The sequence below is a fragment of the Rhamphochromis sp. 'chilingali' genome (genome assembly GCF_963969265.1).
Source record: "Rhamphochromis sp. 'chilingali' genome assembly, chromosome: 17".
In the NCBI taxonomy this organism is placed as follows: domain Eukaryota; kingdom Metazoa; phylum Chordata; class Actinopteri; order Cichliformes; family Cichlidae; genus Rhamphochromis; species Rhamphochromis sp. 'chilingali'.
This window is the reverse complement of record NC_137944.1, coordinates 17,990,152-18,046,281: the sequence shown is the minus strand read 5'-3', so window position 1 is coordinate 18,046,281 and position 56,130 is coordinate 17,990,152. Positions and strand designations below refer to the sequence as shown.

The following is a 56,130-nucleotide window of genomic DNA, read 5'->3' as shown; positions in this document are numbered from 1 at the left end:
TTCATAACATGAGGGAGCATCAGGTACCATTAACGTGTCGATAAAAGCACTCGTGTCGTCAGTGCGGCGCTCTCAGCACATCGTTTGAAGATCTTTATTAGAAATTTGAGCCAACGACGTCAACATGAGTGCATTGTCATTCAATTAAAGCAGTAAAATGAAAATATTTACTTTAACTCGTTTTCGTCAAGTAAACTTTGTAAAAGCTGTTTTTAATGAGCTCCGTGCTGACGAGCTACAAATTAATGTTCAAGCAGCCGTAATAACTGACAGATGATGCGTTTCTCCATCAGGGTGTTGGCGTCTCTAAACCTGCCAGCTGCTCTGGAGGATCTGTCAGGAGACTCCATCCCACAATCCATTGCTGAGAAGGCCAGGAACGTCGTGCAGCACGGAGGACTGCAGAGCATCGAGCAGCTCATCAAAGACCTGCCCGAGCTGTTGACCCGCAACAGAGAGATCCTGGATGAGGTCGGTGACGCGAGCAGACACGTGCCCTCTGACCTTCCTGCTCGCAGCGACCCCAAAATCTGTTGAACAAAGCGAAGAAGCCGCTTTTAGAACAACAGGCTGCAAACAGCTTGTTCGTCATATGGCTTTGCTTTCTTCAAAACGTAGCATATGAATCCTGGCTTGGACGCCGCGAATGTTGGAGTTTTCTACCACCATTATTACCAGAAGAGCGTATTAATGCTAAAAAAAACTCTTAATCGTTCCTAGTGGCGGAAATCCCAGATCCGCATCATCACAGGAATCTAATCCACTGATCGTTGGGCCAAGGACTGTCTGTCCACCGGCTTCAGCCAACCCATTTTTTAAACATCATGCTGACAAACAAATAAACAGATGGGAGGGAAAACATAAAGCACAATCTGCCTCCAAGTTTGTTGGCAGAGTTGAAAAGTCCAAACTGAAATGCCCTAATTTTCCTAAAAAGTAGTCATTAATGAGACTAAAAGGAGGTAAAAAAAAAAAGACGAAAATACAATTGAGCTCGCCAAAAAATGACTATTATTTGAGATTTTAATTTTTTATATATTGAGTTTTTATTTTTAATTAAACTGCAGTTTCAGTTTTTTTATTTAACATGCATGTTGAGTGATCATTAAAAAGTACACGAGGCAAACAAATATGGACGAGCAAAGTTTATAATCACTGATGTAATAATCGCTGCTTCGTGTGTCTCAAGTGTGGCAGTTTCTGAAAACACATGAATGAATGAATGAATGAATGTCTTTTATTCGAGCAACCAAATAATAAAGTTATTGTAATGTACAATTACACAAAAAAAGAAAAAACAAGTTTAGCTCGAAAAGGAGTGGGATGAAGACAAGCTTTTTAACTCCCACCCCTACAATCTTATCTGAGTTTTAAATTTTGTAGTTGCGCAGTACATTTAAATATTTGTGACATACAATTACGGTTATAAAATTATCGCATTGTCATAATTACGACATACAGTAGTGTAAATATTTAGCATCAATAATACAGTCTTTGTTACCACCGCTGAATATCACAGTCATCACCATCATGGTCATTACATCCTCTCCGTATATTATTTATATTTTAGCTATGAAAATATCAATGAAGTTTGCTTCCATTGTATAGTTGTAACTTCATCAATTTTACTTTTAAGAATTAATTCTGGTCTACTGTTTCCTAATAATGGAGATAACAGTAATAACAACAGCGTAAGACAATAATCAACAGTGTCCATTTCAACTCTACAAAATAATTGTTTATATAAGTATTTGTTGTTAACATTCTATATATAAACAAAGAAAAAAGAAAGAAAGAAATAATACAAAGAATATATTATTATTTACTATCATCGATAAACAATCACACACTCGATTCCTCTTTGTACCTTGACAATATACATTTTTTGTACCTCGATTTAAACAGATGAATATTTGGACATTGCTTGAGCTCTACATCCATTCTGTTCCAAAGTTTCACTCCACACACAGACACACACAAACTTTTCCTGGTAGTTCTAACTATCTGCCTTTTAAAGTTACTACATCCCCTCAAATTGTAACCTCCTTCTTTATGTGTAAAGAGCTTTTGGATATTTTCTGGCAGTATACCCTTATTTGCCTTATATAGGAGTTGAGCAGTCGAGAATTCAACTAAATCAATCAATTTTAATAGTTTTGACTGCAAAAACAAAATATTAGTGTGACTATAATATCCTACCTTTATCCTACCATTAAACCCAAAGAATACATTATTCTTATAGCACATTTTTGTAGTATAGCCAGGTGATGCAGAGAACTTTTGTAATTATTGCCCCACACCTCTACACAATAAGTCAAGTATGGTAGGACTAGTACACAGTATAACAAAAACACTGCATGGCAGTTTAAGAAGAACTTGGCTCTATTTATGATTGAGATACTTTTGGACACTTTATTTTATGTCTGATGTGTGATTTCCAGCATAATTTGCTATCAATCATTACTCCCAAGAATTTTATTTCTGATACTACGTCTATGACTACACCATCTATTTTTATTACAGTATCTTCATTTACATTGTAATTCCCAAAGAACATTACCTTGGTTTTACTCAAATTTATAGATAATTTGTTAACATCCATCCATATTTTTAATTTCCTTAACTCGTTGTTAATGTTAAGTACTAGGTCACTATGGTCGTCGTTAGAATAAAAAAATATTGGTGTCGTCAGCAAATATAACTAATTTTAATAACTTTGATACATTAAATATGTCGTTTATATAAAGGTTAAATAGAGTTGGTCCCAGAACTGATCCTTGTGGCACTCCACAGCTAATGCCCAAATACCCCGATTCAAATTCGCCCATCTTCACATACTGCTGTCTCTCAGTCAAATAACTTTGGATCCATTTCAAGGCCACTCCCCTAATACCATATCTGTCTAATTTTTTAAATAATCTGCTATGATTAATCGTATCAAATGCTTTCTTCAAGTCAATAAATATCCCTGCTGCATGTCTTTTTCTATCCAGACTGTTGGTTATCTCTTCTATTGCATCAATGATAGCCATTGAAGTTGACCTTCCTGTCCTAAATCCGTACTGACTTTCATTGATTAGTTTATGTTTGTCAATAAATTTACCTAGTCTATTATTATAAAGTTTTTCTAATATTTTAGAAAACTGCGGGAGCAGGGACACTGGTCGATAGTTAGTGAAGATGTGTTTGTTTCCACTTTTATATATGGGTATAACTTTAGCTATTTTCATTTTCTTTGGGCATTTCCCCGTTTGAAATGATAAATTACATATATAAGCTAGAGGTCTGGCAATGCTATGTATGATTCGTTTAACTAATGTCATATCTATACCAAAACAATCAGTAGAGGTCTTGTTCTTACAGTTGTTAACTACATCTAAAATATCTAATTCAGTAACTCCCGACAAGAATATAGTCTTTGAATTTATTTCTATCAGTGACATTTCGCTGTGATTACTTTTTGGAATTGTTGTAGCCAGCTCCGGTCCCACATTTACAAAAAAGCTGTTAAAACACATGCCACAATGACAGGATCTCACCAGCTGTATAAGCAATTTTTCCGTATCCTGACATTATAATAACAATAATAAGAATATCCAAATAGTCTAACAGATTCCTCATGTGTCATCAGGACCTCCCCAACATGATACATATTCAAACCCGTTTGAAAACCCACCTTTAGAATCGGTTCTGATTACTTTTTTGTATCATTTCTTACTCGGGTTTCCTCATTTTATGTGTCTTTAAACTCTGTTATCTTATGCTGGTGTTATGTCCTCTCATTATTTTAGATGTACAGCACTTTTGTGCTAATCGATGTGTATCGGTGGTGTTTTTGTCCTCTCAGCGTCTTTGTGTTCTCGTCCTTTAGTCTCTGAAGATGCTGGACAATGAAGAGACGACCGACAACGAGCTGAGGACCAAGTTCAGCCAGCGCTGGAGCAGAACTCCCTCTGGAGACCTCTACAAGCCCCTTCGAAGCGGTATGCCAAGGAAGATTGTTGCTCTCATTTGTTGTTGGTGTTGGGCGCTTTTTAAAAAAAATTTATTTATTGGGGCCATTACACACTGAGCGCGCTGCAAAAGAACAACAGGAAATTCCTAATTTATTGGACACAAACTTGTCGTGCAAGTTTATGCGCTGTAAAAAGCCCTCTCTTAGTCCCTCTAATCCTCTCCCTACACAGAGGGCGCTAACTTCCGCAACATCTTGGACAAGGCAGTGCAGGCCGACCAGGTGGTGAGGGACCGCTACAACACCCACTGTGACATGATCGCCCTGCTGTGTAAACCAGAGAACGAGCTCAACGCCGCCATCCCCTCTGCCAACCCGACCAAGACACTACAGGGCAGCGAGGTCTGTCTGACATCTTTACATCTTTGTTTGTGAGCTTAAATATTGGGAATGTGCTTTTTTTTTTTTTTTTTTCTTATGTGTGTGTCCCATAAACGTCGACTCCTGCTGCACAGAAACCCCCGGTGGACATTGTGTTCCTTATGGCCCTTTACCTCCTCCCCTCACTGCCTCCCTTTTTCTTTTCTTTTCTTTTCTTTTTTTTTGCTGATACTGTGTTGTGTTTCACTGGGGAGCTCAAATAACTAAGCAAGCAGAACTGAAAGAACTGCACCTCTCTCCAGCTGCTGGACTCACTGTAACGAGGGTGAGAGGTTAATGTCGGACTGTGGAAAAGTCATGTGTCTACCTTCCCCTGTAGGTAGTGAACGTGTTGCGCTCTCTGCTCGCTCAGCTGGAGGAGGTAAAGAAAGAGAGGGAGACTATCGAGGGAGAGATCAAGTCCGTGACCTTTGACATGTCCACCACCTTCCTGACGGCACTGGCTCAGGATGGAGCAATCAATGAGGAGCAGCTGTCGCTGGGCCAGCTCGACCAGCTGTACGGCAGCTACAACCAGCGAGTGCAGGCCAGCCTCCGCACACAGGAAGAGCTGCTGGGGAAAGTTCAGGTACAGGCAGCTTTGGTGGGAAGTGTGCGGGTTTTATGTGTGTTTATTGCTTAAATTGGGTCAGAATTCCCTCACGGGAATGATGCTTTAACTGTATCGGATTAAAAGAATGTATAGATGGACATAAAGTGCATACATAATAAAAGGAGTCGGAGGTTAACCGTCCTCTCGACCTGCGATCTGCTTCCAGACGTCCCACCAGGAGTTCAGCAGCCTGAAGCAGTCCAACGCAGACTCCAACCAGAGGGAGGAGGTCCTCAAGAAGCTGGCCTCGGCCCACGACAGCTACATGGAGATCAGCAACAACCTGCGCGAGGGCACCAAGGTACGTGCTCAGCAGAACAGCGGGACCAGCCGTGCCGCAGCGATGCATATCTTTTGTCAGATGTGCTCTACTTTTGTGCGTCCCAAACCGGGTTAGTTATTTTTGTCCCTGTTTGTTTCTCCCCGCTCAGTTCTACAACGACCTGACAGAAATCCTGCTCAAGTTCCAGAACAAATGCAGCGACATCGTTTTTGCCCGTAAGACGGAGCGCGATGAACTCCTCAAGTACGTACCCGCACGGTCATTCCAAGCTGGCCAAGAAGGAAGACTGTTTTTGCAGTTGGGTTCTGTTTTATTTTATTTGTGATGTTCGATTTTTGCTCTCAGGGACCTGCAGCAGAGCATCGCTCGAGAGCCCAGCGCTCCAGCCTTCAACGTTCCCGCCTATCAGAGCACTCCCGCTGCCCCCGCCGCCCCGGCTCCTGGACCGACCCCTGCACCCAGAACCGTTTTTGTAAGCGGATACTCAGCCCAGCATTGAATATTATCAACATCTGTCAGTCGTGTGCTCATCTTTCTGTTCTCTCCCTCTACGTCTTCCAGCCTGTGCAGCCTCAACAACCCGAGTCAAAGCCCCAGCCCCCAGCCAGGCCACCTCCACCAAGCGTGATCCCTCAGGCAGCCTCCACCACACCCGCCAGCTCACAACCTGCTGCCGCTCCCACTAACAACCCACCACCCATGGCACCCCAGGCCCAGGGACCACCTTACCCCACCTACCAAGGCTACCCTGGGTCAGTTTTCAAATCTGTCTTCTCTGTTTTTTGTTTTTTTTTTTCCAGTGGATTTCTCAGATCTGAGCACCTCATTTGGTCCTTAAAGTGACAAAAAAAAAACTGCTGCAGGTTGACCGGTTCGCATTCTCATTGGTGCATGAAATATCTTCTCAGTAAACATGGAGCAATTAAAAATCTATAGATGGTCTTTAATTTTACCAGCTGCAAATGCCATTAAACCCAAACTCAGTTCTAGCTCTGTATACTGATGCTAGAAGAGGGCGTTACTTGCTTCATTATAACTTTTAAATGAAGTCTGCAACCTTTGACTCTGAAGTGTTTTGATTATACAATGTTTGAAGTTTGTCTCGTCTGTTGTCTTTTCCCTGCAGGTACTACCAGATGCCTATGGGCTACAATCCTTATGCTTACGGCCAGTACAACATGCCCAACATGCCCTACATGCCCTACCAGACTCCGGGTCAGGGAGGATACCCAGGAACTGCTCCAGCAGGACAGCCCTACCCAGGCTACCCCCAACAACCCCCTCAGCAACAGCCCTACTACCCTCAGCAATAACTCCCCTCTTCATCCCCGTATTCCTCACATGTTAACACCAAATTTAAAAAAAACAAAACAAACATCCCCAGCAATAACACTTCAATCCCATGGGCTCCTCCACTCGTCTTACACTTTTTCTCCTCCTGACAGCAGCTGTGTGAAGGTGGAGCTGCTGAAAAGCCTTTAACACTTTTCTGTAACTCATCTTTCTTTTTGTTAAGCGCATGTTTTTCTGGATCCTGGCAGCACTTTTCCCTAAAACTGTTTCAGCTTTCATCAGTGCACTAACACCTCCTCCTCCTCTTTATTTTTTTATGTACTCATTTTCTAAAAGTTTTGTTGATTAAATTAAACCCTTAAACTCTTTCCGATGAAAACTGACTCTTTGACTGAGGTGGACTGCTGTAACAACACTCATCGAGGCGCACAGAGCGGCTCTTCATTTCCTCGCTGGAGACTGTGCATCTGTATTGACTCAATCAAATCTCCCAGCGCATCTATATTAACTATATTACTATTTTTGTAATGAATACTGATGCTTCTCTGATGTATAAATCTATAAAAAAAACAACAAGAGAAAAACGAATGGCCGGTAGGTTTTCTAATGTAGATGACTGTTTTTGTTTCTCTTTCACTCTTTCCTCTCGCTCTCTCACCCCGGGAATGTGGGTTTATTTCCGTGTTACAATCAAGAGGCTGTACAAGTGGGAGAAATGGCTCTGCTATATAAATATATGTATAAATAAGACTCTGTATGTGATTAACCGAGACACTCTGTGTGTGCCACTCCTGCTCTTTGTGTTTTTGTTTTTATCCATCACCTTTGAGATTAAAAACAACAGCAACTAGACGCCATTTGTTTGTCTTTATGTGTTTCAGATGTCTTTTATTTATTGATTTATTTATTTTTTCCTCTCCTTAAACTGTGGAGGTTTGTAAAGCAGCCAGAAGAGGGCAGTCCTGCAGTTCACAGGGGAGGGGGAGGAGGGGGTGTGAAGCAGCACTACCTGCCGTTGTTGTTTCTGTCAGCCAATCAGAGATTGACTTGTCCCATCCAACTAATCGGATGCTTTTTGACCCCCGAGCACTGGGGGCAGATCCCATTTAGATGACATGCAAATTACGTTCCAGTGAGGTCGTGATCTCATCCAATCATATTTCCCCGCAGGTGATTTCTCCATAGACAGATTTCATCCCGAGATATTTATTCAGTGTCAGGAGACGCTAATGATTTCGCATATCTCCTCCCCGTGTGTGCGCGCGCGCGTTTGTGTGTGTGTCAGGGAGGCAGATGGCAGCGCAGTGTGATGTCTGGAAGGATGCATGGAGATGTTGGCAGAGAGCTGCTGGTCCCCTGCCTACATCCATCACTCCACCTCTCTCTCCATTTTCTCCTCTCTTCTGTCTAATCTGTCTTCTCGAGTTCCTACCACCACAACTCTTTAAAAAAAAAAAACCCCCACCATATTTCACTTAAGTTTCCCTCTGTGCTCTTCCCATCCTTTGTTTTCCTTCTTATCAGATTTTTTTGCTTTGCTCTTAAGCGTTTTCTCTTTTTCTAAATAATTATTATTTTTGTACACCACCTGGCATTTCCTCGCTCCCCTGGCTCATCTGTTTTTGCTTACCATTCGTCTCTCCTTGCTGTCCGAGCTGCGAATCGCTGGCAGTGAGTTATCTACACCGGTCAGTATCTCCTGGCTCATAAACGTCTCGCAAGATTACGTCAGTGTGCGCGCTCGCGCTTTGGAGTGAGACTCGCAAGGAAACACAGTTTTAATCAGATCTAACAGCTCGCATCTCCTACTGGAAGTGACACAACACATACACACTGCCATGTTTTTCTCTCTGTGTATATCTATACAGCATGGCTCTGCCGCCGCTGCTGCCAAAGCCAATTGTAGCTCTGGATGTGTTTATCAAAGGTGTCTGTGCGTCTCTGCCGTTTAATTTTAACAAGGCGTTCTCCACCGGAGGAGTGTCATATTTTAATTGGTCTGAAACAGAATAAAGGCAGCGAACAGAGCACTGCAGTGACAGGTATTAATTACCTTCTGCCTAATGGCTCCCAAACTCCGCACTCAGCCATATTGGTGTTCACACTATTCTTACTCCCCCACTCTTCTCTCTCTCTTTCTCTCATCGCTTTGCTCTCCTCCTCACCATGTGTTTGTCGGTAATAAGGCTGAACCGAGGCTTTTCTTTGGCTATGATGTTGATAATTGCAAAGAAATACTCGATTAGAGGAATTGCTGCGCAGAGATACCCAAACGGGGGATTTGGGGCAATTTTTCATTTGTCCTAGGGTTTATGTAAAGAGTGTTTCAGTTTAATAAAATAATGGAATATAGAGCTGAAGCTCGTACACTAACCAGCCACTTACCAGGCATACTTATTTAACTCGGCAGCAGCTCGGAGCGTTTAGGCACGAAGGCACGGACACGACGACCTGCTGGAGTTCAAACCGAGCTTCAGAATGAGGAAGGAAAAGGGATTAAGTGACTGAACGTGGCTGCTGATATACTGGGATTTTGCCACACAAGCATCTCTAGGGTTTATGGAAAGGGTGTCAAACATAAGGCCCAGGCGCCAAAATAGGCTCAGCAAGGACTCCAACCTGCCTCAATGGACTGCTTTGAAAAATGTTAAGGAGGGCATAATTATTATATAAAAGACATGATAAAGACCAGCCTTATGTCCTTTTATACTACACCAAAGTAATTACCAGATAAACATTTAAATGACAGTGAAAAATCAGGAACTTTTCTATCAACCATATTTAGAGATAGAAATACATACAGTGCTGTGCAAAAGTTTTAGGCACCTGTGGAAAAAAATGCTGTAAACAAAGAACACTTTCAGAAATATAAATGACTGTTTATTGGCCCCAAATAAAAATATTCTGCAGCAGGACAACAAACTCAAACACACGGCCAAAGTCATTAGGAACTATCTTCAGCGTAAAGAAGAACGAGAAGTACTGGAAGTGATGGTATGGCCCCACAGAGCCCTGATCTCAACATCATCGCGTGTGTCTTGGATTAGATGAAGAGACAGAAGGATGCTACATCCACCGAAGATCTGTGGTTAGTTCTTCAAGATGTTTGGAACAACCTACCAACCGATTTCTTTCAAAAACAGTGTGCAAGTGTACCTAGAAGAATTGATGCTATTTTGAAGGCAAAGGGTGGTCACACCAAATATTGACTCGACTTACATTTCTCTTTTGTTCATTCACTGCATTTTGTTGATTGGTGAAAATAAATGATTAACACTTCCATTTTGGAAAGCATTGTTTGTTTACAGCATTTTTTCCTCACCTGCCTAATGAGTGTGAGTTCACAGTGACTGTGTCAAGCTCTAAAAACTGTCCAACATGGAAAAAATCCCAAAAATGTAACAAAATTGGATGTTTGCTTGGAAGTTCCACTGAGATAAAGATCTACACAAATTACATTAGAACTGACATTAGAACCACACGCAAGCTTTAGGCATTCATCACAATATACAAAATCAGCAGCAGGGGTTTCTCAGTAAAAACACCTGCATGCTTCCTGCAGCACATTTTTTTATGTGCTTCTAAATTTAGCAGCAGGAATGTTGACACAATGGTCCTTTTCCTTTTAACTGGTTTGCCTCCACACGCTGCAAGGAAAAACATTTTTATGTCTTGGATAAATGGCAAAATAACACACAGAATTATTCCGGCAACACTTTCCTTTGGAATTTTTGACCTGCTTGCTCAGTTCCTCGTGGGAAAGGTTTATCAGGATGGGACTTTTCAGTCACTTCGGCGCTCTCAAATCTCATCAATGACTGATCGCCTTTGCTGCCTGTCTACAATATGGTCAATACTGGCCATATCTGTCACTGCCTGTGTGCTGTGTTCTATGTGCTCTATATTCAGAGACTAGGTATTGTGTTGTGTTGAACCATTTGTTGTAATATTTTTAAAAAATGTAACAAAAACTTCCATTCATCCATTTTCTTCTGCTTATGCAGGGTCGGGTTGTGGGGGCAGTAGCCTAAGCAGAGAAGTCCAGACCTTGCCACTTCCCCTCGCTTGTCCGGGGGAACCCCGAAGTGTTCCCAGGCCAGCCGAGAGATATAATCTCGCCATAGGGACTTGGCCAGAACACCTCGCCCAGGAGGCATCCTTGTCAGATGCACCTTAACTGGCTCCTTTTGATGTGGAGGAATAGTGGCTCTACTCTAAGCGAGAGGCAATCTTGTTCTTTCTGTCACTACCCAGAGCTCCTGATCATAGGTGAGAGTAAGTACATATATCCACTGGTAAATTGGGAGCTTTGCTCTATAAAGTTAATAGAGATTAAAACATACATGGACGAACCCTCCTTGTAGTTTAAACAGGACTGATGCTGGAAGTTCTCAGGTGTTTTGTTAATGAGGGTCTACCTGTGTGAACTTTTAACCTCTGCCTGTGATTGGTTCAGGTTGTCTGTTTGTTAGAGTGATTCCAAAGGTTTTCATGGAGGACTTTTTATTATTATTATTAATCCTTTACTCGCTGTGTGATCGGGGAAAAATGGACAATAGCGGACTTTTGTCTTCCCAAGAAAGCACCACAAACTAAAAATCCAGTGTAGGTATGCAGTCTTGTATTGTGATTGTAATTGAATAAGTTTTGCTGTGACGGCCCCTCTTTAGTGTGCACACACCCTGGCTATCATTCAGCGTTCCTCTTTCGGCTCACTTTCTTTGAGGAGAGTGCGAGAAGCTCTAAAAGGAAAAGGCACAGTGCTAAAATCTCATTTATGGTGTTAATTTGATCAGCTATCTGTCAGCTCACAAGTTGCCAGTATCAGTGCCTGTGCATTGCCTGATAATTTTGCCTCTACTAAAGCAGCTCTCTGGCCCTGCTATGTGCGATATTTTTTTTTTCCCCATAGAAGCGAGATGCCTGAAATAGCTCTGATTGACAGGTATAGAGACACAGTTACTATAACAACTACCTCCTGGCTCTCATGAGCACTTCTCTTCCTCTCAACCACCACCGCCATCATCCCTCCCCCCTCACCTCACCTCTTCTCTTTTCATTTTCTTTTACCACCTCTCCTTTTTTACCCCCCCCCCCCCCCCTCCCCCCTCCCCAATCTTCCTCTCACCACCCTCCCCCCTCCACTATGTGCATGTGTGGGTGTAGAGGGAAGAGATTATGAAAAAAAAAAGATGAACTCCACTGCAATATTTCCTTCACATGGAGATGTTTGTGTTGCAAGATAGAGGCCTGGCACCAGCTATTGGATCTAACCTGTGTGGGTGAGGGTAGGCGAGAGTGGGAAGATGAAACATGCTTATACAACACGGGCAAATAAGCCTTTTATATTCTTTTCGTGTTTCCTTTTCGGTGCCTGTTCCTCTGTCAGGTTGAGCCGCTCTGCTTGTATAATCAAGTCAGTCCAGCGTGCTCTGTGTTCCTGCATGCGGTATATATGTGTGTGTGTGTCGGTGGGTCTGTTTGCATGCGTGCACGCAATTTGTGTCAGCGAGCGGCACAGTGAGGCCACCCGATATGATGAGTGAATTTCAAGCATGATAGGATCTAGTGGGACTGACAACGGAGAGCGCACAGAGAAAGTAGGTGTGTGTGTGTGTGCGCGCACTGCTGGGAAGAAGACGGACGTCATTGCTACCACCTGCTTCTGTGGGACAAAGGCCAGACGCATACACAGACATTTGCATATGCAGACAGCCAAGCAGAGGTCAAACCAATCTCTTAACATAGCATTAATGATATGATTTACTTAGCCCCCACATCCAACCACCTCCACCCACTTGCCCCCCCCACCACCACCCTGTCTTCACCCTCCCTCCCCCAGCCCCCTGTCCCTGCCTCTCCTTTCATCTCCCCGTCTCTGAGTCATCACACAGGGTGAGAGGTCTGAGGAAAACAAGCTGCCAGAGTTGGACATGCCATAACAATGCAGCACCTGTCAGTGCATATGTGTGTGTGTGTGTGTGTGTGTGTGTGTGTGTGTGTGTGTGTGTGTGTGTGTGTGTGTGTGTGTGTGTGTGTGTGTGTGTGTGAGTACATGTGCATGCTGCTGTCTCAGAGCGTCTGTCATCAGGAGAAGGCAGGGAACATTTCCAAGTGCTACTGTAAATACAAAGACACTGTGCCCTGTCTGTGCTTGTATGTTTGTATGTGTGTTTGTGTGTTTGTGTTTGTGTGTGTGTCTGCGTGCGCGTGTGTTCTCACCGCTGTGGCTTTCTCCAGAAGTTGCTCTGTCGCCCTATTGATTGGCTGTCTCACTTTGTGGCAGGAAATGAGACGGCGGCTGCCACTCAGCACCTGTGTGACCCCCCCACCCATCCACAGAGAGCTCCTCTAATGATCTGAGCTCAGCTGCCTGGGTCTTGCACTGCAACCGCTTCCTCACCGGCTCACGGGCTCAGACCTGATCAGTGGCGCACCCATCAGCGTCTCACAATCGTGCACACATCAGACAGGTACTCCTGAAAAATATGTGTGTGCGCGTTTCAAATAATGAGAGCACCTGTAGAGGTCTCTCCTCTGCAGAAGTTGATGATTTGGAAGAAGTGAGCTGTGCATCAGGTTGTGCTTTTGTGCTGATCCATTGCACTGAACTGACCGGCTGAACTGATGTAAACTCGTGCTGATGTTGTCAGCTCGGTGGCAAATTTGAGCCGATTTTTCTGCAGCGTTGACACGAAGGCGAATAATTCAGAATTAATTAGGCTATGACACACAAGAGGAAGGGGGGGTGGGGGTGCAGCCCATAATAAGACATTTAAAACAGGATGGGATCTGGTATCCAAGTGCAGGGTATCCATAGAGACCGTTGCTATGGCGGAGAGAAATCTCACCTCATTAGGAACAAATATAAATAGCCTTGCGACTCAGCTTATGGTCATGATGGCCACGGTTGAAAGAACAGGCTCTGAGGCTCCCGGGTCAGCAATGCAGGCTGGAGAGTTAAGTGGAAGACAGAGAGATGGATAAAGGGAGTAATTCAGAGAATTAGAAGGAAGGAAGATGGTTCATAAAGGGGAGAGAATAGATTGGGTGCCTCATGGTGGGAGGCAAAGAAAGGGAGGAGGAGGAGGTGGAAGGGAAGAAGACAGATGCGTAAAAAAATGGAGACAGAAAGCAAGTTTGTCAGTAGCATCTGAGGAAAATCTCCCAAAGGTCAACCTGTTTGCTTGTTTCTATCCTCAGGAAGCTTTTAAAAAAAAGCCAAATAAGTAAAATCTGCATTCACATCCACTGAACTTTGGATTTAAATAAAAGTACAAGACAATCCAGATACAAAGTGCAAAAGAAAGCGTGACTAAAATAGCATAATGAGACGGTGTGAGAGACTTTTTTTCTTCTTCTCTTCTCAGCAACACATGAGCGATGGAGGAGGGGAGGAGGTGGGAGTCGTGGGAGGAAAAGTTGGGAGTGGGAGAGAGGTTGACAGCCGAGAGTCGAGGAGACTGATGGCAGCAAAGTGAAAAGTGGAGACGTCCTAGCACAGATTGCATCAACAGGTCTGAGCCCCTCCAGGTATGCTGCAGTGCGCCGCAGTGTTACTACAGTATTGACTCATCCCTGAACGTCCGGAGATTCTCTGCGTGGACTTCATGCTTCTCACTTCCTGTGTTTTACTTTCTCTTTCGCTTCTTTTGCAGCCTGCGGTCTCATGCTGTCTGCATGCATGCGTGCAGACAGCATGTATGTGTGTGTGTGATTTAAGTGCATATCCATTGTGTTTTGTCATCAAGCCTCAGTTAGCAGCTGAAAGTCTGCTTAGTGGCATGAGACCAATGTGGTTCCTCTGCGTCCCTGACCTGTGTAAAATCCACCCGCTTATTATTCGTTCACATCAGATATCCAACTGTGTCCCCCCCTCCTTGTTTGTAATCATAATTATTGCACTGTAAGTGCATCCCACCCCACCCCACGCCCTCCACATATCTGCCGTCTCATGCTTAATTGCTTTCAAACCTTTTCAAAATGTGCCAGATTATATTAAATCTTGCGGCAAAAATCAGCAGAGATCCATCTGCATGGTGAATGCCATCGCACCGCTTGAGTAAATTTAGCAAATTTCAAGCAAACTGATGGGTCAATTAAGGCAGGAGAAGCAGAGAGAGAGAGAGAAAGAGACTCCCTCCTCTAAGATGCAAATAAACCTTAAAAGCTCGTCGCGGCTTCCTGTTCTTCAAAGCTAAATGGTTTTTCCTCTGCCTTTTGTTGTGAACAGTGTGTTTTCAACTCGGGAACAAAGGTGTCTGCGACTGAAAGATGAAAACTGCGACAGCTGATGAAGATGGTACAGAGTTCAGACGCACGTTTGTGTGGGCCGTCTAATTGAGGGGATTTTTTGATTCCTCTCCCCTCTGTGTTTCTCTCTCTGAAGGCCTGTCAAACTCGCACTCGGCGGAAGAAGAAGGAAAAAGAAAGAAAGAAGAAGAAAACACAACAACGCGTATGGAAGGACCGGAGGAGCAGAGGAGGGAACGAGAGTGGCGATGGAAAGACGGCATTTAGGAAGAAAAAAGGAGGGAGTTTACGCCCACCGCCTGAAGAGATGAGAAGACAGGCAGAAGAGGAGGGGAGGGGGGTGAATGTGTGGAGGAAGCAGCAGTGTGAGTGTGTGTGAGTGCCATAGCCCATCAGCCTGTCAAACATCCGTTACAGACCGCAAACCCACACAGCCATTGTGCTGCTGAGGTCTATCACTTAACAGGTGCACCTTCTTCACCCTCACACATCGTCTTATGATACAATATATACGTATTTGCGTCCGTGTGTGTGTGTAAAGGTGTGCGTGTGTAGGTGGCCACATTTACGCAAGTTTGAGCTTCGTTCACTGAGCTCAGCCCATCCTGGATGATTTCTGTGTAAGCGGTGATCCACAGTGAGTCACGCTCATTGATCAGAAAATAATAATTAAAAAAAACAGCCGGGTGGATTCTTCTCCCGAGCTCCTTCTCCTCTCCCTCTCTGCCCAACCCACGTTTGAACCCTCATTGTTCCTCGCCGTGCTCACAGTTTTATAATTCTGACTGCTGACGCACCGCATCTAAATTCATCACCCACTTACCCAAAGGTGTTACAGCATTGATTTCAGCACTTTTTAGTGTTTTTTTTTTGTTTTGTTTTTTTTTTACCTCAAATACCCTCAGAAATAGGTACAGTTTAGATCAGAGGATATTACATAACAGAGAGAACACAGGAGCCCCCTTTAAATAAGGTTAATGTTCTTCTTCTCTGTTGTGTGTGGGCGATAAAAAGCAGCATGTGATATCTCTAATTAGAATACTCGATCATTGTGAAATCGGCGAATCGCACCCCTGAAACCTCCAAACCTGTAATCCATATGCTCGGATATATTTGCAGTCTCCGCTTATGATGCACGTCAGGCGTCCTACCAATGAGAATAGTCATATCTGTGTTACTAATGTGAACCCTGTTGTGATGCAAAATAGTGAGTCTTGCTATTTAAAAAAATGCAACCTTTTCAGAGGACCTCTTGTCACTTTTTACCATTTGAGATGAGAAAATGATCTATGTAGGCATGCATTGGTTGTTATAGTTAGAATGTTTACATATGCACAGCTATGTTGGGTCACTTTCTCTGCAACACAAAAACTTCCAGGTTTCATGTGATGTCTTATCCATAATTTAAGAGATCTGTCTGTCCATCTCAGCAGCCATCCATCCCGTCCACTTTAGACTTGACAGGTGTGTTACCGGGTACCTGAGTGAGTACACTGCCGAAGTTTGAGTTGGTTTGGATGAGCAGGCCTCAGATTTTTTTTTGGCCTGAGGTTGTTTTCTGACACAGTTTTCTGACACAGACCTCATACACTGAGGCTTGTTATGTGTTGACGTTCTCTTAAACCTCCTAACAAACCTCTTAATCAAAAGGTTTAACCACCAAGATAACATCTCAAACCCTCAGAACCACAAACTGAACCCATATTTAAGTTTAACTCTAAATCCAACCTTCAATTAAGTGTTTAAAAAAGTCTTAGATTCTCAGCCTGATGATCTGAACCTTGAATTGATTTTCTTGTGACAAATGTCTTCTATTACTCACTGCTGCTCTCAGGAAAGCTGCTTCCCACACTCTGCCTATTCTCCAACATCGCACACACATTCTGAGAGTCCTTATCTGCTTATTAAGTGATAACATAGGATCCCTGTTTCCAGGCGTCTACTGTGTTGACCTCAACACCTCAAAGAGCATCAGTGGCCATTCTCGGCCTCTCCGTCTTCTCTATTAGCGCTGTTTATGTGCAGCACGTCTTTATGCAAAGTTTTTTTGTATGTTTTTTTACGGTATAAGTAGAGCCCCGGGGCTCGCAGTGTCCCAGACACAAAATATTTGGACACGTCAGAAGAGAAACTTGTACTTGAACAATTTAAACCTTGTCCAACATTTTTCCTTTCTAAGGCGTTTACATTAGCTTAACAATAGCTCTGTAGCTAGCCAGCAGTTAGCAGATCTTTATAGGTCAACTAACCCTCCACACATCACTACTGTTTAGTTGTTTACATCCAAAGTTACAGCAGAGCTGTCCGTTTTAGTTTTTTAAACATACTGCAATCAGCACATGGTTTATCATCTTTAGATGGAAACTAGCTAGCTAACTTCCTGCTAACATCGAACTCAGCTAAACCTTGTAAATGCTCATTTTCACAGATGCCTGGATGTTTAAACCTTTTTAAAATAGCCAGACTGATCATTTTACCGAAGTTTAAAGAATGTGGACCATTTTTAACTTTCAGCATTGCCTCAGTTTTTGTTACTTTTGAGAAGTGAAGGAACGATTAGCATTAGAAACGCTAATGTCAGACTTAACAAGCAGATAGCTGTCGTCTTTGCAAAAACCACACCTTTGTGATCGCTCACAGAGTGTACGAATGAAAAGCGAAGTCTGTGCAGAACTGCATTCATTCTCATGACCAGCAAGGGACAAGCTCTCTGCTTTCAAAGAGATCTGTTTGTGTTAAAGACTATGGTCAAATTACCCTCTTGACTCCTGCGCTCAGCAAACACTTTATAAGTATGCATTGTTTCTCAGCCGGATCCACCAGTGTGATGGCAGGACTGAGGGACTTTCTAAACTAATGCGTGACATCATGGTGGCTATGTCCATCCTTTGCATACAGTCTATGTGTTTTATTCCATGTGTAAAAGCTACAAAAACATGATTGAATTTTCCGCAAACATGGAAAATACTTTTACTGCAATTATTGTGCTGATTATTCAAATACTGCAAAAACAGAAAGCATAGTATATGTACATGGTAAGAAGACATTTATTCAATCTAAATGTAGTAAATATAGTTTATTTTGCTGTAATGCATACTATCATTATTCATCTGCAGAATGTATCTTTATTTTTAATCTCATCTTTATAATGTGGACAGTTTGCAGGGTTTGAATCGGTAAGCCTCCACTCAGCAGGTTTGCCTCATTTGGAAACAGGAGCTGGAGGTGTGCTGCAAAGCATCCTGATGATCATTACTCTTACCCTGAGCCATAGTTCACATGAAAACGAAATCATGAAAATTATGTTGTCTTGATTAGAATGAATGAGCCCTTAAAGAAAAGCCGCATCCCACTGAGGTTGGGAAGCAAAAGGAGAGGAGGTCTATTTTTCTGTTTCTTGTCTGTGGATGTCTAGTCGCACGGCCACATGCTCCATCATAGTTTAAATATTCATAGACTGCCAGCTGAATATTCATGAGGCCCCTATTAATATTTATGAGCTTCACTTGTTGAGGTGTCACTCGATCTCTTGTACACACATGCACACACAGACATTTACGCACACTGACAATCAAAGGATATGACTTTATCTACATGGGTACATTCATAAGCACTGGTTGCTCTTATCATGTGACGCAATGGTTAAAAAAAAGAAAAAAGAAGAAGCCATGGCCTCCTATTTATAGTAGCCAAAGCTTTATAAAACTCTGCTTACTAGGTAACAAGAAGAGCTCGACTTTCTGGGCAATAAATGTGAACTCTTATAAAGTTAGAGCTCAGTGAGGCTTTAAGATGGGAAACCGGCTGTGTCTGAACCTGCAGATATCTACCTAGCAGCACTTCTGAGAATCACTAATTAACACTGTTTAAATTAATCATGAAATCAGTACGAAAACAGAAGTGTAAAAGCAACAATTCACTGCTTAACACGTATATTATGCAATAGGCAAAAAGCTGAGATTTAGGAAGAAAAGTTCAAACACCAACCCTGCAACATGTAGGATGGTTTTCTATTTATATATATAGTTTCTGTTCTGTGGCAGGGCTGGCAAACATATGGACTGGGGACCAGAGCTGGCCCGCCAAAGATTTAAATCTGGTCCCTTACAGCACATAGAAGGCTTTGGAAAATATGAAAATTTGAAAGGAGAGCAAAAGATGTCAGAGCTTTAATTGTTTTACAATCATCATGCTGATAAAAGAATCATAAAAACCAACATCAAACACCAAAGTGTAATACAAACCATTCAGTCACAGAAAATACGACTTTTTTAAAAAACTGGTTGTTGTGCTCACAACCTTTCCTTGATGATGATTGCGCTGTTTTCTAAAAACGGGTGCTGTCGGTTCATTTCAATAGCAAGCTCAAAAAATAAGGCATACCTTTACCTGCAGTTAGCAGTAAGTTGCGTGTCACAAATATTTGTTAATTGGTGTGCGCGTTTGATTTAAATATTCTCCTCCCTATAGTTTGCTGCTGGAGAAGGGAACTCCAACTTCTTACATGTAGTCTTGTCACTGTGCGCTCTTTGTATCTTTTTTATGCCAAAACCCAGTTCGCAGTGCATCAATGAAAGTTATCTGAATCTGAATAAATCTGCCCCCAAAAGGCAAAACATTTCCTGTTTTTGCTGTATTCACAAAATAATTATCTGTTTTCACGGCGTGTACTGAGTAAAAAACAAAAAAATTGGACACTTTTAGTGAATTAACAGGAATGTACCGTTTTTTAATGACTAGAAGTTCGGAAAATGATCTGTCAGCACCTTTTCTGTAATTTTATTTACTTGTTTCCTGACGCGTAAGCCCAACGAGTTGTGTTGATGGATTTCTTTGATGTACTGCAGGAGTGTTTCTTTATCAACTGGACCAACTGAGACTTGTCATCAGTTTTATAAATAGACATTTATTAAATGTGTAGCTGGGCTCCAGTTTGACTCTCTGGGTTGAGAAGGGGACCCATACACCGTAGGGCTTGTGCAAAGGCCATTTACGGTGCCTTCCACCTGCTCTTTCTCCCAGGTTTTCTGTCTTTTCTTCACTGTCCTGTTACAATAAAAGCTAAAAATTAAGAAAAGAAGAAGAAAAAGTGGATTTAAATTCCTCTACGCTAAAAGAAAGCCAAATTTGCATATGGTTTTGTGGGGTATGAGGTAATACTTTTACTCATCCAGCCCACTTCAGATCAAACTAGGGGTTTATGTGGTCCATGAAATAAAAAGACTTTGTGTAATATGTAATTTGTTACTTAGCAGATTTTAAGGGGCCTGCATGCACTGCATGTGACTACTGAAACAATCTAGCTAATTTCTTCTGTTTATTTCCAGTCATTGCGGTACATCTGCTGGCTGACTAACATCATCCAACCGTGTCACTCTGCAGATGAAAGCGTCTTAGAGAGACTCATGCTTGTGACAGCATATCAGGGTGTACACATTAATGGCGTCCTGCTCGGCTGAGCTCTAATGTTAGTTAGCTGCACGCTTCCTTGGCTGGCAGCTGTAGTTCAGCAGAAAGAAAATCGTTTTCTACATTAAACTGCACGCAGCACACTTTCTTTGTGCTTTATTTTGAGTAACCACAGCAGTGTCTCTCTTCAAAGATGTCTTTGAGTAAAGGCAAGTGATGTGTGTTTCCATTATGTTAAGAGACATCTCTTTATCTTCTATCTGGGCAACTTACACCAAAGTATTCAAGTAAACTTAATTTTTGCGGGTATTTTCTCTTTAATTATGGAATCACTGTTAATTTACAAGACACACTGTAAAGGTGCATGTTTTTTTAATCTAATTTTATATATATATATATATATATATATATGATGAATTGTTATTATGAGTAACTTACTTCACGTGTCCTTCCACGCCCTCCCTCTGGTCAGGGCCACCCACACTCTTACCCGTTTCCAGTAAGGCCCTAATGACACTTCTTCACCTTAGTGAAAACACAGGAACTGATCTCACTGCCTGACACGCACAGTCAGCTGTGCATTTTCTAATGAGTTTATATAACAAAACACAACTGAGGTATTTCCATGCGTGCACGACGGGAAACGAGCGCCGCTCAGTCTCTGTCCTGTGTGCGCACATGCCAGCCACACTGCCAGACATAGCAGTAAGCAGCAGGTGTGTGGCTCTATATGTGTGTGTGCGCGTGCCTGCCAGGCTCGTTTACAAAGCAAATTTTAGATGATACACACACCAGCTGTCTGTGGATGAAATCTTGAAGTGGACAAAAAAACTGACCTTAAATTCTAATGTAAAGTCATCCTCTCTGTGTCATCAAAGTGACATGCAAATATGACAGACCTGTATAGATGTGTAAGAGTGTTTGAATGCCTGCTAGCTTTCATATGACGCACATCCTGAGGCTCTTGCACAGTCATTTCTGTAGCTTGTGGTTGTAACTGTGAGTCTAAACTTCTCTTTTGCCCCCACAGTTCTTCAGTAAGTGTAGTCTATCATCTGTACTGTAAGCAAAACATCACAGAGGCCATACTGAATCTAGATATCAAACAAAGTAAATACACTACTTTTTGTTAATTAGACGTGGGCATGGTTATATATATTTTTGAAGTGGCACATTATTCAGATTATTAATAAAAATCAAAAGAATAAAAATTCCACTTAAATTCTCTTCCCACCAGTGATGGATTAATAGTATCAAAGTTAATTCTTATTGATTAACAGCGCCATCATTTGTGGGAACCTCCTCTGTGTTCTGAATACTCTCCTTACCTGTGATTATGTGTTAAGAGGGAACTTGCTGTTTAATTCAGCTCAGAGACTCTCCCAAATAATAACATAGAGATCGGCTCAGCAGCGATGGCTTCAGATAATGCGTTTAAAAAGTTCAGACCAGTAATTTTCTATTTCAGGACAAAGCTGTGAAGTATTTTTTTTTTTATCCTCCGAGCTACATTTATCACATATCGGACCGAGGGATCTACTTGTGTAATTTTCTCTTTGAATAATGGAGTCTGTGAATGACTTTGAACTGAAAGAGACTAGAATTAATGGAAAGCGAACGAGCAGACTCAGGACTCCATAATCCCATCTTCGCACGGATCTGTGTTTTCAGTTGATTCTTCCATTTGGTCCTGATTGCTTTTTCAACAGGACCTGTGAGATAAGATGCATAAACAACAACAACAACAACAACAACAAAAAACCCCGAAAGATGAATCTCTTTCTAAAATTAGCTGCATGGATGTGCACAGGAAGATGAACATGTTATTCCAGTGTGCAGGAAGTCCACATTTCTCTTCCAGCAGGGCAAAGGAGGAAAAAAAAGTTCATAAGTGATATCGACCATATGCACCAGTTCAGTTCATATTCACTGCTGGGAGATCATAGAGAAGTGTAGAGCTGTGTATGTTAACACCATTACCACAGAATAATTTCTAATGATGAGGAATGCATCAAGAATCTAGAATGCATCAGCAAGACCACAAGGGTCAAAACATTTATAGTAGCAAGAAGAGGTGGTCAACCACATTATAACAGGGTGTTAGTGCAGATGGTTATCTTATTGAGTCTAGTCCCAAACAAAAACACATCTACACTCATGTTAAAAGAAAGATTTTGAAGGATTTTTTGCGGTGAGACATTAAATACTTCTGTAAGAAGGCAGGGGAACTATCAGCCAGGTGCTGCTAATTAAATCCACTTGATTAAGTGATCATCAGAGAGTATGAGCACCTCTATAAAAGCTCATGTTGTGGCAGTTTGCTGGTCTGGAGCATTCAGGTGTGTGTTACCACAATGCCACACTCTTCCCAGGAGTGGGCATCCCCGTAAATTCCCCCAAGCTCAGTCTCAAAAAAGTCCCAAGAGCTACATCTCGTGCTCTACAGGCCTCAGTTAGCATGTTAAATGTTAAAGGTCATGCCAGTACAGTATGGCTTGGAGAGTTGCCAGGAGAAATTATTTTCTCTCTAAAAAGAAAGTAGTAGCACAGCTTAGGTTTGCAAAGTTGCATCTGAAAAAACCGCAAGACCTCTGGAACAATGTCGTTTGAATGGAGAAGATGGAGAAGTGGAGAAGTCTGGCCATAATGGAGAAACACTTCATGTCTAAGGCTAGCACGGTGGTGGAGGGGTGATGGTTTGGGCTTGATTTGCAGCCACTGCACTTGGGCAGCTTGAATCACCATGAACTCTGTATAAAAGTGTTATAGAGTCAAACGTGAGGCCATCTGTTTGACAGCTGACGCTTGACCCCAAGTGAGTAACGCAACAGAACAATGATTTTTGCACACAAGCTGCACGGCTACTCGTCTGCAACAGAATGACAGAAAAAGGTAAGAATCAAGAGGTTGCAGTGGCTCAAATAAAATGATGTGGCGGGATTTTAAGATAGCTGTGGATAAATCAATGCACACAGACCTCAATGAACTGAAGCTACTGATAACATGGGCTTTGATCAGTAGTTGTTTATCAATGGTCATGAGAATTTGCATATTAATGATCAAGGAACTGACTTTATAGCCCATTGTTCATTCAGTGGCGCTAGTTTCAGTCATTGTGCAATGTACTGGTTTAAAGGTTGGGGAAACCTGCAGTCAGCTAAGACTGAAGAAGTCACTTGGGTGTAGGCTGCTCAATTAATCGAATTTTAATCACGATTACGATCTGGGCTTTCAACGATCATTAAAAATGACTGAGCCGATTATTAGCCCCTCCCTCATTTATCCGCGACACCTTAAAGGCCAGTCCGTGAAAATATTGTCGGCCGGTCCGTGGCGCAAAAAAGGTTGGAGACGCTGATTAAGAGGACCCGAGGGAAGCTCGGAAAGCTAAGCATAAGTTATTTGGAGAGGAGAGAGTGACTGCTGTTGGTTGAAAAGAGAGGTTAAAAAAAAAAAAAACTTCAGTGGTGTTGCACACTATTTTATATTATTTTTTAAAGTCATTGAAGCCGGTCAGAGCAGCACGCTCCGTTTTGTGTAACTATTTTTAAATCCCTGTAGAACCTGAACCGTGTAAGCTAGCGCAATAATTTTTTTTGCATATGAAACCGGAGGAGTTGTACTTACATCTGATGCCATCAGCTTGTCCTCGGTCACGGTTTCCTTCCACATAAAGCTTTGCAAAAACTGCATAGAAAGCGCTTGCAGGAACAAAAACATAATATTCCAGAAACACGCTTTGCCGATCCATCAGCTGTTCGTAACACTTCCCACAGTGAATCAGACGTCAGCACGAACTATCACATGTCGGCCATTTCCTCCCCGAAACCGGAAGTGACGTCATTTTCGCGGAAATGTAGTTTTTTACTTGTAGGCCTTAAAAGCCTATACTGGTCATGTTTGACTTTTCTGAATAGTTTCTGGGATGCTTAGAACTCGAATTGCACTGCTGGAAATCGTTTATTTTGATGCACCTTCTGTTTTCTTTGCAAATTTGCATCATAGGATTGTTTTTTCGTTTTTCCTGCAGTGTATATAAAAATTGGTGTATCTCCAAAATAAAACTATGAAGACACTCAAAATAAATTTCCTGTTGTTGTAAACTATTTTTTGCAACTTTTTTGTATTTAAAGTTTTGAGGGATAAACCTCTTAAATTTCTCCAAGTAGAAATATATCGTTAGCTTCATAGCATAAGTGCCTAAGTCATTGACTTAGTCAAATGACTTAGGCAATTATGCTATGAAGCTAACGATATGTAAAAAAACAAAACCGATTTTCAATTTTTTTGTAGTTTATTGCAACTTTTTTGCAATTTATGTAGTTACTATGGACATAATGCATACATATTATTAAAATATGGGCTATAACAGTTGTATAGCAACTTGAAATGCTCCCACAAATGGCACTACAACATGTAAAAAAATAATATAAGCTCTGGCGGACTTGGTTCTATGGTAGGTCTTAAAGGGTTAAATAAATATCGTCAAATAATCGAGATCTCAATTTCAGTGAAAATAATCGTGATTATCATTTTTGCCATAATCGAGCAGCCCTACTTGGGTGAGTGACGAAACGTGACGAAACGTTTCTCGCACTGAACAGATGAACAGAATCAACCTTTCCTGGATGATTGAGCATGCATCAAGCCATGCAGAAAATGATTACTTCAAGTTGTCGCTGCTAAAGGTGATTAAATATGCTGAATCACGGGGTGTACTGTAGTTATTTTCAACCTTATAAGGTGGGAAAATACCTTTAAGACCAAAACTCCTCAGTCTAATTTGAAGAGCTTTCAGTCCTTTGTGAGTTTACAGATTGTAATTTCCTAATGAATTTTCATTCATGAGCTCTACAAATTATCAATCGGTTCACACAGCACGAAAAATACAGGGTGTTTGACAGGGGAACTCAGGGACTCTTTTTTTGTCCTGGGAAACTAGCAGGCGGGGTCATTCCCCCAGTTCATTATGTTTGCAAAGATGACCTCAGTATCACTAAAACAGACCTGGGCGTGATATAAAGCTAGATGTCATCCACGTAAAAAGATACCTTTTAACTTGCGTATCTTGTGGTGAAACCTTAGAAGGAGATGAGTCAGCCTGAAAGGTCCTCTGTGGTTAGCGCACACTGACATGTTGATAAAGTATACAAGCCTCCTGCAGCTAAGGCCTCTAAGGTCATATCTGCTGTGATGGCCAAACCATTTCATTATAAATACACAAATATAACTAGGGGTTGGTTTTCAGCGGCAGGTTCAGCTCATTTGGACATGTTATATTCATATTTATTGTAATTTGCAGTTGACAAAACAGACATACCTGGGGAAAAGTGCAAAGGTGGTTTTAAAACACTTACACTAAACACAGGTGAACTTTTAAATGCATAAATAATAATGTGAAATGTTTCTTTACTTGTAGTTGCCATAGTTTATCTCATCTACATCATGTTTATTAGGTTTTTCACTCACTTGACATGTCAGGATTGTTATACGTCTAAAAGTGCAACAGTCAGACAAGTTAATGTCACGTGTCTGCAGAATCTCTATTAGATTGAGATCTGGTGACTCTGGAGGCCATTTGAGTACAATGAACTCACTGGTTCAAAAAATCAGTTTGAGATGATCTGAGCTTTGTGACATGGTTTGTTAACCTGCTGCAAGCGGCCAACAGACGACGGGTACACTGCGGTCATAAAGGGATGGACAAAGTCTGCAACAATACTCAGGTAGGCTGTGGCATTTAAATTACACTCAGTTGGCACAAGGGGTCCAGGGTGTGCCAAGAAAATATCCTCCACACAATTGTACCACCGCCAGCAGCTTGAACTATTGATGGAAATGGATGGATCAATGCTTTCATGGTGCTTACTGCCAATTCTGACCCTCCCATCTTAATGTTGCAGATGGATACCTCGGTTGTACCAAGTGGTTACTTGGGTTATTTTGACTTCTTGTTGCCTTCCTATCAGCTTGAAGCAGCTCTGACCTCTGATATCAACAAGGCATGTTCACCCTGAGAACTGGATATTTTCCCTTTTTCAGACCATTGTAGAGATGGTTGTGTGAGAAAATCCCAGTAGATGACCAGTTCGAAACTATGAGTTTCTATGATGTGAGTGGCTGATTAGTTTTTTGTGTTAACAAACAGTCTAACAGGTTTAGCTAATTAAGTGGCTAGTTAGTGTAGCTGTCCTCTGTAAAACTCAAGTAATAACCATTTTTTTAAATACACCATTAGTTTTATGAAATGAAGATTTTGTATGAATGGAAACATATGAATTCATCCAGCTGGCTATCATGTTAAAAGGTTAAAACTATCAATAGTTCATGAATAAACCATTTGAACGAATTCAAACATCTGACTGAATCATCCAAGTACGGACACTCACTTTTGATTAAAGTACATGCTCTTGATAATAATTCAAGTATCAGTCTGAATTCACTTTTTTTTCTCGTAACAACCCACTTTTTGACATTTTTACTTGAGTAAATGCCATGAGTAGCACTAATGGTTAGTCCCAACGGACATGGTTGGGTAAAGGATACTCCAGTCTTTGGCTCCTGAACAGAAAACAAAAAGGAGGCAGCGATTTATTTGCTATTCATCAAGGTAAACTAACCAACGTGTGATATAACAGGCTGTCTAATTATTCTCACACAATAGGCCGTGCACACGCAGCTCTTGTCTCTGTAATTAAATGCTGTTTTGAATGGTCTAACATTGTACCGTGGCAGATTTTTAATTAACTGCACAATTCATAGGCCATATACCGTACGTGTAGAATATTTAAATTGCCCTACATACTGTAAACGCTCGTTATTGCAGGAGCTAAAACATACAGTCTGAATAATATACCACAATTGTTTTAATGCTTGTAATTAATGAAATTATATTTAAATGTAACTGCTAAAAAAAAATCTAAACAGATTGGAAGCTGAAGTGAAAGTGACATTCATACTTTCTTCTTAATAAAGAGCACAAGTAACACAGTTCAAATTTAAAAACAGATCCCCCCCATTCCTCACCTTAACGCCAGTCTCCAAGTGACAGATGAGACGCTACCAGATCTGCTATGCAAATCTGTTCTGTACTCATGCTTGGAGATGTTGGGTCATTTATTAAGAAATCATTTGCCAGTGTGAACTTCCTTTCAGTGCATATCCAGTACGTATTTAGAGTCTGCAGTTAAAATGTTCTCTTAAACTGGACCCATTATGCTCATTTCCAGCCCCACATTTGTATCAGTAGACCCCAGTATGGTAGCTTTGCATTATTCATAGTAGTCCTTATTCATCTTATACTGGGCCTCAGTTAATCCTCTGTATGAACCAAGATGTCTTACCTCTATTTTCTGTTCGCCCAGGCCAACTTTCTTCCAATTGGCTGTCAGTTGCAAACAGAAGGTCTAAATGATCATCTATGAATTTCCTCTTTCTTTAAAAAATACTTTCCCCTACAGATTCAAGAGCAGAAAAAAACTGCCTAAAATTGAGTTTTTAGAGTTGTTGTGTATGTACATAGATGTTTAATACGAGCACCCATAACTGTAACAGCGTGCAGAGTGCAATTGCTTTATTTTAATTACAGCACTGTATGTTCTTTATATTTTGGTTTCAAAAAGCCAGACTTTCTTGTATTTTTTTAAACTGGTCTTGAGAAATAGTTCTGCAGGATTTCTTAAGGTCTCCCAGAGTTTTTCATTGGACATTTGCTGATTTTTTACGCAAACTGAGTCCAGGGCTTCTACCTGACCATTTTCAAACATTTTTTTCCTTGTTTATTAAGCTACCTAATGCTGAACCATGAATCAGAAGCCGTGTTGTGTTTACACATGACAGAAAGCTTAGCAAAGACCAACCTTAAAATCAAATCTTTAGGCACTATGTCACAAATCACAAATCAAATCCAGTGCCTGGACTGGATTGAACTGGACTGTGCCTGCAGTGTGGGATCATCTTGATAGAGAACAGAACAAAAGGCAGCAAACATCCAAAGAAGATCTTTGAATGTCCTTTAAGAAGCCTGGAGAACTATTTCTGATGACTACTTAAAGAAATTACAAGAAAGCTGCTTAAGTGAGTTTAGCGTGTGTTGAAAAGGAAAGATGGTCACACCAAATATTGCATTTCAAGCTTGTTAGAACTGTACAAACTCTGTTTGGTTTATATAATGTATTTACATGTATATTTGCATATTTCAGTAAGTTCCTGCACCTGTTTCCAATTTCCCTGGCAAAATAAAAAGAAATGAGGAGTGTCTCAAAAGTTTTGCACAGTAATGGCTATTATTTGGAAATGTACTATTAGCATAATATTATTAAGACTACACGAGCTTTAATGGAAGTAAGTTATCTTAACTATAAATAAATTATATGAAAAGCACAATCTCTTTTTTTCCTTGCTGTGATGGAGCAGCTTGGCCCAAAACGCTGGGGATGCTACCAAAGTAGGCTACATGAGGTAACAGGGTACATGAGGTAACAGGGTACATGAGGCATATTTTTAGCTCCGATAGAAGAGAATTCAAGTGTAGTTAGTGATTATTGCGGTAGTTGTAAAGGAGGCTGAGCCGAGTTGAAAAGAGAAACAGCCGCTCCTGCAGCGAGGGAGACGCAGGGACCGAGATGGAGATGAGTGGGCTGCTGGAGGGCCGGCTCTCGTGCATTCCTTGCGCGTGTGTGTGGGCGCGTGGCTCAGGGTTCAGAGCTGTCGGCCCTCCTCTCTCTCTCTCTCTCTCTCTCTCTCTCTCTCTCTCTCTCTCTCTCTCTCTCTCTCTCTCTCTCCTCCCTTCATCCCTCCCTGCTCCTCTGCTCCGACAGAGATAGGCAAAAGGCGGAGGAGGAGCAACGGAGCTCACAATCAGCAGAGGCAGGGTGTACGGCGGACCGTCGGTTTGTAAGCTGCTCCGGCAGAAGCACCGCGGAGGGAGTGAAGACATCAGCCTGCTCACGGTAAGCTAACTGACGCCGTCACCGCGGCAACAATTGTACTTCTCCGCGGTTAGCTCGATTAACGGTCACTCCGCCGGCAGACAGTGACGCTCCCCTCTCTCTTTTGATGCTATTATGTCACCTCCGTTTCCTCTTTGTATCACTTACTTAAAAAAAAAAAAAAATCACACCGACTCATCTACTTGGGTTGAACATTGTTTTGTAATTTGTCTCTCCTTTTTGACAGCGGCTAACACCGGTAATCTGACAAGCTAACTGCGCCCCGGGGCGCACCTATCAGCCGCATTTCCCCCTGTAGCGACAGGGGGAAATGTTAGCGACACCGCGGATTGATAACCGCCGATAAAAGCCTCTTATTGTCAACTCAATATGCGTATTATTACTTTAGTAAAGAGGTCCGTTATGCTCTAACAAAGGAATATCCGCCACTTTATTAATATTTCTTATTTCCTCGTGTGTGTTTTTAAGTGCAAATGTTAGTTTAAGTTGCCCCTCCTCTATAACATCCACATTATTCCTCCTGCTTTACATCCGCCATCCTTCCGATTCACGCTGACAGCACGGTGAAGTCCCGGAGCAGGAGGTCCACTCCCTGCCCCTGGTGTAAAAATAGCCCCGGTGTGTCAGCTTAATGCGACACACGCTCCCACCGGCTTTCTAGCTTCCAGGACCGAGAGAGAGAGAGAGCGAGCCGCAACCCGAAAGTAGACCGCACATGCCCTATCAAACACCGGCCCGTCCCGCTATATGGGTCAACAGGATGCTTCGAAGTTGTGCATGAAGATGCCACCTGTTTCTTGCAGCCTACTTTTTTTTTTTTTAATGTGTGTGTGTGTTTGTTTTAACCCTCTATCGCCAGCCCTTTCCTCCCTGATGAGCTGCATGTATGTGTGTTTGTATCTGCATGTATGCACAGTAGGTGTTTTCCTCGCCTTTCCTTCGACTTCAGCTGCAGACCAGTGCAGCTGTCGTACCCGCAAGATACTTAAGTGATAAGACTGCTGTGGCCGCCCAGGTGCTGTAACCTAAATCTCACATGTGTAGCCTAGTTTCCTATGCATCTCTCACTGTCTTAAAGTGGAGGGTGCAGCAGCAAGGAGATGAAGTAAAAACCTGCAAACAAGCTGGAATGAATATATACTGTATGTCTAAACAAAAAAAAAGAGGCACCTTTATATTATGCAAGAGGGGGAACAAAAACAGCCCAATTAGCAGCTTGTGGGGGCAGAGGCTGTACACATTATGGATGAACAAAGCGGCGAGTTTGCCTCGAAATTTCTCAGTTATTGTTTTAACACCAGAGAGACTTGCTCTCTCATTTTCAGTCTGTCACTGAGCCATTTCCTAATGAGCTCCCGGGCTGAGGGAGAAAACATATGAAATCTTGTTTTAGATTCAGCTGCAGCCTTTAGAGACAAAACACAAGCAGCAGCAGCAGCTCCTGTGGCCAGAGGCAGCGAGGATTTTTATTTTTTATTTTATTTTTTGTAGGTTTTCTTGAGATGGAGAGATGCGAATGAATTCCTCGGAGGTGGTAAAATGTAAAGATAAATGTCTACAAGTGTAAAGAGCACACAAGCAATGATGTGGATCTCTGTGTTAAACGATGCATGGTAATTATAGCCCTGCTATTCAAAGGCAGATTTCTTTTCTCTCTTTCTCTTCATTGGCCTTAATTACAAACATGGCTGCGGCAGGCTTGAGGACTTAATATAACCCGCTTTAGCTGACAGTGGCCATCTAAAGTAGTTTCTGGACATTTTCCCCCTGGTCCGCCTGTGTCTCAGTGTGTATAAGCCAGGCAGCTTTTGGCTGGAGAAGAAAGGTGTCCTGGTGAGTAAGTGGCTCCGAGGTTGGAGGCTTCGGGGAGAGCAGCAGATGGATGATGATGTAGCGGGTACTGGCGCTCCCTGCCTCCCGCTGCCATCCGTCACACGCTAATGATCGTGTCACACCTTCTCCCCGGGCGGCCGGCCACTTTCTGCAGTGCTCAGCGCAAAAAAACCTGGTAGCTCCACTCAAATCCTCTCTTCACGGCCGTCGGCTGAAAAGCCCGGAGACAGACTGCACGGCGAGCCTCTCCCTCGTTAATTCTTCACTCTTCTCGCTCTCTCTCCATCGCCTCCCGTCACCCCTCTTCACCTTTAAAGTCTCCACAGACTGCTTCCTCATCTCTCTTCATCCCCTGCTTCCCGCACCTTCCATTCGTCTTGTTTTCCTTGCGCATATCCTTCCCCAGTCCCGCTCCGTCTTTCCATTTCTCCTCTCAACGGTTGAGGTATAACGCAGCTCAACAGCAGCTTGCTCCCTCTCATTTAATACTCAGTTTGTCTTTGATTGTATGTCGTTTACTGCTCGCCGCCCCTCCCCTCTCCGAGGTGCAAGGTCAGGGTCGGCCTCAGGCAGCGCTCATGAAACTGGTCTGTTTTGGTTGAAGGACAGTTCAGCAGCAACTGGCCAACATCACGCTGGGGAGTCTCTGAAATGATGTCCGTTTGAGAGTGTGTGTGTGTCTCTGAAGTGCTTCTTCTTTCTTAGGATCACAACGCCAAGACAGAGAAGCGGCTTTTTTCCAGCTTTGTGTTAAGACATCAAAACTAATATCAGCAGATGGTCATATCAGTATGTTTGGAACTATAATCAATACTACACATCAGTACATTATGATTCACCTTCTTTAAGTAGTACGTAAAATGTTAGACCAACACACACGTTTAGTCTCCTGTGTGCCATACTGAGAATAATTCCCTTTCTTTTGCTGTCATGTACAGTGTTTCATTTCACTGGAGCATAAACACCACTTTGGTTGCACATGGACTGACAGATGATTTTTCTCTTCTCTTCTTTTTTTTTTTTTGAACAAAAAAGGCTGCCATCATCTCCAGTCGGGTGTTAAATAAGCATGCTGTGGGACTCTGCATCCTCTGAGCTCGTTATTCTGTCCCAGGTGTTACAGGAGTAAGTGTCCCCTTGAGCTGTGTCTTACAGCAGAATTCGGCCCTGTTGGGAAATGATGGAGGAATGCCACTGCCTCGTGCCCGTCTGTCTATCTCTTTGGTCTCAGCTATGTTCTCACCACTGGGATCAGAGACTCAGCTTGGTATTCTAGGAATATCAGAGCGGGCCAGATCGGGTGATACTCTCCACAGCTGCTGCTTCTAAGAAAAGCTCGCAGACATGCTCGAACGCAGACACGCGCACACACGTAAATACACACAGCAAATGCAGCATCCGAGCACTGGGCTGCACGTTACCGTCACCGATACACGAGCGTGTTTACTGTAAAACGCTCGCTGGTGTTAGGCAGTGATTAACTGTGACGCCAGGAGAACATTTTGGAAGCAGAGACACACAAGCTCAGCTACTTGATCGTCTTGATGTCATTTCCAGCAGCTTTATGCTCCGAGTGTGTTCGTCAAATGTGTAGTGCAGTTTCTGCTGTTAAATGACCACTAACAGTTTTTTTTCTCCTCCCCTCCTGTGTTATTTGAACTCTTCAGGCTATTTCCCCCTCTCCAGTAAAGTGCCGGCAGAGAGAGAGAAGAACAGTAGAGGAGGCGAGCAGAGGCGGAGACGATAATTGTGTTTCTGGCTGCCCTGTGGGAACATGGGATATATGACCTCATCATTCACCTGTGAGGCTCAACAGTAAACAACTCCACATAGGTAGAAAAAATGTGCCCCCACACACACAGACACACAAACAGAGACTCATGCAAATGCAGGCAAAATATCTTTAAATAGCAGTAAAATATACAAATGCAGACACCCACTTGGTAAACAGGCTCAGAGTGGAAGTTGTTTTTTTTTCTGTTTTAGAAGGATGACTGAAGCAGTTGTAGCAAGTACAGATGTCCTCCTAAAGCCCTCCGTTGTCACGTCATGTGACGTCGTCAGCTGCCCCTCCCCTACGTCATCCTTACCCCCATGCAATCAGAAGGAGGGCGTGGAGTGTCAGAGTGACTTTAAGAAGCTCGAGCAGCAGGTAAGCAACACTAAGCGTGGATCCACTGAAAATTATGCGTTCCCTCCACCGATGCCCGTTCACGCTGTTATAATAAATTGTATCCTTACTTGCAGAAACAGTGCAGCCAGGTTCAACCAAAGAAAAAAGTCAAGGTAAGCTAAAATAATTCTGCCTCACATTATTCATTCTTTCTAAAATATTGATTGCATTGGACTCTATGAATTCATAATATTGCTTGTGTGTGTGTGTCTGTGTGTGTTTCAGGCTAGACCAAAGTTAGTGCGTGCTGAAGCTGTCTGTGAGGACTGCCCACCATTTGAAGAAACCGAGGTAACACACGTACACACATAATCATCCACCTTCTCCTCATCACCATCACCACCACACTCAACTTATTCTTTCTTTCTTTTTCAGGCACCTCCAGACGCAAACATCTCATCGAGCTGCCATGACAACAGGAGAACTTCCTGTAAAGAGGAAGAGCAGGAGAAGAGCAGCACAGATCCAAAGAAACCTTCACTGTCCAAAGGTATGTGTGTGTTTTCTGAAATATCTCATAAAAGAAAGAAAAGAAGGAAGCAAATAAAATGTAATAAAATTGGACTCTGTGCCGCTATTTACATGTGGCTCTCCTGGGGTGTTTAATATTGCGGTGTAATTTCGGATTGTGTTTGTTGTCTTATAACACATCCTGCCTGTGCCCGTGTCGCTCTCAGAGTCCAGTGTGGAGTACACCGACTCCACCGGCATAGACCTGCACCAGTTTATCGTCGACACCCTCAACAGCAACCCCAGGGACCGCATGATGCTGCTTAAACTGGAGCAGGACATGATTGACTTCATCACCAGCAATAGGTGTGTGTGTGTCTGTGAAAGGACACCTTCACTGAGCTTTTAAAAAAAACAACTCACGTTTTAAAGATTAGGTGAATATGTTATGATAGCGCTGGAGTGTTAAAGTCTATTCTTTTCTCTTTCACTTTCACCTTCCCACTCGCTTTCCCTCTTCCTCTGTTATTCCCGTATCTCTCCTTTTGTTTTTCCCCTCTCTCAGTCCCTTTAAAAAATTCCCTCACATGTCATCCTACCACCGCATGCTGGTCCATCGGGTGGCGGCCTACTTTGGCATGGAGCACAATGTAGACCAGACAGGCAAATCTGTCATCATCAACCGGACCAGCAGCACACGCATGTAAGCAAGTACAATGTGCATTTCTCCCGTAGTGCGCTACTTTTCAGTGCAAACTTAACAGCAGTCCTAACTTCTTTTGTCAAAGACCCGAGGAGCGTTTTGTGGACAAGGTGCATAAGGACAAGACAGAGGAGATCCAGCAGTGGAAAATAATCCTAAAGAGAGACAACAGCTCAGATGACCAGGTCTGTCTGACCTCCTATATTGCAGCTCATTTGGGAAATTTCCATCCTAAGTGACTTTGATCCCATTGATGATTTCACCTGGCCTCTCTTTGCTTCCTCACAGCAGAGACGTCTCCACCCTTTCCAAGAGAGGCAAAGCAAGTCGGTGGAGGAGAGAGAGGAGGAGTACCAAAGAGCACGGGAGCGCATTTTCAACAAAGAGGTGAGAGAAAGAGAGCAAGGAGGACAAAACCGACACAGCGGCACGGGCACAGAAAGGATTTTCACTAATTTCTCTGCCATACTTTTACAGCCGTTCTGCACCCCAGAGAGCGCCCATGCAGAAACCAGGTAACCTTGCCTGCAGTGCAATTTTTCCATTTCAGCCTTTCAGCTTTTATATTTAGATGAGAACATTTATATATGTCTGTGTGTATGTGTGTGTGTGTGTGTGCAGGCATGTGGACGAGTACTATCCAGATGCTGAGGCCCGGAGGAAACTCTTCAGGTAGAGCTTCGTCGGCACAGATGCACAGTCATTTATCATCTTAATTTGGTCAGCCTGGCTGGCACACAGCTTTTCAGCAGAAACAGGAATAAGACCCAGATTTTATTTTCATGAGTTTGTGGGAATCAGGGTTTAGGAATCTTGGCACAAACGAAAGGTTTTAGAGATCATTTCAGTGGCTTTTTAATGGTGCACCTCTCATGGGGTAATAAGACGGTAGGATAATTCTGGATGTGCCTCACAGGGGGAGCCGTGACAGCTCAGGCTCCAGCTGGACAGGCAGCAGCAGGCAGAGCAGCACAGAGACTGACTGTCGCTATAGCAACGACCCCCGACCTTGGAGCAGCACAGAGTCAGATTCCTCCTACCAATGGACAAGTGCCGCCCAGAAGACCCGCCAACCTGCGAACAACGTCTGGGACGCACGAGGTGCAGGTGCGTCTTTTTTTTTTTTTTTTTTTTTTTGTACTTCGTCTCAGCGTAACATTTAATGACTTTGTGACACTTCCTGTGTCACACGTTCAAGGTGTAAATTCACTCATCAAAGGGTGAGACGTGTCGGTTCATCCGCACCTGAGCGCTCGCGTTTGCATGCGCAGACATCGGCGCCATCGGCGCCATTGCCGCACTTGGGAAAAATCACTGTTTATAAATTAGTGGTTGCATCTAATTAGCGAAAAGCGGTGGAAGTTGTGGTGTGAACATTTTTAACTCCATGAGCGCTCGCACACCATAGCTGTAAATTTTCACACAACACCTCCAGCCTTCTTCACATCTTCAGGAAGAACAAAACGTCACTGAGACTGCGCCGAGGGGCCGCGCGCTATGTCTGTAGCACAGACAGGTGGGGTGTGGAAATGTGGTATCTGTTAAGTGGTGTTATAATAAAACTCCCTCCTCTCTTCTTTCGAACGCTCCCAGGCTCCATCTCTCTGTACAGACTGCCATCCACTTGTCCTCACTCGTCTCCTCCCATCATGGAGGAGCAGGCACCCAGCTACATTATTGAGAATGGGATCCCGCCGGGAAGCATTTTAGTGAACCCACATACTGGTAATTGACACGAACGGAGGCTCACACACACACACACACACACACACACACACACACACACACACACACACACACACACACACACACACACACACAGATATTATTTTAAAGAAGACAAGCACATTTTCATACCCAACCTTTGACCTCTCAGGGCAGCCTTTCCTCAACCCTGATGGAACCCCGGTTGTGTACAACCCTCCAGAGAATCAACAGCCAATCAGGAGCCAAACTCAGCTGCAGGGCTCCCCCCCTCAGCAGCCGCAGCAGCAGGTATCACACATACACACACAAACATGCACACACGCACAGCAAGATGTGCTTTACATGCAAGATACGGTCTAGCTGACACTCAAGCACATGCCACTGTTTGTGCCTTTATCTCTGTCTCCATATGTGTGTCTCTCTCAGGTGCTTCAGTACTCGTCTGTCTCTTACACAGCTCCGCAGATGTTACCTGTCACCCCCCCACAGCCATACTCTACAGTATGTATCGCAGCGCGGCACCTCCACTGCTGTGCGTTTGAAGTATTGTGCGCATTGACCTCCTTTCTTTTGACCTACAGATTGAAGAGCTCTCCTCACAGTTTGCTCATGTGAGCTGTCAGTCAGTGGGTGAAGCCCCACCCCTCTACCCTTCCAGTCAGGGTTACATCTATGCAGCACCTCCCCTTCATCCTCCTCCCCCTCCTCCCAACCCTGCCAACTACTGCCAGCCCTCACCTCAGGTAAGGATACACCAGCGCTTTATATCTCAGGTCTCTTCTTAGTTAAATACGGACATTTTAAAGGAATAATTGCAGACAATCATACACTGAATAAAGCTACTCTTATAAATGTCCTATAGGTGCCTGTGTATTATTACCCTACCTCAGCTCAGCATGGATGCAGGCCTGCCTCACCCACTCAGCAAGTCCACAGCCAAGCTGTTCAGCCAACAGGTACATTCTTCCTGTGTGCGTGTGAGTGAGAGAGAGAGAGAAAACAAGCTGTGGCAGTAGAGGAGGGGGCCGTTACACTGTCAGAGATGTAGTCTGAGGGTCTCACAGTGAACCGGTCTCTTTTCCTGCTGCTTCTATTCATCACAGTGACAAAGAGCGAGAAGACACAATTCAGTCCCGTCATCTGCGGCAATTTACGAAATAAATTATTGTATAAAGTTGGCAGGAAATTTAAATGACTCCATCAGCCAGACTGAGTGAAGGATGGAGAACATGCAAGTGTAATTTCCCAAGCAGCACCAAGTGAAATAACCTGCATCCCACCAAATTTACCACAGATAAAACTGAGGAACAAATTATATATTATTTTTAATTTGCTCTTCTCAAAAAGAGAAAACAAAATAATGAATGAGTGTCAAATAGAGGATATAGCTCCACTCACTATAATAAAACTCTTGTCTTCCATGAAAGTCATATTCAATCAGCTTAATTTCTTTATAATGACCACATTCTGAGAACCACTGATCTACACATTCAAGACTAATTATGTTCTATGTGTATTTTTATGGTTTCTTAAAGCAGTATTGAAGCCTCAAACCAGATCTTGCATCTCCTCTGACGTGTTCTTAAATATTTATAATGGTCTTATATGGTTAATTTCTTTCATTAATCCCAGTATCATATAATTAATAATGTTCTTTTTTATATATGTGTGTGTGTCTCTAGGAGGTTATGCCCCTGCTGTGAGGGTGCAGCAGTCTTCCCACACCCAGCCCCAGGCTGTTCTGGGCGCCTACTCACCGGTTGCCTCCCATCAGTGTAGCATGGTTCAGGTAAACACCAGAAAGGTCTCATTGGGCATCAGTCTGAAGCTGCTTGAGCCCAGAGAAGAAACCCTCTCACTAAATGCTTCTTGTAGCTGTTCCCAGCACCAACTTTGCTTCTTTCTCTCCCTGTCTCTCTGCAGGGAGGCGTTCCGGTGTCGTTTCCCCAAAGTAAAGCTGTGACCGGGGTAGGTGGGGAGACTGGTTACTGCTGCGTGGTGCCCCAGCCCTCCCACCTCAGCGGCTGCCAACCTTCTACCTGCGCTAACCTCAGCACGCCTGCCTGGAGTGCACAGTACTGATCGAGCACTGATACATTAGTCAATGCGTGAACTCGCTCGCACGCACACATGGTTAACACATAAACATCTTTTTTCACACAACCTCCTGCCCCCCTTTCCTGCTAATGCCCCCTGGATATGCTGTATGCACACATGCACTCACAGAGATAAATGTTCCACTGTACCAAAGCTTAAAAGTATATATAAGAGCTGCTGTATTGAATGCATAATTTATATACACAAATGGAGTTTTATATTGATATTAAATTATATATATTGTGTTTTAAGCAAATGCACTGTGTGAAGAGAATAAAGTGCTGTGGCTGGACTGATGAGGTCACATTTCTATATCATCCTGACTCTGTTTCCTCTGAACTCGATGATGATGATGATGATGGTGGTCATGATGATGATCATGCTAATGGCATTAGATGGAGCTGAGATGAGACAAGACACCAGGAAATAAAGCTCAGCGTAGGAGGACAGCCAAACGTACCACACACCCAGACATAAACAGTCTTGATCAGTGCGCTGTGGAAAAGTCCAGAGTTTAGAAATAAGAGACTGATGGCAAGCAAGTAAAGGATTTACATAAAGCATATTGATTGGTATGATCAATCAGGATATTGGCTTTTAGATCAAAAGGGCATTGGTGTTACTAGGAGACTAAAATGATCATGCAGTAAAAGAAGAGCAGCTTACAATGCACAAATTATACCATTTTTCACACTATTAAGCAAATGAAGGATCCCCAAGGTAAGACTTAGGCGCCCCCTCCTGTTTAAATACCCTCATTACACATCTTCAACAGTAAATTCTGTCTATTCAGGCCTTACAACAGCTGACTTACTCTTAGAAACCTGTGCAATAAAAAAAAGAGAATAGTGTTCATTTTTACCTTAATCACAGAAGACAAATGTTATCATTTCAGAATGTGGGAAAACAGCAAAATTATTAAAAACAAATACAGATTGTTAATTAAGTAATAAAACGGACAACTACTTATTTCAGCTTTGTAAATAATCGCAGCAAGAGCCCCTCCACTCTATTCAAGTGTCCCAGTAAATCAGTGGCACAGCAGCAGTGCCCTGAATGTGAAGCAGCTAAATGGGATTCAGCTGTCGTTTATTATTTTTACACCCGTGCTTTTCCTGCAGCATCAAGTCAAATAAACAAATCAGAACCCAACTAATTACAGCCCAGAAATCAAACTAGTTTTCACAGACACACAGCACTCCTCTCTTTTTAAGTCTTCAGACAGCTAACATCTCGCTGTGATGTAGCCACTTGCATGCAGGCAATAACTGCCAATGTGTTATTGTTCAGGAGCTGAACAAGCCATTTTGTACTCAAAGTTATTCATATCTCCCCCCCCCTTTCAAATTCAATGAAACATATCCATCATCCACACCGGGCCTTAAAATTAAATTTAGCTTTCATCTCTGCGGTGCTGAATGCATAATTTATACGGGCTGACGCCTTCGCCGAGCCGGGCCTATTTTTTTGCCCCCAACATTCAGACACGCAGAAGCAGGTTCCATGATCTTTAATAAAAGGCACATGTACAGCCATAGTGAGATGAGTGAGTCCACTGGCATAGAGACAAAGCATTAAAACACAGAAATACAGGAAGTAGAGGTCAGGAGGAGAGAGATCTATCTGCTTTACAGTAGAATCTACTTAAGTAACGTTGCTTCGCTTTCCTTCAAGTAAGTCTAACACTAATATGTCACCCTTGTTAGGTAAAACACCACCTCTCTACACACACACACACACACACACAAACACGCACACACACGCACACCATCCATCACCACCTGAAGTCTGACCTTCAGAAAAAGCCTCTTGAGACGGCTGCTGATCTCTGAGCAGATGAATGAAGAAGTCCTGATCGCCCTGAGACTCTCTGAGGCTAACCCTGCTGCACAGATTTGGGGTGCGAGGGGGGGGATCGGGTGTAGAGACAACAGGAACTCACTCATGCTCCTGCTGAATCCCAGCACACACTTATACACTGTTCCTAGAAGTTCCTATGTGTCAGTCAGTTTGTGGTAATTTATTTAAACCCAGTGTGATCTAGTTAAAAAGCAAAGGTTCACCTGATTTATAACACAAACACACAAAAATAACAAAAACAACAAGTTAACACAAAAAAACCCTCCAGAAATGCACAATGAGAACTACACTGATCCTGTGATAATCCATCTACTAGATGACATTTCCTTTTAGAGATGCAAATAACAAATAAAGACGATAATCGACCAAAAATTAACTGACACACTGTGAACCCCTAGGGGACTTTCTTTTTGGGGGGGGGGCTTTGAAGGTCTTGTGGTGGTCCTGCCTTGCTAGTAATGTCCTCTAAGCTTATACTGCTCACCTGGAGACACGTTTGCAAATAATCTCACAGTTTGGATCTGTCTACACTCACTCACTCATGTATGCACTACACAGGTGGCCGTTCACACGCTAAAACCCAACTAAAGAAAGAAAAAGTTCAGGGGTACTTAAATACTCGGGGTTAAGAGAAAATTAAAATGGTATTAGTGTTGAAGGTTAAATATAACCCCCAGCTGCAGGAATAAGTCGAAGAACTAAAACACATGCACGCAGCCAGGCCGTCTCTCCTCTTGATGAAATGCAGACCGGGGGGGTGGTGGAGGTGGGATGATGAGCTTCGCGGGGAAACTCAGGCGTACAGTGTGTAGAGGGAGGAGAAAAGACAACACAGACTAACACACACACACTCCTTCACGTGCTCCAGCTCAGCAGAGTCGGTCGCTCTGTTTTCACATTATCACGCGTCTTTGGGACACCTGAACAGGTGAGCAGAGTTGCGGCTGTGCTCCGGGGTCCCTGCCACACAACTCTGTTTCCCTCTCACCCATGCACACACACATGCGCACACAACAGCCACACCTGTTTCGGTTGGTGTGTGTGCTACCTTTGGCTGTGGGTGTCAGGAACTGAAAGGTCATTCACGAACCACAGGTACACACCAACATTTGGGAACTTCCCCCCGCCCCCTCCCGCTCCTCCACTGCTGCCGACATTCCCACCCGTGCCTTCGCAGGCTCCACCCCCGCCATCACAATCTCATATCAATGCCCACCCATCTCTATAGCAACTCACAGCTTTCTCGGGCAAGGGGTCTCACTATCTTTTAAAAGCAAAAGGAGGTATGTGTAATTAGTGGTGTGTGTGTGTGTGTGTGTGTGTGTGTGTGTGTGTGTGTGTGTGTGTGTGTGTGTGTGTGTGTGTGTGTGTAGAAGCGTGTACCCTGTGTGAAGGTGTGTGTTCATGTATTTGTTTTTGTGTTAAGAGGTATCAATGGTTCTGCGGTGTCTCTCTTTAATCATCACATCCTCTCTCTGACCCCTCACCCCCACCCCACCCCTGCTCCATCTTCCTCCTCCTTCTCTCGCTCCTCTTTATTTTTGGACTTGGAAGATGAACAGGCGCAGGTTGATGTTTTTGGCAGCCAGCAGTTTGTTGCACTCCACCGAGTCGGAGATGGGCAGCGGGACGTAGTCGGTCTCGTTGGTGTCGTTGCTGAAGGAGTGGTGGTGGATAACCGGCTTGATCCACACATCGTCGTAGGGGCCCTTCAATAGCAGGAAGGAGCACTCCAGGACCGAGTTTACCTGTGGAGACACATCCAGGTTAGAGCAGGGGGCCGGCTCCAGCTCGTGAGCTCAAATTTTACAGTGAAAACTCATCTGAAAATCTCTGAACTTTGATCAGTCGGTTGGCGAGAATAAGCAACTTCAAAGTATCGCTGACATACACATTTATCATCAGAAATGCCCATGGGCTCTTCTATTACCTCAAATTTTCTTCTCCATAACTGAATTCCTCGCCCTCATAATGCAATAACTGGTGGTGATTTTAGATATTGCTGCTTTTTTCACAAAAAAGAGAAAATGTAAAAAAATGACACATAAAAACACTCTTGGTCTGTTCAGGCATGTCTCACTGTAACTGTAAAGGCAGCCATAATGCTGTGAAAATGTGCACATGTGTGGGGAGAAGCCATTTTTTAAGCCTTATTTTATGAGACTGTATGCATGCAATCCCAGTGACCACTGACACTGAAGTTACCGCAGCTTCTCTGTGCATTTAGACAGGGGTCTTGGGGTTGTTAACCTGCCTTATTTCTAACCTTTTGGTTAGTCTCTTCTAACCAAAAGTCTTTTAAAACTAAATAAATGTAGACTTCCCTTGAAGTTTTAAATAACAATCATTGTGTGTACAACCAATCTGCCTAAACCCGTAACGCTCTTTTCTTGGCTCTCATCTTTCAGAAACCATTTGAATTTTCTATGCAGCCCAAAATGGTTGACGAGTTTCAGTAATGTGAAGCGCACATGGTAACGTCTGTGTTCAAACAGAAGTACCTTGAGAATACTCTAATCTACCATGATAAACCAAATATCCCCTTAGCCTCTTCTTCTCTTCTTTCCAAAACTGTTTGAAATTTGTCTCTTGCACAAATGGTACAAGAGTCACGTTAGAGTCATGGTAACAGAGTTGATTATCTGTCTGTAAAGTCAGTTCCAGGACCTTAAGTGTCTCCAAACCTCTCCATTCAAACCACATCAGGCGAAGAGTGAAATCCAGCAAGCGTGAAGAAACCTAAAAATAAAGTAAGTGGGTAGCGAGTGTACCTTGCTCTTGAGGATGAGCTGGAAGGAGAGGGTGCGCTTGCAGGAGAGGTTGGGGTTGCGCTCGGAGTCGTTCACGCGGGCCTTCAGCACCCACGTCTGGTTGAGGACAGTGAAGCGCGGCGTTTCATAGTACAGACGAGTGATGAAGTCATCAGTGCGGTACGGCCTGAACTGCACCTCTGGGTGGATACACAAATGCAGCATGAATTAGAAAGGAGGAGAAAGGCTGTGATGAGGACAAAAACTGAATTACAGGCACAGATATCACCAAACAATTTTATCCTCTTTTTTATTTTTATTTATTTATTTATTTGGGGGGGGGGGTTACCTGTAAACCCAATCTTCTCGTAACACAGCAGGCTGAAGATGCTGTTGTACAGCTGCATGTCTCTGCGGTGGCTCTGGTCCATCTCTCCCAGTATTCCCATGAGTTCTGTTCCAGTCTTCGTGGGGTGTGAGCACTCACTCTCGTGTGCTGGTAGCTCATGAAAAGGACCCTGCCACGGGCAGCCGATCCTCTTGTACTTACACTGTGTCACCCTGGCAAGATAATGGTGGGGAAACAGCTGAGCGCAAAGGAAGCAAAGGCGTGGGTGTACATAAACGACATCCTTTCCACAGGTCCTTTGTGATAAATGCGTGACACGTGTAGTGATTGGACGTTACAGTCACCAAAGGTATTAATTAATGTGCGCTGGGAACTAAAGAAAATTAATGCTGCACTAAAGATGAGACCCAACCACAAGGAATAAATGCATGTATTCATATTAGCTACATCCTTTATAGCGGTGCTTTTCAGCGAGAACATGTTGACGCGCGCTATTAGTAATGTGAAAGGTACTAGTTAGTCTCTGCAATGAGGCACGCCTAATTGAAGCCATGCTTACATAAGTCAACCTTCTGACTGGAAAGTTTTGGCCTACGCGGACATTTAAAAAGGATTCCCAACAAAAACACCTGTAATCATGCACTGTAATTATGCCGTATTAAACTTCATATCTTAATGAGCAAACGGCCCCGAGGGTACGAGCCAACGTCAGCGCCTCCTCGCGGGAGACCGCCGTCATTTTCTGTGTGACCCGACCAGGGGAAAGAAAAAAAAACAACAAAAAAAATAACACCTGGCGAAACGGCAGTCGTCATAGCAACACTCGCACAGATACCAGTATTCTAAGCAGGGTCACCTATCGCTATAGCAACAACCCCATAGGACTTCATAAGGAGCCATGAGTATCACATACAAGATAATGTGCAGTCTGTAATCATGTTAGTGGTTTTTCTCCTCTGGAGTAGCTGCTTCACCACATTAACCCCGTGTGATCCTGCAGCGCGTCAACACACACACACACACACACACACACACTATCATGCTACTGTCATATGTCCGTATGTTTACTCTCCTGAGCCCACTTCATTTGATGCTTTTGGGGCCTTTTGTAAGAAAAGTGGCTGGAACTCATTTCTCACTTTCTCTGGCTACAAGTGCTGCAAAACTTGGAAAAACTGTCATTCTGTGTGTGTGTGTGTGTGTGTGTGTGTGTGTGTGTGTGTGTGTGTGTGTGTGTGTGTGTGTGTACCTGTCTTGGCACTCCTCTTTCTGGTGTCTCTCTAAGCTGGAGCGGGGGAACTGTTTTAGGCAGAAGGTACAGTCTGTCGGCAGCTCACTGACAGCCTTCTCCACCGCGAGGTTCCTGCAGCACAGGTTCTTGCTGATCTCACACCTACACAAACAGGGAGAAAAAGCATAAATCACACCTCAGGGCAGGGGTATATTTAAGATTTGAGGTATGTAGAATATACTGACGCAAAGTAAAGCCAAGAGCCACTGAGTACTATGTCTTTTGTTGCCAAGCGTACTATAAGGCTGAGTAAAACTAATTAAGGTGTTTTTGTGTTTGTGCAAAAATTCAGATGTCAGACAAACATGCTTCAATAAACCTAATTAAAAATTCAACCGTGAGAATGTTTCTCTTATAAGAGGCCCAGTGCTAACAAGCAAAAGATGAAATATAAAATATTAAGCAGCAAATGTCGCTGGTTATAGTTTTGTTTAGCATGCTTTCTAAACATTTGGATCTACTCCAGCAGCTTCTTCTCACTATAATGACTGTAGATCCATAATAGCTGGGTACACAGGTGGCACTAAACTTTGTATGAACATTGTCACACATACAGCGATTATTAACATCTATATGTTTTCTTTTTTTAAATATTATAAATCCAAATTCTTTTGATCCTCATATATATTATATGTTTGTTTGATCATCTCCCTGCGAATGCGACGTTACATACCCCTTTGCGTTTCTTTCACGAGTCACGTTTAATTTATGTCACCCTTAAGCTTAACTTACCGGTCCCCAAAATCGGGATCCACACTGGCATTTTATTTGCTGGTTTACCTGCAGTTGGGACATGTGGCCTGTTCCTCCTTCAGACGGGAATCAGCCAGAAGGTGGATAAAACAGCCAGCGCACATCAGGTGTCCATTGGTACACTAGTAGGACAAAAACAAGATGCTGACGGGTCAATCAGAAGGTCTGAGGAAAGTGATAAATTATCTTGTGATGTTGTTAAACAGGAAGAAACCTAGAGAATAAATATTGACTTAAATGTGTCAAATATTAATAAAATAACAGATCATATGTTACATGGGTTTATTTAAATAATAAACTGGAACAACTTATAAATATGAAAGAGTGGTCAGTTTAATTTATATTCATATTACAACAAATAATTTAGTGTAAAACCATTCAACACGTTTGCTTAAATGTTTGGTTATTTATAATTTTGGTTAAGTTGTAATACTGAATTGGCTATATCTGCTGAACAGGCTGTCTGCCTCTTTCTGTGAAATATCTGACAGATTATAACTCAAAGAAGAAACTATACTTCTTTTTACATAAATGATGTCATTTTCTGTGTGAAACTGGGCTTAACAAACCTAGCACAATATATCTGGATGCATGTGCAGAATATTATGTATTGAAAGAACATAGCGTTGTGTTTATATTACCGATAAATGTTAAAGATTAACACTGTGTAGTCAGGCATGTAAATGCAGATGACTACCTGGACAATGATTGACTTAGCAAATGTGCTCCTTTGACATTGACAAGAGAAGTTTGGGGTTATTATGTAGAAAGCTGGGGTAAAGATCAAGGAAAGGACAAAAGATTATTCCGATTTAGGTTTTGGGAGTCTTATGAGGGGTTGGGGATGTAGTTTTTCTGTTTCTCTCTTTCTCTCTCTGAGGATAATTCACAGTATTATGTTATAAACTTGAGCCAGTACAGCTGACCACCTGGCCTGGTTGTGTCTGGTCTCTTGGCCTCATGGCTCAATCTGCTGTTGACACTTGGGGCCTTTGTCGGATCCAGTATCACTAAAAATAAATGGAGCTGGCCAACACATTCAACAGGTTGACAGTGGGGATTGAGGGCTGGGGACACATGGGCAACTTCTATTATGAGGTTGAGCTGGTGTGCTGATGTTTGTTTGGGGTTGTGGGGTGGGTGGAGGGGGCCAGATTTGTGATTGACAACATGTTTACCTGGTATACAGACGCCTTGGGCAAGTCTAGGCACACGGTGCAGCACAGCACTGAGTACAGTCTCTCCTCCAGCTTCCCTGCCTCTCCCTCGGGTAATTTCACCCTCTTCTTGGGTGGCTCGTCTGGGTTTGGCTCGGGCCCTTCTCGACGTATCGCGACCTCCTCTTGCATGGCTGCGACCCCAGCGACAGCCTCCACAGCTACCCCCACGGCCCCGACCCCTAGGCCGGCCGAGGAGGAGCCAGGGGCGGCCGCAACGCCTACGTCTCGCTCTTCCAGTGAAGACATGACGGTGGCTTTCTTGAAAAGCCTGTTATGTACCTGCCGCGACCAGGCTGAGCCCGAAATACCTGCAGGTTAGCTCGGGGTTAGCTTACCACCTGTCAAGCTAACGGTCAGCTGACAGCAAGCTAACGTGAGCTATGCTAGCGCTTCGGCAGTCAGGAAGGAATGCAGGCCAACTTATTGTTAACGCGACCCTACATTCACAAACTTGTATCTTAACACGCCAATTAATGAATAATAACGACAGCATGTGCACAATGTAATCACGACTATCTGATAAATTAAATGTCGACTTTTTTGGGGGAGGGGGGTGACTTACAGTTAGGCTAGCAGACTATGCGGCTAGCTACGTTGACAAAAACACAGCAGTCCTCTCCCTCTGCCCAGGCAGAACAAAAACAACCCGGGCTCTCTCAGCTGTTGGTGCCCTCTCTCGACGCCGTTACTCGCAATGACAGCGGCTTACAACACCAGCGGGCCCGGCTCGGCTGCTCCCTGCGTCCCTGCTCCGGTACCGGCTGACTGTCCGCGGGACTCGCGGGACGTGTCGGTGATTAAAGCTGCTGCTGGAGACAGTTCCGTTGGGACTTGTCTCTCTAGCTACACAGCCATCTTTGTTTTTTTGGGGGGGTTTTTTCTCCTGTCCGTCTCCCCCCGACTTCACCCCACACAGCCTTTTACGACTCCAGGTCAATTTCGTTAATACTCAGACAGGTTCTCGATTTAGATTACTAGCAGAGACGCAGATATGAAAGTAAATATTTGTCTGTCTCTGCCAGGGCCTCTTATGCGCCAGTAACTACTATAGCACAGCCGTGAATGGGCTGACAGCGGAATGTTTTGTTGTGGCAGATGACTTGGGGTATTTAAAGAGTTTTTAAAGGCGCATGCGTAGTGTGCACCTGTGGGTCAGCGTATGGCAGGGCTTGAAAGGTGACTAAAACCTGATATGCGACGAAATTAGGGTACTACACCAAAGCACACATGCTCTATATAATTTAAACTGTATATATTATAACACCGTGATAACATATTTACTAATAAGACTGCTGTGTAACAAACAAATAAATATAACTTTTATCAAAACCTTTTGACTAAAATAACCTCGTTTCCGGTACTCTGGTACGCCGACTCGATGTTTATATCCCTGCTGCAATCTATCAAACCGGGTTCATCTGATGTTGCTTATTAAGGATACATAAATTATTCAGCCCTAAACATGTAGTGCTCGAATAACTACCACTACGAAGCCATAAGCATTTATAAGCGTTTGCATGTCCTAGATATTTGTTTGAGGAGCACCGAGGGCTGGGAGGGTTTCATATGTAAAGGATGGGGGTGTTATGCCTGTGCTTTGGCTGCTTTGGGTGGGGTGGGCAGGATGTCAGAAGGTCAGCTGTTTGCAGTCAGGAGGGACAGATCTAACCACTCCCACTGGACACACAGATCTGCCTTATTTGGTCTGTGTGGAATGGCCTGCAGCCCCACTCAGCTATGTACACACACTTTACCCAGTAGCCCTATGTGCTCACCCTGTTAGCGGTGTTGGGCAATCTTCATTACTTACTTGAGCTTACCACATACCCATTTGCCACAGATGGCTGTCTGTCATCACACAGGATCAGTAACATAAACTCAAATTTACAGAAGCTGGTTACACCCAACACACTGTATTGCCAACAGAATTTATTTGGACAAATAATATACAAATGTATGTATATTTTTATTTCATGAGCAGATAACAAACTAATGTTGCTAGATAAATAAGACAGATTTCTAGGAAAGAACATCTAGTATAAAAGTATATCAAGTATAAAAGGAAGCTGGATCAGCTTCAGCTTACAGCTAAAAATAACTACTAAAACCAGTGGCATACATGACCTTTTACTCTCAAAGTTAACCATAATTTGCAGAAGAAAAAGAAAAAATACCAAAAATTGACTAAAAAATGCATTTTTAATGCACCAGCATGTAAAAAAATCAGAAACTGCGCTTCACTATTTTCCTTTCCATCCTTCTCTCACAGTATTGCACAGACAGTGCTTTGGTCATTACTTGGTCATTACACAACACGGTGATTAGTTTCTGATTGCAGGATAAATGGATTACATACATTTATGAGATGTATCCAGCCTCATTAATCCGACCATATTCATCCCCAGGAGAGTAAAAATCGCTTCATCTGCAGGCCATTGAAGGATTCAGCTGCCAAGAAATCAACAGTATTGTCCGGAACAATGAAATTAATGACCCTGATCTCATCACACAAATGGGAGATTGACAGTAACATCAGGACAGAGTTGGAGGGTGGGCGATGGTGGTGGCATGTGCGTCTGGTTTGTTATGGTTTTGCGGTGCAGAAGTTAAGTTCTGTTGATGCAGAGAGGAAGCAGGGGTGGAGGATGGGTTGGTTGGAGGTGTAGAACCTGTAGGTGTCTGCATTCTGGTCTGTTTTGCTTGTGTCTTAATCTGTGGTAGAAGTTCAGTTTCAGCTGCTGTGGGGGAATCAAGGTGATTGAATTTAGAGTTCAGCAGCTTTGGACTTGGACACTGTGTTTCTCGTCTATCTGTAGAGGCAGCCTCTGGTTTATGTTGACCAGTCGAAGCCTCTGAGGGTGTGTGCTCTCCGTCCTGTGGGGATAAGTGGCTTGCCTCCACTAGATGTTGCTCTGCTGGTTTGTTCTTATCCTGTCCTCTTCCACTGCTCATTGCTGTTTGTCTCTCATCTTGTCTGCCGAGCTCCTTCAGTGCGTTCTCCTCATTGATGGCGCGTTTTCTTGTTTTGTCTGTCAGTGATTCTGTTGTGTTTGTTTTAGGTGGTTTCTGGACTGTTTCTGGTTTTCCTTCAGTGGCTTCTGTGTCTCTCGGAGTTTTGTCTGTGAGCGCCCTCTGCTTGCAAGTTGAAGCCATTGCTTTCACCCAGGGATGCAGGAGGGTCTGCTCTGCTGTCAGCCTCACGGTGGGGTCCGGCTGAAGGAGAGCTCGGATGAGGCCTCTTGCTTCTGCACACGAGTGCACACAGAGAAAAAACACGCTGTAAATATGTGTGTATACACATATTTGCTTTTACACTTTTACACGAGTACTTTTACTTTTACTTGTACACTTATACTTAACTCACCCTCTGATATGGGGTCCCAGTAGGGGGATGGAAAATTAAGCTGTGCCTGCTTTATTAGCTGGAACAGCTCTACCTGGTCACGATTACGACTGCGAAATGGGGGGAAGCCACACACCAGGATATAGAGAATCACACCCAGAGCCCAAACATCCACTGCTACACCATAACCTGACAGTCAAAAAACAAGTACAACTTTTCAGAATAACAAAACGCAACCCAAATTCAGGCAGAGGAGTCACATAAAGTCCTCACCTGTCTCACAGAGGATCTCTGGGGCTACATATGTGGGTGTGCCACATATGGTGAAGACTGGCTCAGTTACAACCATGGCAAGACCAAAGTCTCCCAGCTTCAGCCTGCAGATGCCAGCAGCGACTTGCTCTATCTGAGAAAGGGAGTAGGTGAAATAAAACACAGACGGAGTGAGCCATGGAGGCAAAGTTGGGTTTGAATTTTTTGAGTCTTTGAGGTCATCAAAATATTTATCCCGTTGACATTTTTGTGCATCTTGGAGTTTAAAAAATAATTGCACTTTCTTACTCTACAGACATTATATATAATACTTGTATGATGATCTGACAGCACACTTGTGTTGATGTGGCTGTTTTGGTTTATGAAGTCAGAGAGTGTGTCAAACTCGAGTGTTGGTGGGAGAAAAATTTGAAGAATAGCTGCTATAATCTAAAGTCATTTTGTGGCGGTTCTCCTTCTAACCTCAGTTTGTGTAGCGTACTACAAAGTTCAGTTCTAGGCTCAGTCTTATCTGCTAGACTTAAGATTACTAGACACATAAAGGATCTCAACTACCATCTGCTTTTAGCAGTGTTTTTTTTTTTAATCTATATTTATCTCTGTTTATTCATTATTATTAAACTGTATCTATTTGCTTTGGGGTTTTGTTTTTTTAATTTTTGTATTCTAACCACAAATCTAGAAAGGTATTAGTTTAACAAATGTTACTTAACATGATGGGCATGCGACAAAACTATGACCGACCTGTTTTGATTTCATAAAAAATATACTTTGTACTTTTATTTGATGTTATGTTTTGCTGTGTGCATGCATGTGTTTTGTTGCAGAAGTATCCTTTCATTTGAGTTATTTTCATTTTGTTTTAGCACGCATGTATTGTGTCACACACTTGCCAACTCATCTATGCACTGCTTTAAACCACTAATATTGACTTATGTTAGGTTTTATGGTGTGGGTGTCTCATTGGTGTAATTATTGATGTTACACAATATGTATGTTGTGAAACATAAATAACATGAGAAGGCAGACTTCTGCTAACTAAGTTAACAAAGTGTTTTTGCCAGGGGCCCAATTGTGTTAATGTTTGTTGTCACCCTCCTTAAGGACCCCTTTTAAGCCAGGGAAAACCCTGAATAGTATTATGTTAAAATGAAAAAAAGAAGCTTGATTACCATTTTTTACACACAAGACCTTGAGAACCCAACAATCATTCTCACTACCCTGAAACCCACCAGGAGGTTCTCTGGCTTGAGGTCTCTGTGGACGATGCTCTTGCAGTGGATATAATTCAGAGCTTCACTCACATCTGACACCATCAGTCCTGCCTCTGCCTCTGAAAACTTTCCCCGGTCACTGATGGCCTCAAACAGATCCCCTCCACTCACCAGCTCCATCACCAGATAGGAGTGAGTGTTTGTGTGGTGGTGAGCGAACAGCCGCACTATGCGAGGGTGACGCAGACTCCCCAGGAGACTCAGCTCATTCTGCATCATGTGCTCTCGACCAATCAGTTTGGTCCGCTCTACTATTTTGATGGCGAGGGTTTGACCATTGTCACGACGGCGGCACTCTCGCACCACCGCAAAGTTCCCGTCTCCAACCACACGTCCAAATTCGTAGCATTGCTCAATGTCTGTCAGGGTGACGTCTCTGCCATCGGTGGGGGGGTCAGAGGTTTCTTTATTCTGTGATTCTTTAAGAGCTTCACCAATGTCTGGAGCTGCACTTTGAATATGGCTCTTCTCCTCATCTCTGCTGATTGGTCGAGGAGATGATGGGTTGTTATAGATATCCGGCTTTATTGCCTCCTGCTCTTTTTGCCTCTTTGACACAGGAGGAAGTGGGACCCTCGCTGATAGCACACTGATTGGTTGTGGACTCTGATGTTTAAGTCTTCTCACTAAGCAGTTTTCACAAAGTGCAGGAGATGGTATGTCTGCATTTCTTGGAACCTCTTCATGTTTAAAAGGATCAATCAGAGAAGGCTGATGCACTCTGACTCCTCCCCTCACATTTAGCCTCTGCAGGTGGTTGGGAAGGTGAACAGATTTTCTGCATGAATTCTTTTTATGAAACTTCTGTGTGTCAGAATTATATTTGTCTGCCTCATGTGTGTCTGTATGTTGAGATGTGTGAGTATTAGTATAAGGCTTGGCATGTGTATTTGTGTCTTGGCATGTCTCTTGGTTAGTCCCACTGCTGTCGGTCCCTTCGCTGTACCCACTGTCAGCCTTGGCTGCTTTATCTGGCGGTGGCCTTAGTCTCTTCTCCCAGGCCCGCTGCGCACTTGATCGGTAATGTGAATGTTCTGGAAATAATTCCTCCAAAGCTTCCTGCACACTGCTCAACTCAGGACGAGCCTTACCAAGAGCCAGGAAGGCGACCTCCCCTCGGAAAAAATCACACACACCCTTAACCTGTGATAGACAGAGACAGTGTTGAAAAAAACACACTCACAGACATCAGATCTGCAGCAAAAATTCTATCAATTTCATAAGGCTGCTAAAATATTTATATTTAATATAAAATCATGTTTTTCTTTTTGATCTTTTCCACCTCTTTTAATTTCATGTACTGTGATTATGTGGCTGTAGCAACCTATATTAAAATGCTCTGGCTAATTATAAAAGCAAAGTTAATAGATTTTGTGCAATGATTTATTTGTCTGAGAAATATACTATCAATGTGCATTATTTTGCTCAACATTGTACAGAGCAAACTGTGAGGGATGCTTCTCAGATTAAACCTGTGAAAAATGTGCAACTTATTGTGAAAAGAAAACATTGAATATCTTTTATTCTTAGCTAAGTTTATATTGGTTCATTTGTCAGTCAGTTGTGGAGTACAGCAAAGCCTAACACGGTCTTGAAGACCTGGAACCCCTAGTCCCAGTCTTTGTCACTTTTACATACACACCATACTGCTTTATGTCCAAATATGTTTTCTCTGTGTCCAAATCAGACCATTCAAAACATTTTTGAACACAAAAGAAAAAAACAACAACTGTGCACCTTGCACAAATGGGGTTTTATAGTTGCACATTTTCCCCCTCAGTCTGAAAGTCTGAAATATGTGCCAAATATAAATAATATTCATATGAGATGATTTGCAAATCTCAGAGCCTTATACAGTATTTTATTAACAGATCTTTTTTTAATTTGATAGCAGCAACACATCTCAAAAGTTGGAAAACTAAGTGGTACTAAAAAGAAACAGCCAGAGGAATAATTTAGAACTTTAGGTTAATTGTGATCAGGTCAGTAACATGGCTCAACCATCTATAACAAAAAATATTAACAAATTACAGAAGAATTTCAGAACAATGTAAAAACACATCATTATCAAATAGTAAAAATTAACCTAAAAATATAAAAACTTTGAATATCCAAACATCTACAGTGCATAACATCGTCAAAAAATTCAGAGAGAAATTCTGGAAAAATCTCTGTGTGCAAGAGGCAGGGCAAAAAAAAAATCTGTGTTGGATGTCTTTGATCTTAAAAAATGGTACATTTTCTGAGTTAAAACATTTTATATATTTTCAATGCTCTACTGTAAATAAATGTTCAGTTTATAAAATATGCAAGTCGTTCCATTCTGTTTTTATTTAAATTTTACAGTTTCCCAGCTTTTTCAGAATTGAGGTTGGAGTAAATGACCACAAATCTCTACATTGAACTGTATACTGAATGTGTGGGGTGCAGGAGGTTAATAGGGGCGCCTTCTGCACATTTTTGCCTGCTCCTTTTTCAAGATAATCTGGTCATGGTTGGGCCTCACCTCTCGTGCATGAGTTGTGTAAAGACGTGTGACTCTAGCTCTGTGCCAGCGAGGAAATCCCAGTGCCTCTGAGATATCCAACAGCAGTTGCTCAAAGGACACCACACCCCTGCGGTTCAACAATACTGTTACCTTGCAAGCCCAGAGACAAAAATCACTGTTAGGTTAGGAAATTCATCCCATCTAAATTATATTCTTAGAAATTGAAAACATCAAATCATCACTTTTAGAAGGGATTTATAAATCATCAATATTGTCTTTAAAGTGGTTAATAAATCAGGTTGATTCTAAGCTATTAATAAGAATCACTTTTAGAGTGTCCCTTCTTTTCTTCTACTAACACTTCCTTTATCTTATTGGGTCTTCTCTTCATTAGATAAACATCTCCAGTGGACTGTATGAGCACTTCTGATGAAGAGTTGCCATGAATCAAGCCATCATTGTGTTGCATTATTATCAAATAGAAAGCATTAAAGTCACCACAGGGGATTTTTTGATATCGTTTTAATCCAAAAATGGTTGTAATAACATGTCTCATAAATAGTCTGTGAGGCACTAGTAAGATTGTGCCTTATTTTAAAGAGCTACCAAAAACAGTCAACATTTAGCTCACCTTCCGTAGTGTGCTTTGGCTACATGGGCGGACAATGGTGACCAGATGAGGCCGCTCAGCGCTCTCCTCTGCATGCCGGGTGTGGAATAGGGGGAGGAGAGGAGGAGGTGGAGGAAGAAAGTGGGACCTGCGAGCATGTTCTGCAGGATGAGGGTGAATGGGCCAGGGCTGGGGGACCCCAACTGGACGTTTCGACATGGGTACAGAAGGACCTGAAGCAAAGGGAGGGGTAGAGGAACAAACACGGAAACCAAGTTGGATTTATGAATGTGTGCTATAACACTGACTGAAGTTGACATGGCTGGTAGATCTCTTGTAGACTTGTATACAATAGAAACTCATAAGTAACACAACACCCGCTCCTCATCCTGTGAGCCTGTGTGAGTGTGAAAGCAAATCCGGCTGATCAGATTTGAGTGTTTTCCATCCTACAGAGTCCAAAGGCCATTTGAGATTCCTCAAGCACCTTGCCCCGTCGGCTGAATTATTTAGGCTTCCTTAAGTCATGAAAAGCCGTTACAGATATACACACGCCCACACCAACAAAAGCTTGTGTGACCTATTTAGGGCTCAGCAAAATCTGCATGATTAATGAATCATTAGAGACCCACACAGCATCTTTGACATTTCACTTTCTGGCAATGCGGTGAGACAGAGAGATGCTATCCATTCAGTCAGCAGAGCTGTGGGTTTTATGTTTTGTTTCCACACAAAGAACAACGGACAAAGACACAAGACTTTACCTTCAGCATGAGCAGCCCCCCCCCCCTCCCCCAAATGTGAGCAAACACACACACACTCAAAAAGCTTTTCAGAGTGGACACAGAAAAACATTCATGTCCCATAAAGAGCCAGCTGTGACCAGTCAAAGAAGACTGAATCAGCCTTTTTTCTGTGTGTGTGTGTGTGTGTGTGTGTGTGTGTGTGTGTGTGTGTGTGTGTGTGTGTTTTGAGCTTAGGCCATATATATTGTGAGGTTAACTATTTTTCATGCCCTTTGCGGGCTAGCCTTTTTCAAAAGAGCCATTTTAGCATGACGTTATAACACAGGTGTTACTAATCTCATTAATTAAGCCCCAAATATATGAGGATATGAATATCAGAGACCATTAATATCAATTAACATAAAAACGTTTTCTAAAGCTTACCTCGTTTCAGAATGGTTTCTATGAAAAAAAGGGTCTTTAAGATTTTAGTTAAATAATATTTGTATTTTTTTAGTAGCTAAAAGTGAATGTTTCCCACCTACTTTTGTAGTTCAAAGTTTTGGCTGAGACACTCAGTTTTAAATTATTTTAGCTGCACGTAAACTCGATTCAGCCCGACCAAAGACTCACCTGGCAATCTTAATTTAGCGTTACGCCCCCCTTCGCATCCATACCGTGCTTTCTGTGAGGGAGTCATGTCTTTCGAAACAATAACATTTAACAAAAAACAAAAAAAAAAATACAGCGAATTAAATTAAAACACAAATGATAAAAAATATATTCAAAAACCAGCGACTCTTATTTCCTGCTCGGCTTTATTCCTCCATGAGCTACTGCTGTCATACCGCCTCTTAGCTTTCACGTAAAGTAACGGGATGCTCTGAGAGAGGGCCCTGTAGCTACTGTGGTTGCTATGGATACAGGTCAAGTTGAACGGATGGAGAGGGGAAAACACCGGAAGCTCAGCGAGTTTGACGTCAAAATAAAATACTTTGAATCAGTGAGCATTGTGTTGCATCTAGATGTGTGTGTCTCCCGAACTTGATACTTT

At 42.9% G+C, this 56,130-nt stretch overlaps 4 protein-coding genes across 10 annotated transcripts in view; 2 read left to right on the top strand and 2 right to left on the bottom strand.

Annotated features, from left to right (window-relative positions):
* The window catches only part of pdcd6ip (programmed cell death 6 interacting protein), a 20,579-nt gene extending 13,163 nt beyond the window's left edge, over nt 1–7,416 (top strand). For both annotated transcript variants that reach the window (XM_080862886.1, XM_080862887.1), the window contains exons 10-18: nt 294–471; nt 3,872–3,983; nt 4,188–4,357; nt 4,716–4,964; nt 5,155–5,289; nt 5,420–5,514; nt 5,617–5,743; nt 5,833–6,023; nt 6,398–7,416. In XM_080862886.1, the coding sequence (XP_080719012.1) occupies nt 294–471; nt 3,872–3,983; nt 4,188–4,357; nt 4,716–4,964; nt 5,155–5,289; nt 5,420–5,514; nt 5,617–5,743; nt 5,833–6,023; nt 6,398–6,584 (1,444 nt within the window). In that variant the 3' untranslated portion in view covers nt 6,585–7,416. The remainder of the gene's footprint in view (nt 1–293; nt 472–3,871; nt 3,984–4,187; nt 4,358–4,715; nt 4,965–5,154; nt 5,290–5,419; nt 5,515–5,616; nt 5,744–5,832; nt 6,024–6,397) is intronic.
* A 21,610-nt stretch (nt 7,417–29,026) lies between these two features.
* Nucleotides 29,027–40,894, top strand: arpp21 (cAMP-regulated phosphoprotein, 21). 3 transcript variants are annotated; one of them, XM_080862894.1, is made up of 20 exons: nt 29,027–29,177; nt 32,678–32,812; nt 32,997–33,162; nt 33,258–33,296; nt 33,409–33,474; nt 33,559–33,673; nt 33,861–33,999; nt 34,199–34,336; nt 34,422–34,521; nt 34,625–34,723; nt 34,814–34,851; nt 34,958–35,008; nt 35,253–35,443; nt 35,930–36,061; nt 36,213–36,331; nt 36,470–36,544; nt 36,625–36,786; nt 36,906–36,999; nt 37,726–37,832; nt 37,967–40,894. In XM_080862894.1, the coding sequence occupies exons 3-20, from the start codon at nt 33,001–33,003 to the stop codon at nt 38,123–38,125; spliced, it is 1,986 nt and encodes a 661-aa protein (XP_080719020.1). In that variant the 5' UTR covers nt 29,027–29,177; nt 32,678–32,812; nt 32,997–33,000; the 3' UTR covers nt 38,126–40,894. The 3 variants fall into 3 exon arrangements, with proteins under 3 accessions (XP_080719020.1, XP_080719021.1, XP_080719019.1); XM_080862895.1 differs by having other exon boundaries at nt 32,678–32,843; nt 34,628–34,723; XM_080862893.1 differs by having other exon boundaries at nt 32,678–32,843.
* Nucleotides 40,895–41,300: 406 nt separating this feature from the next.
* zftraf1 (zinc finger TRAF-type containing 1) lies at nt 41,301–47,469 on the bottom strand. 2 transcript variants are annotated; one of them, XM_080862904.1, is made up of 7 exons: nt 46,926–47,469; nt 46,322–46,671; nt 45,171–45,265; nt 44,349–44,492; nt 43,100–43,311; nt 42,772–42,950; nt 41,301–41,748 (listed from the first exon to the last, which is right to left on the bottom strand). In XM_080862904.1, exons 2-7 carry the CDS (start codon nt 46,607–46,609, stop codon nt 41,536–41,538), a joined length of 1,131 nt encoding a protein of 376 aa, XP_080719030.1. In that variant the 5' UTR covers nt 46,610–46,671; nt 46,926–47,469; the 3' UTR covers nt 41,301–41,535. The 2 variants fall into 2 exon arrangements, with proteins under 2 accessions (XP_080719030.1, XP_080719031.1); XM_080862905.1 differs by having other exon boundaries at nt 46,322–46,656.
* An 853-nt stretch (nt 47,470–48,322) lies between these two features.
* dclk3 (doublecortin-like kinase 3) lies at nt 48,323–55,926 on the bottom strand. Of its 3 annotated transcripts, none has more exons than XM_080863494.1 (7): nt 55,710–55,926; nt 54,373–54,584; nt 53,760–53,891; nt 51,212–52,396; nt 49,980–50,112; nt 49,728–49,895; nt 48,323–49,608 (listed from the first exon to the last, which is right to left on the bottom strand). In XM_080863494.1, exons 1-7 carry the CDS (start codon nt 55,774–55,776, stop codon nt 48,896–48,898), a joined length of 2,610 nt encoding a protein of 869 aa, XP_080719620.1. In that variant the 5' UTR covers nt 55,777–55,926; the 3' UTR covers nt 48,323–48,895. The 3 variants fall into 3 exon arrangements, with proteins under 3 accessions (XP_080719620.1, XP_080719621.1, XP_080719619.1); XM_080863495.1 differs by having other exon boundaries at nt 51,284–52,396; XM_080863493.1 differs by having other exon boundaries at nt 53,760–53,868.
* Nucleotides 55,927–56,130: the final 204 nt, after the last annotated feature.

Bases quoted from the DNA above. Each gene is read 5' to 3' on its own strand.
- dclk3 (XM_080863494.1), bottom strand. From the start codon at position 55,776: ATGACTCCCTCACAGAAAGCACGGTATGGATGCGAAGGGGGGCGTAAC. The intron at 53,892-54,372 runs GTGAGCTAAATG...TGGGCTTGCAAG, and splicing joins GCCAAAGCACACTACGGAAG to GTAACAGTATTGTTGAACCG. The intron at 49,609-49,727 runs GTGAGTTAAGTA...ACTCGTGTGCAG, and splicing joins CTGGGACCCCATATCAGAGG to AAGCAAGAGGCCTCATCCGA.
- zftraf1 (XM_080862904.1), bottom strand. From the start codon at position 46,609: ATGTCTTCACTGGAAGAGCGAGACGTAGGCGTTGCGGCCGCCCCTGGC. The intron at 42,951-43,099 runs GTAACCCCCCCC...GTATCCACCCAG, and splicing joins CGAGAAGATTGGGTTTACAG to AGGTGCAGTTCAGGCCGTAC. The intron at 41,749-42,771 runs GTACACTCGCTA...GTGTCTCCACAG, and splicing joins AGCTCATCCTCAAGAGCAAG to GTAAACTCGGTCCTGGAGTG.
- arpp21 (XM_080862894.1), top strand. From the start codon at position 33,001: ATGACTGAAGCAGTTGTAGCAAGTACAGATGTCCTCCTAAAGCCCTCC. The intron at 33,475-33,558 runs GTAACACACGTA...TTTCTTTTTCAG, and splicing joins CACCATTTGAAGAAACCGAG to GCACCTCCAGACGCAAACAT. The intron at 36,062-36,212 runs GTAATTGACACG...TTGACCTCTCAG, and splicing joins TTTAGTGAACCCACATACTG to GGCAGCCTTTCCTCAACCCT.